The 65,220-nt window shown below is 38.8% G+C and overlaps 4 protein-coding genes across 6 annotated transcripts; all 4 read right to left on the reverse strand.

Moving 5' to 3' along the window:
* Window positions 1–965: 965 nt before the first annotated feature.
* LOC121301868 (keratin, type I cytoskeletal 19-like) lies at window positions 966–7,349 on the reverse strand. Its single transcript, XM_041231540.1, has 8 exons — window positions 6,800–7,349; window positions 4,750–4,832; window positions 4,346–4,502; window positions 3,474–3,635; window positions 2,510–2,635; window positions 1,969–2,186; window positions 1,494–1,510; window positions 966–1,165 (listed from the first exon to the last, which is right to left on the reverse strand). The coding sequence occupies exons 1-8, from the start codon at window positions 7,217–7,219 to the stop codon at window positions 1,065–1,067; spliced, it is 1,284 nt and encodes a 427-aa protein (XP_041087474.1). The 5' UTR covers window positions 7,220–7,349; the 3' UTR covers window positions 966–1,064.
* Window positions 7,350–24,207: 16,858 nt separating this feature from the next.
* Window positions 24,208–29,498, reverse strand: LOC121301832 (keratin, type I cytoskeletal 19-like). Of its 2 annotated transcripts, XM_041231453.1 has the most exons (8): window positions 28,734–29,498; window positions 28,158–28,240; window positions 27,390–27,546; window positions 26,929–27,090; window positions 26,426–26,551; window positions 25,882–26,102; window positions 25,416–25,435; window positions 24,208–24,760 (listed from the first exon to the last, which is right to left on the reverse strand). In XM_041231453.1, the coding sequence occupies exons 1-8, from the start codon at window positions 29,481–29,483 to the stop codon at window positions 24,705–24,707; spliced, it is 1,575 nt and encodes a 524-aa protein (XP_041087387.1). In that variant the 5' UTR covers window positions 29,484–29,498; the 3' UTR covers window positions 24,208–24,704. The 2 variants fall into 2 exon arrangements, with proteins under 2 accessions (XP_041087387.1, XP_041087388.1); XM_041231454.1 differs by lacking the exons at window positions 24,208–24,760; window positions 25,416–25,435 and having other exon boundaries at window positions 25,878–26,102.
* Window positions 29,499–39,934: 10,436 nt separating this feature from the next.
* LOC121301834 (keratin, type I cytoskeletal 50 kDa-like) lies at window positions 39,935–47,766 on the reverse strand. 2 transcript variants are annotated; one of them, XM_041231456.1, is made up of 8 exons: window positions 47,336–47,766; window positions 45,648–46,030; window positions 43,235–43,317; window positions 42,519–42,675; window positions 41,725–41,886; window positions 41,309–41,434; window positions 40,574–40,794; window positions 39,935–40,283 (listed from the first exon to the last, which is right to left on the reverse strand). In XM_041231456.1, the coding sequence occupies exons 2-8, from the start codon at window positions 45,978–45,980 to the stop codon at window positions 40,163–40,165; spliced, it is 1,203 nt and encodes a 400-aa protein (XP_041087390.1). In that variant the 5' UTR covers window positions 45,981–46,030; window positions 47,336–47,766; the 3' UTR covers window positions 39,935–40,162. The 2 variants fall into 2 exon arrangements, with proteins under 2 accessions (XP_041087390.1, XP_041087391.1); XM_041231457.1 differs by lacking the exon at window positions 47,336–47,766 and having other exon boundaries at window positions 45,648–46,194.
* A 3,674-nt stretch (window positions 47,767–51,440) lies between these two features.
* LOC121301833 (keratin, type I cytoskeletal 19-like) lies at window positions 51,441–56,658 on the reverse strand. Its single transcript, XM_041231455.1, has 9 exons — window positions 56,258–56,658; window positions 55,586–55,714; window positions 55,389–55,471; window positions 55,122–55,278; window positions 54,324–54,485; window positions 53,706–53,831; window positions 52,839–53,059; window positions 52,077–52,183; window positions 51,441–51,713 (listed from the first exon to the last, which is right to left on the reverse strand). The coding sequence occupies exons 1-9, from the start codon at window positions 56,579–56,581 to the stop codon at window positions 51,613–51,615; spliced, it is 1,410 nt and encodes a 469-aa protein (XP_041087389.1). The 5' UTR covers window positions 56,582–56,658; the 3' UTR covers window positions 51,441–51,612.
* Window positions 56,659–65,220: the final 8,562 nt, after the last annotated feature.

The following is a 65,220-nucleotide window of genomic DNA, read 5'->3' on the forward strand; positions in this document are numbered from 1 at the left end:
ATTGATTATGTTTTTTTTTTTTTTTTTTTTACTCCTTATTAATTGTGTTTTATGTTGTTGGCTGTGGTGACGGGAGTCTCTTGCCGGGTCCTCATTGGAAATGAGAATTTGTTCTCAATTGACTCATCTGGATCAATAAAGGTTGATTGATTGATTGATTATCCAGGGGTGAAATCTGCCAGTGCCCAACCTAGGCATCTGTTGATCAAAGCGTGATTGGGTTGTAGGTTGTGAAGATTGAGTTTGTCATCAGCAATTTCCAAAAATTAACAAAACGCTGGCTTATTTACGGCTTCTTTGTTGCCAAATGTTATTTTATCTTGTGTGTTTAGTTTTCAATTACTGTTAAAGTAAAGTAGTTTTTAGCTCGATCTGAATTCAACATGTTTTCTTTTTGTCTTCGTTTCTTATTGTGATGTTTATTTCTTCATAAGTAGATGTGAGATTTGAAAAATGTATATATCTTTTGGAATGTCTCGCTATGCAAAACGCCTGGAGGGTTGGACGCGAACAAGGTGGTTCTTCCTTTGCATGACAACTTTTTATAAGACAATTTTTATAAGTTTAATGTTGCAGCATTATTCATCAAAGCCATTAAATAGATTAAAAGGGTCACCTATTTGGAATTTAAAACACACCCAAGGATTATATTATAACAAAGGGTAAAATTATAGTGACTGCTGCTTTTGAAGTACTTCCGTTTCAGACTCCTGTTCTTACCAAGTCATTGCAATATGTTGCAAATAAATCTAATCAGATTAAACAAATATAATCAGGTTAATCAACAGTTAATAAGTCATTGCACCTACTCTAAAAAATGAGTTTGTCATTTTTTCGATTACATCTAGTAAATCTTATCCAGATATAAGTGATTCTTTTGATGCTCAGTATACAGTTTTATGGCCCGTATTTACAAACAACAATATTAAAAAAAAAAAAAAAAAAAAAGAAACACCACCATTGAATTCAGTCAATTATTCCTTTATTAATCAGACTTTGCTTTATTTTTGGGTGACACATTGTGATGCCCAGCTTAGGATCAGGGGGCAATAAAATGCCTTGGTCTAGATCTTCTGTTCTACTTCCTCAACGCGGGACGACACAACCTTTCCATTAACCACCTCTTCCACGATGGTCTTCACTTTTCTGGTGGTCACAGCTGGTGCTGTAAAAGAAAATTAATATATATATATATATATATATATATATATATATATATATATATATATATATATATATAGTATATATATATATATATATATAAATGCATGCACACACACACACACACACACACACACACACACACACCAACTAGAAAATATTGAATTATTGATATCCAAAATAGTATTTTTGATATCCGAAATTGAAGGTTAAATGTTAAAACGGCTTGCCACACGGTATCACATATAATACTGTACAAAATGAAACTGCTGTACAATATCTATATTATATAAATAAAGGTACATCTATAAATAATAAGATGAACAACCTACCTTTTTGAACGGGGACGCTGTAGGGAAGAAAGGAGAACAAACACGTGGTTAGTTACCAAGTGGTTTCATTTCGCAAAACAGAAAACAGCTGACAAGTGACGTGCTGCACCACTGTTAAGTCTAGCCGTTATCCATAGGGGTTTCTATTGAATATAAAGCGACACACGACGCTTGTGTGGGTAGGGCTCGGGCCACCAGAGCAGCAGTTGCAGCAATTGGAGCTGGTGAATTATTGCTGTTTTCTGCATTTTCTGAGAATCTGATGGCTGGAAAGTTTTCCTGAAGGAATGCAGCATCCCAACAGTCCGTTATATCTTGGCTCGATAGATAGAGCACATGCTTATACACGAAAACAAAAGAGCAACTGCATTTGCGCAGACAATAGCGTATACCCCGGTTACTGTATTAGCGAATGAACGTGATTGCACGGTTTTGCTGTACGTTTGCCAGAAAGATAAGAGCTACCGGTGCATACCGTTCTTCCCCGTCCAGCAGGCGCCTGTACTCCGCGATCTCCAGCTCCAGCCGGGTCTTGATGTCCAGCAGGACCTTGTAGTCGTCGCTCTGCCTCCTCATGTCCTCTCTCCCCTGGCTCAGGTCACTCTCCAGCCTGAAGATGATGGACTGCAGCTGCTGGAGCTGTGCTCCGTAGCGCTGTTCCGTCTCACCCAGGGTGCCTTCCAGCGCTTCTTTCTGTAGACAATTTCGTTATACATTTAGCTTAACAATTCAATTAAGGAAAGTTTATAGAATTATTTTGTATCCTGGTAATAAAGTATATTTATTAGTATCTATACTGTCATATATATATATATATATATATATATATATATATATATATATATATATATATAGAGATAGAGAGAGAGAGAGAGAGAGAGAGAGAGAGAGAGAGAGAGAGAGAGAGAGAGAGAGAGTCCCCTGCAGTTAAACATGTTGACCAGTGGGTGGCGCCAGTCTTTACATATTCTCTCGGAATGCTCATAGTGACTGCTGGCATGCGTGCGATCTCTTACCAGGCTAAGGTGGGACTGCAGCTCAATCTGCAGGCTCTGGATAGTGCGTTTCAGCTCAGAGACCTCACTCTTGCTGGACTGCAGGGCTTCTGTGCTGGAGGACACTTGGTGGTTGAGGGCATCAAACTGGAGAGACCAAATTGCACAGGGTTGAGCAAGCAATGCATCGCTACTGCAAGGAGATAGCTATGGTAGGCTTGTGAAATCCACCAGATAATTGCATTTCCCTTTTCATATTGAATACCAGTAATTATATACCATCTCATATACCGTGAAAGCATAGAAATGCATGCCATTACAATGCAGCTTTTCAAAACATGAAGGGTTCTGCTCAGCTAGATCTTTTACCTTCTCTGCTTGAGAACCTTGTACTCCCTTTTGAGTCTGATATATAGCTACAATGTTTCTCCAAAAGCATTATTGGCTAAAGAAAAGGAGACACTGATAAGAACAAGATGTGTCTTTGAACTGAAAGAGAAATGAATATGAGCTACATGTGAAATACTGGCACGTATTACATGTGAAATACTGGCATGTATTATTAACAGTCCCTGATACTTGGGCACAGTAATGTGCAGATTTATGAGAAAACCTCAAGAGTTCTCATTTATATCCTTTACGTATCTACCTGCTTGAAAACCTCTGGGTGTGAGAATTGCAATTTTTCGGTCAGTAAGCAGTGATATAGAAACAATAGGCACTCCTGTGTGAACATGTCAGACCACTTTGTGCCTTAGTGAGGCATCTTAAACAAAGTCTCATTAAATTCGACAATCGCTTTTCAGTTAAAGTGGTTTGATTTCATATGCATAACAAATCTAAACTGCAGAAGCAATGGGGTGTCCTAATAAATGTGCACACTACTAAATACACTAATTAAACTGACAAAACAATTACAACAGGTTTACTGGGCATGCTCCTATTAAAGAAGCGGTCTGCCACTCTGTTCCATTTTTTTTTTCACCTTGCCCTTGTACCAGGCTTCCATCTCCTGGCGGTTCTTGTCGGCGATGCCCTCATACTGGGATCGGATCTCAGCCATGACCTGGGCCAGATCGACCCCAGGGGCAGAGTCCACCTCCACATTGACATTCCCACCCATCTGAGAGCGCAGAGCACGGAGGTCCTACGGAGTCAGAACAAGAAAAACACAAACGATGAAGGGAATAGTTTGCAAACTGACACCGAGATATGCTCACATACAATACAATTTCCAAACTTCCCAGAAGTGTACTGTAATAGGTGTAAGGAAACTAATGTGATGGCTGCAAATAAGTGCATACAACACCAATGCTATGTTGCTAAGTTTCCATTGTATTTTAGCTTTATCTCTGTGTGTGTGTGTGTGTGTGTGTGTGTGTGTGTGTGTGTGTGTGTGTGTGTGTGTGTGTGTGTGTGAAGCTGAACTTTGTGAGCTCTGATTCCACTCTGTTTTCCTAACAATATGTAAACGCTATCAATGTCTTGGCGTGAGTTACAATGTTGTTCCAGACACAGAACATCCAACCGCAAGGTCAAATGTGCCCCAGTTTATCAACTGCCTTAAGGAGGAAATCACGCCTTGCAGTTCTCTTCTCAAGCGTGCTCACAATATTTGATTAACCTTCGTTGACACAAGGATGGGCAATCGTTGTCTCAATTTAAAGCTTCTCCTGTGCAAACTGGTCGCTCTTTCTGCAGTGTCTTCTCTTGTGTAGTGCCACAGCTTTTAAAGATGACATTGCCTTCATGTGCTTTATTAAACCTTCTTATGCTTTTATTTGTCCTGTGAGACCCAAGGAACTTTTCTCAAAGGGATTGCAACAGCTCGTCTTGTAGTGTGTGGCTTGTACCCACCTCCTCGTGATTCTTCTTGAGGTAGATCAGCTCCTCCTTCAGACCCTCGATCTCCATCTCCAGGGAGGATCTGGTCAGAGTCAGCTCGTCCAGGACCTTCCTCAGTCCGGCAATGTCAGCCTCGACAGACTGCCTCATTGCCAGCTCGGCCTCATACCTAAACCCAACGCAGAGAGAAAGAGATGGACTGTGAGCTGACTGCTACCATTTTCAGTAGCTTTTAAGTGTTAAGTCTCTCACTGCCTTCCGCCTCATCATCAAGACCCCCCCCCCCCCCCCCCCCCCCAAAAAAAGGAAAAGTTTCGGAGGATATATTGATGCATGAATCGAGATGGACGATTGATAGATACCTGGCTGTATGACTGGGATAGTTAAGGAGATGAATGTATGAAGACACAACTCACTTCATTCTGAAGTCATCGCCGGCCAGTTTGGCGTTGTCAATCCTCAGGAGGATCTTGGCGTTTTCATGGGCAGTGGCGCTGATCTGTCAGACAAATAAACATTTTTGTTGTACATTTCCAAAGAAAAAAAAAAGGACAGGTCATTTATACTGTCATTATATATCCAATTTACTTCCATAAAAAATTAAATAAAAACTATATCTTTTAATCGCATCGACTTGTGGTGTGGATTTCCACTCAACTTAAAACTGTACAAAATAAGATGGCTTGCTAGCTAGTGAAACTAGCCCCAGGATTGTGTAGCATGGTACTTGAAACTGCATATCACCAATGAAACCTAAAAGCAAAGAATCAAAGGATGTTTAGAACAATGAGAGTAGTTGATCAGTGATACAGTGTTTTTTAAAGCCTGTCACTGCTTTAATTGTTTGCTGATGCTTCCCAGTGCTATAGCAGATCTGCCTGTCTCTCTATACTAAGACAGCCACACCCTATATCCTGCAGGTGTGCTATTAGGTTTCACTGTTGTGTGTAATAAGATATGTGTATTATTGAAGCCAGTTCTGTGCCTCTATTGTCATGCAAGGTTACTGGAAAACGTTTTGTAGGGCGGCATTATCAGACTTCAGTATCTATTGTCATTGACTTTTATAACAGGTTTTGGGATATGAACTGAAACTCCAGCATGTATTTCTATGACAGCTTGAAAAAGTTTTCATTAGGCAATGGTTTGTATATTATTTGTTTTTTGTGTTTTCTACATAACATTTCATATGTAGTATTTATTTTTTTAAGACCACCGTTATGATTCATATAGTGGTGCGCACTATTTATTAGAACACCTCTCATTTACATCCTTTATATGCCTACCTGCATGATAACCTCTGGGTGTGAGAATTTCAATTAGTCAGTAATCAGCGCTATAGAAACAATAGGCACGCCTGTGTGAACATGTAAGAATGCGTTGTGCTTTAATTAAGTATTTCAAACAACTTTTGAAAAGTCTCCTGCATTTTATCCTTTGTGGCTCTGTGTTCCTTTTACTATTATAAATCAATTGCATTTAAAACAACAGAAGCAATGGGATGATCTACTAAATGTGCACACTGCTGTACAGCTATTTAAAAACAAATGAATTCACTGCTTATTGTTTTTATATTCCTTTTAAACACAGACATGTAGTGTAAGGATGCCAGTAATAACATCCAGAGTTAGCAAACGTGTTTCACGTGGCATGCGGAAAGAGAGCTTTGAATATATAAGCACAATCTAAGCAGAGACAAGAATTAAAGCTACAGTATCTTTCAATTGTTTTCAGTGTTCCATTAAACCGTACTTAGAGTGTTTGTTACATTCCATAGATTTTCCATAGATTTCACTGTTTAGCAGACCTTGTTCACATTCTGCTTTGTTTATCGACCCTCAAGACAGCTTTAACGGCAAGTACACAATGTCCCTTGCAGTTGTGGCCACTTTGCCATTCTAGAAGGAGAACAGTAATACTCTGGCAACTTCCAGCAGTAGGAGGTTATGAAAACAAAAATGTAAAAAGGGTTCCATTTTTCAACACATTTTACAAAATTGTAATACTATATATATATATATATTATATATATATATATATATATATATATATATATATATATATATATATATATATATATATATATATATATGGCCGTACTGTATTTTCAAACAGTTTCAAATAATGACATCTTACCTAGAACTAAACAACTAAGTTATATATTACAAGTCCTCTTAAGCACTTTCAATAGCTTTCATTTTGTAATGTAACACGTTCTCAAAAAATAGGAGTTAAAGATTGGGGAGAAACCACTCGCCTATATGGCCCTACGTCATATATTTGAGTCTATGTATTTTTCTTAAAAGGTTTGTAAAGCATTTGGCAGCTCCTGAAAGCCTAAGAGAAGGCTCCAACTCTTCTCACAGCATTTACGTCACTTTAATCGACCGCTATTTTTTGAAAGAGCTAAAACACCCACAAATTCTTCGAAAGCCTGCTTTAACACAAAGGTCCGTGTCCTTTTACCTGTGCGCGCAGTCCAGTGATGGTTTTCTCATAGGCACTGTAGTCCTGGAGAACCGGACCCTTCTTCTCGTACCACTCACGGATCTGCCTCTCCAGGGTGGCGTTGGAGGCCTCCAGGGTGCGCACCTTCTCCAGGTAGGCGGCCAGGCGGTCATTGAGGTTCTGCATGGTGTGTTTGCCATTGGAGGCCACAGAGCTGGCAATGCTTAAGGAAAAGCTGTCTCCTCCACCTGCGCTGGAAAGGGGCATGGAGTAGCTGGCGCTGGAAATGCGGGTGCCTTGCCCCCCTGCACCCCCATAGGTGCTCAGAGCCCTGTGGGGGGCTGTGCTAGAGTAGAGCCGGGATGAACTCATCAGAGTTGCAGACCTGCTGGTGAGACCATCAGAGGACCTGGTACTGAAACTTGAATAGCGTGCCATTGTGCCGAAGAGACTTTTTCTTCTTGCTTCGCAGGATCTGTCCGAGAGAGCTGGTACAGGTGTCCTGACAAAAGCCCTGATATAACCTTAGTGGGTGTATCCCCTTGCAGTCCACGGTTTGCGATTGGCCCCAGTCAACAAAGAGATTTACAGCATGTTGAGCAGGTGTTTCCTATTGTTGGGTGGTCTGGGCTTCAAAGCAGATGAGACAAGGGTGGGATGCATGACCTCATTGCAATAGGTCTGTGTCTCTTATCAGATTCTGTTGTCACCAGCTTGATATGCGAGACAAGGACAGATAGGGATGTGCTAGCATAACAATGCAGGCATTGCAAAAATAAATACTGCATGTAAACTTAGAAATGTGTACTTAGAAGGCGCACAAATGGTTGAGACTGCAAGAAAAAAGTGGAGACATTATTTAAAAGTACAAATATCAACATTTAGAGCAAATTTAACAACTGTTTAATACATATCTGGAAAAGGAGCCAAAAAAAAAACACCAAACAGATTACACCCTCTCATTACACAGAACTGGAAAGAAGTAATTCTTGCAGTGAATTTACAGCATATATTATCGTACTTGATGGTATTTATTTTATACTGTTTTACAAAATCTATAAAAACAGGTTTTTGTGTACAATTGTGTAACAGTTGTATTGAAGACTGAAGACTGGTATTTTGAGTTCAACAGTTGTATTGAAGACTGGTATTTCGAGTTCAAGTATCTAATCTTATTTCATTTAGACTTTCTCTTGTCTGGAATTAAAGGTGCAGATCTATAGCTTTACAAGTCCAATCTCCTACAGTATCTTTCATTACCTTCAGTGCTTCTTTACATGTAGCTTTTGTAAGATCTCTTTATTTCTAAGAGAACTTCTTTGAAAAGCCTTTGAAAGCATTTGTTCTATTTTGTGTGTCAGATCTATTATTATAAAGTACTTCCCTAGCTGTATTCATTTTATATGTAGGTCAATAACGATAGGAAAATTAGACCCATAAAGTTGCGTAACAAAAACAATCATTTGCAGCTTTGCATCAGCAAAAATCTAGTTACAAAACAGGTAGGGCTGGTGTACTGTACTGTACACCAATATGTATTTGTCTAAGGGCCCCTGTTTGTTTTAAAGGCGTGCTTGACCAAAACACCAAACTCAATCCAACTTTATTTCAAATTTAGAAATACTATAAGAAAATAATTTTGACTTTTTTTTCAAAGTTCCTTATCGTGTTTCTAAACGTAACCCTGTTCTGTGATTCTGGCTGGGGATCTCAAGCACAATAGAAAGAAAGCAACGCTGATGTACGGGTAAGTAAGCTGGGCTGGGCTGAGTGGGTGATGGAGGGGGTTGATGATGCATTGGGGAAATAAGCTGATCCCCTGGAGCCAGGATTACACTTCAGCAATCAACACCAGGCAGAAGGATATCAACATCATCAGATGGAAGGAAACGCAAATGGATGGAGATGCAGATGGATCTCATTAGTTTACTGTAAAGCTACGTCTTAGTATCTTGGCGAGAGCCGAGTTCAAATCAGCATGAAGTTTTAACATCTACTCTCATGTTTTAAGGTTAAGGTTGTCTTTTTAAACAGTCCATGCAGCATGGAATACAAGCTTTCAGATTACACTGTCAGATACTCTGTCTATCTTCCTAACTTTTGCATGATCATAAACTGTTCAAAATATGATTGTGAATTATACACTTCCCTTATAAAAGTTTCCCATACTAAAAGCATAGCAAAGGGTAATAAAGCCTAGCGAAAGCATGATAAAGCATGGGTAAGCATTGTAAAGAATAGTGATGTATAGTAAAGCATATTAATAAACATGGCAAACCAGGGTAAGCTATGGTAAATGCACAGTATAACCATGGTAAGACTGTAAATGTACTTTTGAGAATTGGGCATAAGGGAACATTTGCAAAACAAAAATATCACCAAGTGGTTACTTGTGAGAACTCTGTCAAGGTAGGTAGGTATGGAAATGTTCCCCTTTAGGTTTCCAAATATTTCATATTTATTGCTGCTGTAGCCAGCTCTAATTTGCACATCATTTGATTGTCAAAACAAGTGCAAAAAAATGACATTTCGAAAATCTAACATGAAACACTGTACCACTATTACAGCTTCCAGTAGAAGTTTTGCGATATCATTTTCATATTTCACTAAAATATCAAAAGTATGTTCATGTGTTTGTTTTGTTTTATTATGTCTAAATCCAAAATTCTAAGTGAACCTTTGGTCATAGCTGTATGTGCACTGTTTTCAGTTTTAAACACACAAACACAAGAAGTGGTGGCTATTCCAATACAAAGGGAGTGCTGTGATCTGTTCTTTCAATTCCTTTGTTCAAAGATTGAAGCACGACATCACATTTCAAACAAGCTGGTAAAGAACTGACCTGCACTGTGTTCTCCCTTCTGTCTCACAAGTCATGTTTCTCAACTTCTAAATATAGTGTGTGCACTGTTCCCCATTTCAAAGCATGCGTGTGTAACTGGCAATGTGCGCTTTATAGTGTATAAAGGAAAGAGGAGCAATCGTGTGCAAGGACGGGAAGTTGCTAGCTATGTGGGCTACCCCTGCAATTAGAATATTTCTGCCATTTAATTTTTGGGGGGATTCTGAGTCACGTTAGCCTGCAGTAATCCGACATTTTATAGTTCGGATGAACAAACGTCACATAGGGTCCCATTGTCAGCACAGCAAAAGCAGCCTTCAGCTGGTTTACTCTGCAGCAGTGTTGTATGTAATGCAATTTTTTTTTCTCTTCAAATGATTATCATTTAGTCCTCACTGCCACTATCTCTTATCAAACACATTTCACCTGTCAAGCCACCTGCTCATCACCTGCTCACGTTTCAGTCCAACCTGCGATTCTGCACTGAGAAGGGCGTAGGCAGACTGGAAACTTTGCCTTAAACTGTTGGTTCTCGTTTTTAATAGGTTTACATGGCGCTGTAATCCTTAGATAAACATTTATAAAATATAAAGGCAATTGCAGCTTTGGATGGTTGATCTTTTACAAGAAACTCTATATGTCAAATGCAAATGATAAAATGAGCCTGCTGTCTTGTTAATCTTGCTGCTATTAACATAAAGCCCTTCAAATCACAGACTGTCGGTGTATGATCCCACAGAATCTAAATAGCTCGTCTTAGCAAAACCTAACATAAACACACCAGGAATGAGAGAACCTGGTGTGAAGCTACATTTCCATCAGACCCTTGTTCTAAAGAGCCATGGGCTGCTTGAACACAAACGATGGAATTCGTATGGTATTGGTCTGATAATTCAAACCTCAACTTGGTCAGGCTGTTTGTGGCTAATGAAGGTAAGATGTGTACATTCTCGACTCATCTTAACTATGCAATAGTGAATAGTTTTAAAGAACTATGTAGTATTGCAGTCAGCGTAGTTCCAGTTATGTCCTGCTGAGATAAGAACACTCCTCTTACATGCTTAGAATGTGTTTTTTAGATTAGAAGATTTTAAGATAAACTTGTTTGCTTACAGAGTTTGAATTTGGTAGGCAACTGGAGAATAAAGCAAACTTGTTTCATTGCAATGTTTTCCCAATAGTAAAAACCATTTGGCACTAACAGTGTGAAGTACGTTAGACCGACATTACCCCAGCGGAACAGTTTTCTTTGTCTGTCTATACTGTTTCTTTATGAGAAGTTAGAGAACGGATATTTTGCTAACATACTGTTTGTAAAATGAAAAGCTTATACAGTGAAGAAGAAAAGTATTTGATAAACTCACAACTCACTATTTTAATGATTAGTGACATGGAAGAAATAAACCGAGTGGACTGATGTTGCTGTTTAAGTTTGAAAGTTGCATAGTGACGTACATTTGCATGAAAAGATTATACAGTACAGCTATGGTCAAAGGTTTTTCATCACTCTATAGAATGAACAAATTTTCATAAAGTCGAATGAAACCTACTGAATAATGTTACACTAATAATCTTTATAAAGCGCCTTTCATAGTGGACTACCATCACATTCTTGGAATAGCATCTTAATAAGTGAAACATAATTAGAAGGTATTCCATGCAGATTCTTTCCAAACTTTGCTCTTAAGCTGAGGGGAAACACCAAGCTGCTTTGTGACTTGGAACATGGATTTTCAGGAGACGAGGTTCCAGGCCACTGCCCAGCACACCAGGTGAGACCTGGGGGTTTGATACAGAAACCTCAAACTAGGTCTCTTGGAACCAGGTTTCAAGCTCTGTGTTTCCTCCGCTTTAGAGATAAGTAATTAAAAAATGTCCATATTTTTTAATAATGTTTGTGAAAACCATATTGCTAGTTAAAAATAAAAAGGCTGGAGTGTTTAACATATGCTCTCTTAGTTGCTGGCAGGCTATAAATAGTTTATATAATTAATGTCTATACATGTCCCCTCAGTCCTGTTTTAAAACTCTACCTCTTTATGTTTAGGAAAACCATGACAACCTGTAAACATGGTAACGTCTTCGCTATTTGCCTTCATTTTCAATTTAAAACACAAGCATACACGAAGATATTTGAAATTGCATTTTAATTAACTGCTTATTTGGTTGAAAGTGTACTCATCTCTCGGTGTCTGGGACTGACATTTTAATGACTTACTATCATACTTGGGTCTTGGAAGTTTTTTTTTTTAATTATTTGCTTTTACTTTGCTTGTAGTAAGGAACTGTCTTGCCTCAAGTGTAGCTTATAGCTGTTAAGAGGAAGGAATGGCAATTATTTAACCTGTGATCTGGCACTTAAAACTAGTAACAGCACCTGCACCTTTAAAATGTTTTAATGTGTCTACGGTGAGTATCCTGTGTCAAAAGAAAGCTTGGGGGGAAAAAACTAAGAGAGGCTTGTTTGTGAGGTTTGAGCAAGAGTATAAAACTACACCCGTACCTGCTAAACTGGCAAAAGAGATATACAGCTCTGGCCAAAAGTTTTGCATCACCTAGAATTTTAGGATTAGTAAATAAATCTGGGTTTAATTATAAATAAAATTTAATTAGAAGACATTGGACCTGTTTACATTATTAAAATAATGTAAAAACACACAACTAATGATCTCTAGCTCTAACTAAATGCTGTGTACAGCTATGGCCAAAGGTTGCATCACCTTATAGAATGAACTAATTTTGCTTCATAAATTTGAATGAACCCTGCCAAATAATGTTATGTTAGCATGCTGAATTACATACCGCTTTGTAGTTTTTTGTATACTTAATGAAAAACTGGCAGAAATTAAAAAATGTGACATTCCGAAATCTAAGATGAAATACTGTACTACTATTATGGCTTCTGGTAGACTTTTGCGGTATCATTTTGTACTTTATTTGATTGCATTAAATAACTATACTATATACTCTTGACAGCTGAACAGAAAACATCTCACCTTTAGTCTGTAGTGTAGATATTATCAGCCCATCTGTTTGTAAGACTTTAGTTAAACCAGTTTCTAGGATTGACTTAAGTACGACAGCTCAATCATTTCCAGAGCATAAGTCAAGTAGTAGCTGTGACCCTTCAATCATTCTAACACCCATGAATGGTGAGGCGGGTGTTCGATCCCCATTGTGGGGAAAAAACACGTTTTCATGGTTTTCTTTATTATAAAAGAGAAGTGAGAGTTTCAGCAAGATCACAATTCACTGATGTGAAAAGGGGAGTTGCCTGAGTCAAGTAGTTAGAACTGGTGCTCCATTGTAAAGGTGAGTGAAGGACAGCTTCTTTTGTTTTGAAGCCAACACATTAAACAAAGGGGTTTATTTCACACCCGCTGATAAATACTTCTTAAAGGCAGTTAGGAGCACGGGGTTCGAGTAGCAGCACACCCCTTGTACTAATTACACTCACTGCTTCAAACAAATCACTAACATGAACAGGGTTCCAATGGTTTCAGATTACAGAGGGTCTACTGTAATCCATAGAAAGGTATTCATTTTCCTCATAGGGTGAAAAACTAGATCAATACATCTGAGTATGGATCTCACATGTAATATAAATGTACGAACCCAGCCTGGTTTTAGAACAGTCATTGACAATTAAATGGCATTTCTGTCTTTTTCTAACACCTTTATAAAGAACTCTTCAGTTACTGAGATCTCTAGCTGGTATCGCAGTAGGAGTTTAGTAATTTAAAGCAAGAATCTTCTCATGGCGTGCGATTTAGCTGTACAGAATGTATGGAATTCTATTTTGGCACAACCCTAATAGATTTCAAAGAGAAAAAATGTACTCAGAGTGAGTAGCCCTGGCATTCTTCAGATTGTTTCATGGACTCCATCTATAGATTTATCTCCTCTTTGACTGGCGCAATGAAACAGGAGCCAGCAAGCATGAGTTTCACACCCGTTAGTGTGCATGCATCACATTGCTCTAAGTACCTGCTGTTAATAATAAGTACCAATTTACTTGTTTCTGTTTGTGTCTTCCCTTAAATCAGGAGATCCCCGCAGCTGTCTGCTTTAAGGAAGGGCAGGACCTGTTCAAGGTCCGTTCTACAGGATAAGATTTGGAAACTGATATATGCTTTTGATAAAGCTAGCCCAAGACACTTCAAATTTCACACTGAGAAGCACTTTTTTTACACAGTTATACAAGCATGGAATAGCCTACCAGGTGAAGTAGTAATATCTAAAACACAGGGAACATTAAAAAAAAGACTAGATTCTTGATGAGCCCAAATGCCTTTTCTTGTTCTCAAACTTATCTTATGACAATGTTATTGTTTCCGACTGGGACAAAAAACGAAGGCTGGAAACTGGGACAATCCCAATTTTTTTCAGCGATGTCTGGGGACTATAACAATAAGTACTACTATATAGTATTCTCTGGCAGTCTATAGGTTATTTGTATGTGGGTTGGACAAGGCAGCCTCAATGGAACATTAGAATAGAAACATTCTAGAAAGCAAGCTTTTCCCACAGTAGGGCAAGTGTGAAACCAAACCAGCCTGCCCATAAAAAATAAAAAAAGCAGCTAGTGTGGCATTACTAAGATTGGCGAGATCTTGTTTCCAGGTGAGATAAAGGACTTGGAGTCCTGTGTTTTTCCATTGTTGCTCACATTTTCATTGCATTCAGATCTGAGGTCGTTATTGCAAAACAAGCTGCAAAGCGAAACCTTGAGAACCAAAACAGGAGACAATCAAATCTAAAATGCATGTTACAATATGGAGGCTTCATCTGCAGTCGGCACTTGGATATCCGTTACCCAGACATACATCAGTCGCGTTTTACCGCCCTTGTATTAGGAATAAAATCAATCCCCATTATATAACAAATCAATGCACTTTCCCGTCACGTGTTTTCTGATACAAAGGCTATCTCTTTAGTGTAACAGTGTATTTAAATATCTGTCGCAGCCTGCTTTTCAATTTTTTTATCTCTCTGCATGCCAAATCAGTCTGTGCAGTTACACAGGGCTTCCTCCAGTTTCACCTGACAGAAATGCAGCAAAAACAAAGCGAAGAGGAAAGTTAGGGTAATGTAACAGTTAATCATTAAACAGTTTTAGATACCGTGATGTATTTTGTCTTTTTTTTAAATAGGTGATCTTCAGTTGTTTTGGTGCATTTTCATTTGCAAGTGAACTGTGACATTAGGGTCTTATCACACTATATTCTGCAATTTTGAAAACTGACTTTGGATACTGTTTAATTCTGGAAACTGTGTCTTTTTTTTTTAAACCTTTTGCTAAATTGCATTGCCTTTACGTTATACGCAGTTCTGTTTTGCTGTTGGGTCGTTAACGGGGAATTTTACATACTGCTACAATACAGATTTAAAAGTATGTATTACAATCCATGTGTTGTCCATCTTGGCAAGTGATAGTTTCTGAATCATATCATTCTGAGTTAAGATACTTCTTCTGTTGAAAATATAGTAACATATCAATAAAACCCATACAGCACATCTAAATGGAAACCGACTTTTTTTACAACACTGTCTTTTCAGCTATGTATTTTTGACATTGTATCTTTTTTGTCTTCCCTGAAAATGGACAAGGGCTGGGACAGGCGAAACTGAAATAATCAGATATGAGTCACACAGGTGTAACTGTCACTGAGGGCAAATATAGCTGGAACTGCCCCTGAGCCTGCTCAATTGCCCATTCCCCATGCCTCTGGATTCCAGATCAATTGTGTGCCACTTTGACCGTTACCCACAGCTGGCCCCATCTGCTCTATGGTAAAATGCAGGAACAGGTTGAGGCAAAGGAGCTTAACCCCTTCAGCCCTGAATTATTTTTTGTCGCATTGAAGGAGGAACGATTTTATTGAGTATATACATGAGAACAAGACAAAATTATATATGTACACACTGACACCTAGGAATGCCGTGAGGTTCTAACCTGATTTCCGACATCATGTCTGTCACATGGTGCTAAGATAAGGCAGGCCCTTGAGGTCCCTCCAGGACCATAAGGGTTAAAGATTAAAGTGTATTTTAATTCACAGATCCGAGACAATGGGCAAACAACAAGGTCTTTCGACATCTGTTGAGCAAAATTTACAAAAACAAAAATGACGCAGCAAACCTCAGAACCACTCTAATTATTGCAAACTTCATCAAGTGAAAAGGCTGTTTGATCCTGCGTAGCCTTTTAATGATTCAGTAAACAAATGGCACTGCTGGCGGTCTCCTGTCTGCTCAGCAAACCTGGTATCCAGCTCAACCGGCCCAGCTCCTGTTTGTGGTGATAACTGTGCTGCTATGTAAACAAACACTTCTCAGATTCAACAAAGGGAGTTAACCACACAAAGAACGTGATTGTCCTGAAGGCAGAAAACATCAATAGCTGTGAAACCAATGGTGGTATATCCATAACTCTGAACTCTAAGGTAAAGCTGTCGCACTGCATCCAGTGTGTGGCAGCCTATATTCACTGCTGTAAATTCACTTCTGCATCAACAGCGAAGTTGCCATTGCTCTAGTACTGAGCTGCCCTCTTCTGGGAAAAGTTGATACTGCAAGATTATGTTATGACTGTATTTCACATTTAAGCCATGTATGTTTTTTATAGCAGAAGTAACATTTGAATCTGTACTATGGCTAGAGTTACCATATGACTCAATGTACGCTAGGACAGTTCCAGCTTTGGGATGTGAGTTGAAAAGCCTGAACTGTCCCAAACTGTCCTAGTGTACATGAAAAGTCAACTGATAACCATAGTTTTATTTGAATTGAATTTGAATTGTAAAAACTGGAAACTTGGGTATTTTTTTGAAACACAAAATACAACAAAAAAAAGTCTGCAAGTACAAAAGTGACCACTGTGATGTTGTCTAGTTTGTTGGTCTTAACAGAAGAAGCTAACATTCAATCTGAAAGGCATTGATAGGCTGATCCATGTGTCATCATGACATGGTCATTGTATGATTGGTTGTTCTGTGGATAGGGTGGGAGGGAAGCTTGCCTTTTGAAAAACTACTGGAGTGGTTTGTACGACCCAGGGCACACAAGAAGCTGTTATCTTGTACCTGCATTCTATTATAAAGAGAGCTCTGTGTATGGTTTTAGTAAAAGTATTTAACATTGACTGGCAGCACATGTCTGTTTGTTAAACCATAGGGGCAAATTCACAATTTTACCCTAAATTCAGTCAAACATACCTACCCGGATGGGTCAAGACAACAAATTCTCCTTTCCAACGAAGACATGTCTCATTTTTCTCTTGGGTGACATCATCTACACCAGTGCAGTAGAGGACCTGTGTTCTTCGGTCCTGTCCCATTGCAATGCTTTGTTGAGATTCTTAATTTTTTCATTGATCTTTAACAGTGCCCATCAAATTCTTAAGGAATCAGACCTGCACATCTCCTTGAAGAACACCAAAGTATTTTTATTTTTTTTTAAAGCCAGAGAAATGTGATTTTTCTTCTGCAGCACAGTATGGGTGAATATGTGCTCGTCATGTTTCATTTCTGTCTTTTGCTTGAAAGCCAGATTTGTTTTACAGATTACAGTTCCACAACTAATACGCAGAAACTTGAAAATCCCATACAGATCCTGGAATTAAATGTCTCAGTTATTTATTTGTGCTTAAAAAAGTAAATCATGCCAAATGATCATACGAAATACTTTTTTTAAATGTAATTTTTATTTCATGCACCAGTGTCATTGCTGATTTTACTTTATAATCCACCTTCTCTGGTCAGTTGGGCATAGTTGGTTAAACACAACATACTGGACATTGCATTGTTGGCTTTTACAATACAACATGTATTTAGAATATAAAGTCGTTTTAGAAATCGTTTCTAACCGTTCTGCAACTGTGGGTTGCTAAATGGAAAACCAGTACCGGTATTCAAAATCACAGTTTTGCAGAACCATTCTCGTTCCTGAAGCTTGAATAAACCTGATCTTGCAAAGGGAGGTATCGAGATTCATCCAAGCTTTTCTCTTATGGTTTTTGTGTGCTTGTTTACTGGTTCATCTAGAGTAGTCTTTGTTTTATTTTATTATATAGAGATATATATAGTATTATATATATATTCATATATATTATATATATATATATATACTTTTTTTGGTCAATTGGGCAAACGCCACGCCAAATAGAAACTGCAATAACACTGGAATGGCTTGTGTTTGCGGTTCTGGCTGGGTGATTTAATACTTTTGGTATTTCTCCATCCTGTAATTAAGCAATCCTTTAGTTTTCTCACCCATTCTTGCTTTCGGTAACAGTGTTTCTTGCACACAATGGCTTAGCGAATGCATGATGTTATTCCAGCAAACCAGAGTGAACTTGCCTTGGTGTTAAATTAAGGGTGATTCAATGAAAGGCGTCAGGAAATACTTCAGGCTCGTCAGGTCTTGTCTGTTTGGAAATGCTTCATTCAACACTTTATTGTTCAATTCCTCCTTGAATTATGTGCCAGGGTGTGTCTGTATTAGATGCTACCTGTTCATACAAAGACAATCGTTCTGTCTGACAATGGGGGAGGGGGTCTTCAAATGTCAAGTATACACCAGAAGTTTATTTCATTTAATTAATACCTAACAGCTTTAACATTCTTTAAAAAGATAATTACTCAAAAAAATAAAGCAGCCCTCCAGATAATTACCTCTAATTTTAAAACTGAGAGAGTCAAATTTATTTTCAGGGGGAAAAATTGCCTTTAAGTCATCAGTAATCTCCATAAGTACTGTACAGTCTTTAATGGTAAAGCAGTAGGCAATAAAAAAGAGCCTTCATTTTTAACTGCAATGTAACTTTGACCTGCTGCACAGCCACAGGCGTGTGCAAGGTTCTGTATTGTCTTGGCGTGCTTTTTACGAGGTTTCACACTGCTTCTGCAAATTAATTATGCACCTTATATTTAATTCTTAAACATGTTTAAAATGCAATATAAAGTCTACAGATAAATAAAATAAGGAAATGCATCAATAAGTTATAAAACAGTTTGTTTTATATTACAAGCAGGTTTTTTTTAGCGTTGCCTCTGGCGATGGTTCCAGCTGGATTTGTAGCTGGACTGGAGTGTTGACGCTTCAACCTGTGTTGCTTTGAATTATTCTTACTGTGATTGGCTGCAGAGACAACAGGGCTAGCCAAAGATTGGATAATGTTTGTTGGGTTGGTTTTTCTTCTGTCCAGTTTCCTACTAACTGAAGACATTGTATTCTGGGAGATGTAGTTGTTAGTGGAAGTTTTAGGGGAGGCAGACAAACTGTGCAGCAAAATTCCTATGCATATTTTTACGCATTAAATGTAAATTGAGTGCGTATTTTGTTTTTTTATGCGTAAAATGGCAGGTGTGTACCTTATCTGGACCGCTGAATACAAGTAACAAGCATACCTCACTGTTATTCCAGCCAAGCTTTTAGAAAAATAAACTTTTTTTGGTGTATGACTGGTAAGACAATAAATGGGTAACACTTTACATTGTGTCTCTAATTACTGTGTATTTACATAGCAGTTACTTAGTAAATACAGGTGTAATTATACATAATGTTAGGATGCACAGTATGAATAACGTGCCTTCAATGTTTCTCTTCATTAGCATCCTGAACACTTTTTAAACTTATAACTGAAATGTGTTTCAAACCTATTTTTAAAATGGCCTCTGTAGTCCACAGTTTAAGGATTATAAAACTTATAACGCTATATGTTTCAGAGCCCCGGTTCGGGTTAGGGTTAGGGTTACATTGTACAAAAAATTACACATTAAGTACATTGTAACTGTGCGAAATAACATTGCAATTATGTGGTATATGGTATTACTGGATGAATTTGAGTGGAAATCAAATGGATTATGGGTTTCTACTCATTAAATAATCGATTTGGTTGCGGTCTTTTTTGTAGGATCGACTCACACGTTGCGTGTGACTTCGCATCGTATCATAATTATCGATGTACTTCAAACAATGAGATACAGCACACCATGGGATGGGCTGCTGGGTGGAAGCGCAACTGCTGTAATGCTGTCTGCAATGCGCTTGCGAGGTTTAACCATAGGCGTTGGATTATTTAATGGGATTTTAAATTCCTCGTTACCTTTCAATGTGCTTCAGCATGGTTTTACCTGCCCCTTTTCGCATTGTTTAGTTCAACGTAATCTCTATGGCGTTGTACAGCGGCCCCTTTTCCCTATATAAGTATGCAGGTGTTAGAAACGGGCCGCTGTGTCATTCAGCTGGAGAACAGGGAAGAAACACTGAGGTCTAACAAGGTCCTCATAATCGTATAATAACCACACAGTACCTGGAAGGTTACAAATACTTTTATAAGATCATGTGTTTATCATATTCTAGCCAAATGCAATCTATAACGCCAATGGGGCTCTTCTAAAAGCACTGCTGTGCAATAAAGCATGGGGAAGGTGTAACAATAATGCCAGTTATCTTTCACGTATTTTTCACTCATATGTTTTGCTTTATTTATAATTTTACACTTTATATAATTGATCTATCACATTTGAGTAGCTTCTCACTCTGTTCACTTCTTATGCCTTAATGGATACCGAGTAATTTAGTTATTGCTATTGTTTTACGCACCTGAATATATATATATATATATATATATATATATATATATATATATATATATATATATATATATATATATATATATATATATATATATATATTTGCACTGGAGCAAAAAGCTTTGGCAGTTGTCCTGTAAATGTTTCTCTACTTCATTTATCATCATTCTGGGTGCGCACAGAGCAGGACAAAGGGACTGTTGTGTTCTACTTAAATCAGGCATCTGGAAACTCGACAGCAGTGGATTTTTATTTAAAGACAATCCTAGCTTGCTTTCTGTATTCGGCTGCATACATTTCCAACATGAATAGAGTGTAGGCTGAATACACCGAGTTAATTCGTTATCCACGCCCCTACGGTTACTGCAGAGACCTTAGTTTTTCCATAGCAAGCAATGAAACATAATTGTGGAGAGTTAATAATGTTAATGCGACCAATCCCGTTTCAAAAGAAAAGAGCAAGAAAGAATCGAATGGTAAGATGCACACTGAAACTTCAGTATAAATACCCATTTCTTTCTGTATAGTCTGCCTCCTTTTTTACTGTCGGAGGCCTAAGGTCTTTTCGACTCCATGCCCATGGCTTCACAGCGCTGTTCATAAAAATCACCAAGTTTTACGAGAAGACATTATATATGATTGTAAATACTTAAAAAAAAAAACAGTTCAATTCGTGTACCAGTCTATTGCCTCGCGTGAACTCATAAACTTTTTTTTCAATAACGACCATTGCGAAGGGTACAAATTAGGTTTCTGCCCGTTTAGATGGCTGGCTCATTCTGTTGCTAAATTGGTGTTCAGGATCGCTTTAATCGAGGGAAAGAAAATAAACGCATAGCCTATTTCTAAGTTCTGGTTTAAAAAAACAAAAAGCAAAAAAATAATCCCATTTGAACTACTTGGGGATGGGGGCCTAAGCTGTGCCGGGTAAGCTGTGGCGTGTATATATATATATATATATATATATATATATATATATATATATATATATATATATATATATATATATATATATATAAACCATGTGTTGCTGCTTCTTTTAAACGTGCTTTATAGAACATGATCAGTTGTCTAAGACTTATCGCACTGAACTGGCATAGTCAGACTCTACGTTACAAGTAATTCCTCTGTTTTGTATCCCGTCTGAGTAAGCGGGTGTTATAAAAGCATGGTAAAGCACAGATAAGCATTGTATATAACAGCTAGGCATGGTAGAGAATATTAGAGAACCAGTGTTAACTGTAAAACGCATAGCATAGACATTGGGGCAAGCCTGGGAAGACTACAAAAATTCAGAGGTGTATAGGCTTTTTATAAGAAAGGGGGCGGGGCTGCTTGTGTAGAATACGTTTGGTGAAGACTGGTCTGGTGCAAAACCACACGACCCACGCCTAAGCCTTGGGTTTATTATGTACAGCTTTTGAGATTTTTAAATACCACCTTGAAGTGAATTTATAACACACCCTAAATTAAACTTAATCTCCCCACAAAGGATCATATGAGATTTGTAATCAGTGTAATTCCGAGGGCAGTGCCGTGTTATCATGCTTTACCAAGCGTCTCATTTTCTGTGACATGTTAGTGTAGAACACAGATACTGTACCAAGCAAATGATTGGCAGAAGACCAGCATTCGGTCAATGTACCATTCTATCTTAAGTGCTTAACAGTACTTAAGTTGTCACCCTGCGGCAGGACTGTTTGTGGTTATCATGTGCTCACACACCCTGTGCTTAGTACAGATGCTCGCATTGTTTGTGTTAAGCCCTCAAGTGTAGACCTTTTTTTCCCCCTATTTAGCATCCATTTTGTGCCATCTTCAAGCAGCTTCAGTCTTTGGTGTTCAGTAATTGTTTATTGCATTTTGTATTTTTCTAAAACAGTTTTCAAATGGAGTTCTTTCATTGAGTTGTTATAGAATGAGTGGATCTCCGTGTTTTTCGCAAATACGAAATAAAACGAAATGCTACATATAAAACGAAAAATCATTATAAAGCAACCATAGAATGCATTTTTTTCTATAATACAAAAAATACCCTAAATAAATAACTTGGAATCGTAGTTTACTAAGTGTTCTGTTCCGCATAAAAAATGCTTAGGTCTACCTCATTATTTTTGGTAGAAAAAAAAATTGTTGGAGTTGCTCTAGCACAGACATGACTGCAGATGGCGCTGCAGTGCAGTGCCGGTCCTTGAGCTGAGTGAAAGCAACAGGCGCACACATGGCAGGGCAGCCATGCAGTGAGAAAGTGTACCAGTGCACTGTACTGAGAGGTGTTTTTTTTTGTGATAATTTTCAGACTAAATAAAACAAATACGTTTGCTGCAATCTTGGGAGTTTCTTTCTCTCCCAGCCTGCAACATTTTGTTTTTAAAATGGCTAAACCACGTGCATAACAGTTGAACAAGCCCGCAAAGAATTTGAGCGTGAGGGAATGCAGGTTTGCAGCTGACTGGACAAAATAATGATGTGCAGATTTTTTGTTTTGTTTTGTTTTGTTAGTGGATAGATTGCTGTATATGAAATTATTGACAGCCCCACAAAAGTGTGTGTGTGTGTGTGTGTGTGTGTGTGTGTGTGTGTGTGTATATATATATATATATATATATATATATATATATATATATATATATATCGATTTGTATATATATATAATATATATATATATATATATATATATATATATATATATATATATATATATATATATGCGTGCGTGTGTGTGTGTGCGTGCGTGCGTGCGTGCGTGCGTGTGTGTATATATATATATACTGTAAATAGGCAGTTCATTAAAAATAGCGGTTACTTATGCTAATGATAAATTATTATTTGTTTATTTAGCAGACACCTTTATCCAAGACGCCTTTACAGAGACTGGGGTGTGTGAACTATGCATCAGCTGCAGAGTCACTTACAACAACGTCTCACCCGAAAGACAGAGCACAAGGAGGTGAAGTGACTTCTGTAGGGTCACAGTGAGCCAGGATTTGAACTGGTTACAAGCCCTTTTCTTTAATCACTGGACAACACCGCCTCCTACTGGTCCAAAATTACTTTTTCTGTGCTAGGTCTGTTTATGTCAAAATGTTAAAACTAAAGTAAATCTATTTGTATTTTATTAATGTGTATCTGTAATAAAACGAAATAAAACAACATTTTTAGCAGCTAAAACTAAATAAAACGAAATGTGTGGAAAATAAAACACAAAATTATACAAAATAAAATAAATCACAGAGGCTCTAAATATGAGCCTTCCACTTATCTTTTTAACTGAGTGTATTGTTTTTGGTGGCCAGTAAGCAGTTGTGTGCAAGTGTTGTCAAAGAAGTTCACAGAGAGGAATAATGGGTGAAAGAGAGTCACCTAAATATTAATATTAGTAGGAATGTATTTTTCAACGGTAAAATGGTTCATTTCACAGTATAAAAATAGGTATTTCAAGATACCAACACACCTGCCATGTGCATTATCTACTGGGCATCTCTGAACACCCGTGGTGCCGAACATGAAAAACAAAACAGTTAGTTTACCCTCAGGTTGCGAAGGCAATTGTCAAATGAAAAAGGCCCTGTTGATAAAACTTTACAAACTTTTTTAAGGAATGTGTATGGACTTTTTTTCTTTTTTTGTAAATGTTTATTGGCATTCTCTCAGGTTAAACAGTGATCTGAAAGCACAGACTTATAAACACACTCCATAAGTTTAAATGAATTTGCGCAGTGCACACTTAATTTAATGAACCAGAACTGACTAAAAAAAAACAACCTTCCTTAAAAGAGTTCTTTAAAAGTTTTGTGAATTGTGGAGTGTGGAAAGGGACCTTTGTTTGGAACATTGCTAACACAAAGAGAAACTAAGCTAGCAGAAACAAGGTTTAGCTTCATGCACACGTTTAGGGGTAGATATATCACTATATGTTGGCCTTTCTAGACACAGCAAAAAATTAACAATGATCAATGAACCAAATAAAGACAAATGCACTTTTGTTTTTTTTTTCAACGCCAGAAATTTATTATCAGAAACATTCTTTTTAAAGCGCCTTAACAGAACAAGACGGCAGTGGGAAATAAAATCGTTAAAAGGTGTGTATTACACAGACAGCACATGCAGACAAAAATCATTTTTTAATGGTCTTAAAGGGAAAGGTACTCATGTGTTATGCACGTAAGGGGAGGGGTTAAGCCTAACCTACACCAAAGATATATATAATATCTTTGCCCATACTTACATGCTGCATTCTAATTCAAATACATTATTAATGAGCTGACTTTGAGCTTAACCAGTCAGAGATGTTGGAACCCTATACTTTTACTGTGTGTGTGTGTGAGCATGTACCGTCTCATTTATATACAAACAATGCAGTGATAGTGGAGACTGAAGGGATTCAGCCTGAAATCGGATTTAAACCAGAGTGTATTGCAGGAGTAGGTAGAATTGTTTCTCTTCTGCATCTTTGATGTGCAGTGGCGTCCTTTTCTGTAAGTTACTTTACACGGGGAAGGTTTGTGCTTGTGGTGGTGGTAGTGGTTATAAATTGATCTGAAACCAAACGAGAGGAAAGCGGTTTTGATTCCACATGCATGTTCTTCTTTAATCTGTCTACTATTGCTGTTATTTGGGGTTTTAATTAAGGTCCAGAACCACCATGGTACATTTTGTGAATCCCGCAATAAACTGGATAAAATCGGACTGCTATTTTATAACAAATAGCTAAATGTTGTTAGAACTGAAGCTATTAATATATTTTAATAATATCTCAAGAAACTGTACAGCCGTGGTACTCCACTCTGGCCCTCAAGATCTAATCCAGCCCAGGTTTTTAGTCCAAGCATGTTCTACTGTAGTTAACTGAAGCCGCTGAGAGGCAGTTACCCGATTTAGGACCCGGTTGGAATAAAGACCAGGACTGGAATATCGAGGGCCAGAGTTGAGTGCCACTGCTGTCTAATGTTAAAAAATAAATCCACTAAAGAAACTTCTTGACAAAAGTTTCAACAAACATTAAGTAGTCAGCATATTTCTCTATCAATTATAAGAAGTTGCATTTGAATTGGAGTAATTAATGGGCCAAAATGACCATGCCACTGTTTCATAGCAAACTTATGTAAGACACAGTGGCAGCGTGAGGTAAGCTATACTGCATTCGCGAATATGGAGATTTATGAATATTATTTAAATGAATAAGATTATTTACCTTTCCCGCCTGTTGGAATTCTAAATGGAATCAAAACAAACAAAAAAAAACTTTATCAATAGTCGAATAGTCACATCTATTAATACAGGTATTATATATTTACACATGTTTAAAAACCTTGTCTAAGATAGGAAATAACTTACAACCTTACCCTTATAAAAGTCTCTCATGCAATCCAAAATGTCTATAGGACCCTTATAAAACAGTCCCATAGTAAAAGCACAGTAACGTGTAGTAACGTGCAGTAACGCATAGGAAAGCATTGTAAAGCACAGAAGGATATGGTAAGGCACATATAAAAAAAAAAAAAAAAAAAACATTGCAAACCAGGCTAAACTATATTAAATGAATAGTACAGCATAACCGATGCAGAAAAAAGATACAGTGAAAAATACCTTTTATAAAGGTAACGGTAGATTCAACTAACTGGATCCTGAAACGGCAACCAGTCTGGGTTCTCTCTTACCTGCTGTCTTCAACGTCCAGCAGTTGGCGATAGGTGGCGATCTCCTTCTCCAGCCGGGTCTTGATGTCCAGCAGTAGTTTGTAGTCCGTGGCCTGGCGCTCTGTGTCCAGTCTGACCTGGTTCAGCTCACCCTCCAACATGTTAATGTTGTTCTGGTAACCCTGCAGCATGTTGCTGTAGCGAGCCTCTGTCTCTGCCAGCGTGTTCTCCAGGGCTTGTTTCTGAAAAGAAAAGTCACAAGATAACTCAGTAACTCCGCAGGGACCACTAGGATAAGGTTACCACATGAGTCCGTGTTCACTGGCACAGTTCAGGCTTTTCAACTCGCACCGCAATGCATTCTGGTAAGTGTAGTCCTGCTGTGAAAGGTACCAGAATGCATTGCATCTTATGCTGGACCACTATCAAAGCAGCTAGAGTACTACTGTGGCTTTGGTTTGTTCATATCAGGGAATATTTAAATCTGCTTTTGAAAACCAAGCACTTCTGCGTTTGCACGTCACGCTGACGCGTTTCCAAACCCTTGCCTAGCAGTCACACTTACCATACTGAGCACTGACTGCAGCTCGATTTCCAGTCCCTGGACTGTGCGTCTGAGGTCGTTGATTTCAGACCTGTGGGTCTCTATGGCTTGAGAGCTGGAGGTCACCTGTTGGTTCAGGGAATCGAACTGTAAAACAAAGGAGGAAAGATGGTCAGTGCTCATTCTTCTTGCATGGCAAGCCAAACTGTTTACTGAATGTGCTGGATTTCAATTAAGAACAAGGGAAGCAATGATTAGGCATGAGTGCGATTAGCACTAAAGAAGAGGCGTTTGATTAAAATGTCTACAGTGTTCCATTTGACTGATGCGACTATATATATATATTATATATATATATATATATATATATATATATATATATATATATATATATATAAAGAGAAAAATAATTCAAAAGTAGCAAACAGCTGTCTATCCAAGGAGAATCACTATCTGACAGGACACTCATCAATCGCTATCATTTTGATTGAATCCGGTGGGATTTGCTGCTTGCTTTTTGTTACCTTGTCTTTGTACCAAGCCTCCACATCCCGGCGGTTCTTATCGGCGATGCCCTCGTACTGCGCTCTCATCTCGTCCAGGACTCTGGACATGTCCTGCTGTGGGGCAGCGTCCACCTCCACATTGACCAACCCGCCCACCTGTGAACTCAAGGCCAGCAGCTCCTGCACAACAACATCAGAAACATCACCCAGGTCAAGGAGTGTTCCATAGCTGTCTCAATCGATCAATCAATCAATCAATCAATCAATCTCTAGTGACGATTTGGAATAAATAGCTTTGAGAATCTAGTCCCGTGTGTATGTAACAAGGCAGAGGCTGGGCATCTTAACTGCAATGCAAAAGAGCTGGGCTCCTCCGCGTCTGTGGTTTAAGAGTTTTTTTTACCGCATCTCATCTCATGGACAGGGGACAGAATCAATCTATTGGGTTGTGGATCATCCCTGAAACAGCACAGCCTTACCTCCTGGTGGTTCTTCTTGAGGTAAGCCAGCTCATCGTTCAGGCCTTCAATCTGCATCTCCAGGTCGGCCTTGGTGAGAGTGGTCTGGTCCAGGAGACGGCGCAGGTTGGCAATATCGTTCTCCACGGACTGCCTCATCATCAGCTCGTGCTCATACCTGCACAGCGCAAAGGGGGCAGGGAGAAAGAGTCAGTCCCTTTGTACTGCGGGACTGCAGACTGACTCACAAACTGCAGTTTTACAGACACCACTGTAGACACCTGTAGTATGCAGCAGTACTCAGGTCCTCCAGTAGTTCATTTAAAAACACTGAGCTCAAGCAAGTCGTGATATAGTGGTACAATATATAAAATATTATAGTGTTAGTGTATATTGAGAGAAATCAAGATAAAGACTGAGAAAGTGTTGTTTAAAGAGGGTCAACTCTCGACAGTATGTTTTTGGTAACACTTTGCATTGTGTCTCTAATTACTGTGTATTTACATAGTAGTTACTTAGTAATTACATTGTTACTTATTATGCGTAGTTACAATGTACTTAACATGTCAAATCTTTTTACACAATATATGTCAGTACACAATTGTATCAATAAAGGGTTAGGGTTAGGCTTAGAGTTATATCATGCAAAAATTAGTACATTGTAACTATGCATAATAACATTGTAATAAGTGCACATGTATTCATTAAGCAACTACTATGTAAATACAAAATAATTAGAGACACTTAATTTAAAGTGTTACCATGTTTTATAACAGCACAAAATCTTACTTGGTTCCGAAGTCGTCAGCGGCCAGTTTAGCATTATCAATCTGCAGCAAAATCCTGGCATTGTCAATGCTGGCCGCTCTGATCTGTGAAAAAAAAAAGGGCGTGTTAATTGTTGCATGAAAATCCGTTTCTTCAGCCCTGCGGGAGAGAAAGAAACAGATTAGTTGATAAGCGCTCAATAACAACACAGAGATGATTGACAGCGGATAGCTTTTGTTTGCGAATTTAATCTGCTTCTGAGTCTATCTGTCTTTGTTTGAAAAGTCAGTGAAAGTGAAGTCCAAACAGACTTTTAATCTAATCAGAAACATTTCTAAATCTGTACCACACACGCACACACAAAAAAAACCCATTTCAAAATGTGTTTGGTGCCTTTTCACATTTTTAACGATGCTATAACAAAAATAAAAATAAAAAGCTTCATAGATATGTTTAGATTAAAAATGATATATTTAAGGACAGCAAAAATAGTTAATGCTATAGAGTGATGCACAACTTTTGTAAGCACGTGTAAGTAAATACATAATTGAATTAGAAAAAGGATCCAGCTTTCCACATGACAGATGCATACGTTACCTTATCCTTCAGGTCCTCAATGATCTTCCAGTATGAGCTGTAGTCCCGCTGGGTAACGGGAGAGCTGTTCTCATAAAACTGCCGGATCTGCTGCTCCAGCTTGGAATTGGCCGTCTCCAGGGAGCGCACCTTCTCCAGGTAGGTAGCCAGACGGTCGTTGAGGTTCTGCATGGTGGCCTTCTCATTGATGTTGGTCATGTTGTCTTGGCCACCCACAGAGTAGGACAAGTTGTAGCCACCACCGGAACCGAAGCCGCCTCCAGAACCGAAGCCAGCTCCAGAACCGAAGCCAGCTCCAGAACCATAGCCAGCTCCAGAACCGAAGCCAGCTCCAGAACCATAGCCAGCTCCAGAACCGAAGCCAGCTCCAGAACCATAGCCGCCACCGGACCCCATGGCAGAGGACAGGTTGTAGACAGAAGAAGAGGAGATACGGCTGCCTCTTCCACCTGCACCCCCATAGACGCTAATCGCCCTGGGTGCACTGGCCATAGAGCCGACCCTGTGTTGGCTGACCTTAGTACTGTAACTTATAGACATGGTGATACAGAAGAAGTGATGGAGCTGGTAGCTCGATAAAACAGTTCCTGGAGCTTCAAGTGGCTTCAAGGTTATCCTCTCACCTCCTCGCCTCCTCTTGATATAGCGATCGGACTGGGTGTTGCCTAGGTGTTGCTTGGCAACCCCTCTGCTCCCATTGGTGGGTTTGAGCACACTGGGTACTGGAACATTCCAAAGGAATATTTTCATTTGTTTATTGTTCAGATTAACTGGCTTTCACCTATTGAGAACATCTGAAGACATTCATGTATATGCCTGTCAGTAATGAGGGATTTTTTAAATTTCTTTTTTGCTTCATTGCTATCCAGTTACAGTACCCTGAAGTCAGTAAATGTATTGGTGTAGAACATGCCTTGGAAAAACAGTACAGAGTGGTATTCTTTTTCAGTACAACTGACATTATACTTCTGGTTAGACTCAGGCTTACACAGGAGCTAGGTTGCAAAAACCAAAGTAGGGATGTATACAGCTATGGCATGAGACATCATTTAAAAATAAAATATATGAACATAATTTAGATCTTTTATTATTTAACATCATGTAATCTAAAGAAACAACAACATCATATCGCAAAAGCCTACCAGAAGCCATAATAGTAGTACAGTTAGTATTAGCTAAGATTTTGAAATGTCAGATTTTTCAATTTTTGTCATGTTTTCGCATTATGGGAAAACTACAAAGCGATGTGTAATTCCATATGTTAACGTAACATTATTCAGCAGGTTTATTCGACTTTATGAAGCAAAATGAGTTCATTCTATCGGGTGATGCTAAACATTTTGCCATGGCTGTAGCTTTTTGATTTTGTGAAAACAGAGCTGGTAGATCATTTTAAGTGAACACTATAAAAACGTTGTATTTTTTTTTTTTTTTTTAAACGAGCCATCTAGTTAGTCATTAAACATTTAAAAAAAAAAAAACTAATGCCCGCCCCTCTGTTAATATTTACAACATGTTCATCTTTTTTTTTTTTTTTTTTTTATTATAGTTGCAGGTATGATAGTTTATCGGTCCAAGTTTTATTAGTTTGACAATTAAAAAAGCACCACACTTAATCAACTTGTACTGTTTAAACAATACTTCTGAAACTGCAGCAGTTTGCATTAGTCATACTTGAACACCACCTAGTCAACAATTGCCTGGCTTACTGCCAAGAGAGTAATACATTGCTGGAAGATAAGTAAAGGCTGTTGAATGTCTATTTAGAAACTGTGGGAGAGTAAACACTATGTTTCATAATATGCTGAGATTCAGGGAACTATGTCAAGTCTTTAAAGCCACCTAACTTAGCTAACACACACGTTTTGCATGTTTGATGGTATTTTTTTGCATTTCAGAATTCCATGAATATGTCTCTTATTTTACATGAGGTGTCATCTTGTGCATTTTAGCTGAGAAGATGGTTCTGTTTGTTCAACATTATATCAAGGGGCACCTTACACGCATGGTATAATTCACACACGCACACACACACACACACACACACACACACACACACACACACACACACACACACACACACACACACACACACACACACACAATGCTAGTGTACTCAGAAACAATGAAGTTCAATGCTCACTAGTATTCCATTTCTGGATCACTGTGCAATTTTGGTAACAGTATAAATTAGTGTCTCTAATGACTGTGTATTCACACAGTAATTACTTAGTAAATACATGTGTACTTACACACACTTGCATAATTACAATGTACTTCATGCGTACATATTTTTGCATGATCTATGCATGTACACAATTGTATCAGAACAAAAAAGGTTAGGGTTGGGTTAGGGTTGGAGTTAGGAATAGTGTTAGAGCTTGCAAAAGGATGTACACTTTAAGTACACTGTAACTATGCATAATAACATTGTAATTATGTGTAAGTACACATGTATTTACGAAGTAGCTACTATTTAAACCACAGTCATTGGAGACACAATATAAACTGTTACCATTTTTTCTCCCGTGGGTTGCCATTGCTGATAATGCAATGGTCTGCTATAAAGCAACCCTGCTTGATACATTTTAAACTTCTCTTGGAAGTAGAGTCTGTTGCAGGTAAAGGACCACACCTTCTTATATGCTTGCACTGCAGACATCAGGTATAAAGTGGAGCTAAGTGTGACAGAGACATTTAGCAGTTCTGTGCCCCTACACGTTAGTGAGCAATGTAATGCAATACCAATGGAACAGGGCAAAGGCTGGGCACAAGGGACCAGGCGAATACAGCAGTTCCGAATACTTTGCCTTTAAGGTCTCACTGAATTGACACATTTCAGTTGAAAGCCGGTTCAACTTTTAAATCACACAATTAGGTTGTTCGTAATGTGTGTATAATTTCCAAAGTGCTTTCAATTAAAAACAAATTGCTGCCTTTTAATCTGCAGAGTTTCATGTGGCTGATGCAGATACACATTATAAATACATCAGCATAACAATAGGGTGTAACGTCTTCATGTAGGGTTTAAAAAAAACTGAAAAGACATTTAATTGGAACATGGTGATTCTCTTAAATGATGTCATTAGGTTTTGCAGGGTGCTTTCGATTCAAAGGAAACGATCAGTTTCTAACTGGCCAATTAAGAACATAAGAAAGTTTATAAATGAGAGGAGGCCAATCGGCCCATCTTGCTCGTTTGGTTGTTAGTAGCTTATTGATCCCAGAATCTCATTAAGCAGCTTCTTGAAGGATCCCAGGGTGTCAGCTTCAACAACATTACTGGGAAGTTGGTTCCAGACTCCAACAACTCTCTGTGTAAAAAAAGTGCCTCCTATTTTCTGTTCTGAATGCCCCTTTGTCTAATCTCCATTTGTGAGCCCTGGTCCTTGTTTCTATTTTCAGGTTGAAAAAGTCCCTTCGGTCAACATTGTCAAAACCTTTTAGGATTTTGAATGTTTGAATCCGGTCGCTGCATAGTTGTCTTTGTTCAAGACTGAACAGATCCAGTTCTTTTATGACATGCCTTTTAAACCCTGAATAATCCTTTGCTCTTCTTTGCACTCTTTCTAGAGCAGCAATATCTTTTTATAGTGAGGTGACCAGAACTGAACACAATATTCAAGATGAGGTCTTACTAATGCATTGTACAGTTTTAACATTACTTCCCTTGATTTAAATTCAACACTTTTCACAATATATCCGAGCATCTTGTTGGCTTTTTTCTATAGCTTCCCCACATTGTCCAGATGAAGACATTTCTGAGTCATCATAAATTCCTAGGTCTTTTTCATAGATTCCTTCTTCAATTTCAGTGTCTCCCATATGGTATTTATAATGCACATTTTATTACCTGCATGCAGTACCTTACACTTTTCCCTATTAAATGTCATTTGCCATGTGTCTGCCCAGTTCTGAATCTTGTCCAGATCATTTTGAATGACCTTTGCTGCTGCAACAGTGTTTGCCACTCCTCCTACTTTTGTGTCGTCGGCAAATTTAACAAGTTTGCTTACTATACCAGAATCTAAATCATTAATGTAGATTAGGAATAGCAGAGGACCTAATACTCATTTACTACTTATTTACTTAGTGGTAGAATTTTTATGCCATGATAACTATGCTCACTTATTTCTATTCAAATCTCTTACTGTGTTTGTGATCTCATTTATTATATAGTTAATGATGTAACAATCTGTTCCTTTCTGTTTAAACCTTCAGGCATCCTGGTATTGAGTCTATTTATCTGTTAATTTTCCTTTATTCTTCTGTTGTACATTGTCTCATTGAATTTCTTCTAAAACTACAAATTGCAGGTCATTCATGTTGTGTTCATTTGATGTAAAGTGTTGAACTATTGGTGCATTTATTTATTTATTTTTTATTTCTTACAGAATTATGAAGTAGATGTAAATGTTTCCAAACTATTTTTGAACTCTGTAACATAATATATATTTTTGAATCTATAACATAAGCCAAGGGACAATACTGTCTACACATATCTGTTTCAGAGCAGTATTAAACCCTAGCCCTGCCCATATCTGTTTCAGGGCAGTATTTACCTGTCTGTGTTGTTAGGTATTTGTTGTTCTGGGTTGCCATAGAAACTGCGGGAGCTGAAAATCAGAGGACAGTTCCCATTACAGAGCTACTAAGTAATGCCGAACAATGTGTAATACTCTTAATGAATGCTTCTTTTGTCAGGTACAGGATGGTCCACATTGTATCCGTGTCAGGTTTTGAGTCACGCCTTTCCTAGAGGCATCAGCATGTGCCTTGCCTCAAGCTGTAGCCATTCTGAAGCAGTTACAATAAGTTGATAATAAAGCAATCATAATCAACCATCGAGGAGGTTGAATAAAGAAACTTAGTCTCAAGAATTGTAGGGTAACAGTTCTTGAGACTAATATATATTAACCTCAGTGACACTTAACAGCCATCTTCGAATTGAAAGGGAACCAGTAGTCGCACAAAGGAAGTAAGGTCAAGAAGTGAAAGGGTTAGACAGATTGTGTGTGGATACACATGGCAGAGTGGTAGATTAGTGCAGGAGAATAGTAATACACACTATTAATGTTAACTAATAAACCACGGAATAAAGTTCATATGAATTGAGACCCACCTGTGCATCCAAATCTTCATTACATGTTCACTAAAAACTTGGCGTAATGACATTACTCTGAGTTTGTAGAGTACTGCAATTAATTAATTCACTGCAGTTCTTTCAACTGTTTTTATAAAGACATATTAAAAAAATAAACTTGTAAATATTGTAATACTGTAAGGATATGAGTTCTGTTACTGGGTTTGATTCCGACTTCCGGGTCTATCTGTGTGGAGTTTGCATGTTCTCTGATTGGGTTTTTTCAGGGTACTCCAGTTTGGCTCACCCATGGTTAACTCAACATTTTTCAAGTAAAACGAGGTTCACTGTATATTAAATCAGTCATTAAAATTGCTGTGTTCATTAAACCAGAATACGGACTAATGTAATGTTGACTTGGCTGGTGGCACTTCCAAGATACAGTGGAAGGAAAAAAAAACCTAGCCATTGTCCAGGAATAATATTAACTATTAAAGACATACTCAGAATTATTAAAGTTATCCACAAGTTTTTGTTTTTTTAAAATGTTATTTTGGTATAATAAATTACCTTCCTGTCAACTTGCTGAACACACTGCTACAGTTTTGTGAATACAAAATAGCAAAAACGAGGATGATTTAACCAGTTTCTGACTGGGACAAAACAAATTAAGGTAACAATCCCAGTTTTCCTGGGACATCTGGGAACCCTAATCCTGAAGACATAGTTCTACAGGTTTACAAATTCCTGCCTGAATAAAGCTGTCTGTACAGGAGAAGAAGACAAAGTATACAAGCAATAGAGACAGGGCGGGTCTGTTGAGTACATCTTCAGTTAATGAGGCCGGATCTAAATTGGGACAGTGTTTTCATCGCTGAGAGATTTTCATAGTGAGTTTATAAATTTAAAGGGGCCATATATATTTAAAGCTCTTTACCTTGTTTAATTTTTTTTAGAGGACAAAAATTAATCTAAATAAAACCAAATCCACTAATATGATTTATAAGTGGGTTTGTTTCTTCTTGTTTGTTTATTTAGCAGTCTCCTTTAGCCGAGGCGACTTACAGAAACTAAGGTGTGTGAACTATGCATCAGATGCAGTCACTTACAACTTCTCACCTGAAAGAGGGAGCACAAGGAGGTTCAGCAACTTGCTTAGGGTCACACAGCTGAGCAAGGGTGCTGGACCAAGGGGTGTGGCAGCACACCCTGGCTTTGCATGGCTTCCATCATATACCGGGGTTACAGTTTTGTTCAATGGCTTTCAGCACCCCTTCAAAAATTGTTCCAGTGCCACTGCAGCTGAGCCAGAATTTGAACCAGAGACTTTTTGGTTACAAGCCCTTATCTTTAACCACTGGACCACTCCTAGAATTTTTCTTCAAGGGTTGATTATTGTAATTCCTGGTTTGCTGGTATCACTGATGCCTCATTGAACAAGTCACAGCTAAATGCTGCAGCATGAATATTTAAGCGCACTGAGTCTATTTGATATTTTTCTCCAGTTTTAAGGTCACTAAAAACGCCACTCCTCACTTACAATGTATTCAAACACTCACTTACTGGTTTGGTGGTCCAGTGGTTAAAGAAATGAGGCTTGTTACCAGGAGGTTCCTAGTTCAATGCCAGCTCAACCACTGACTCACTGTGGGTGACCTTGAGCAAGTCAGTTTCCCTCCTTGTGCTCTGTCCTTCAGATGAGACGTAAAACTGAGATTCTACCTTAAGTGACTCGCAGCAGGCTCCCTAGTCTCTGCAAGTCATTTGGATACAAACGTCTGCTAAATGACTAATTAATAATAATTAATTCATGGTTCTGGCCCTGCCTATTAAAGCGAGCTACTTATTCCCTACAAGCTGGCTCACACTTTAAGATCAGGGAATGGTGGATTGGCAGAGCGGAATGGGTGTGCAAATGTAAGTTTGGCAGGTATGAGGTTAAATCTATTTGTGTTCATTCCCAATTAGATAATTGAGTGCTAATTGGCGAATGGCTACATGTATACAAAGAAACGACAAATGCTTTGTTTTCAGTGGTGTTATGCAGGAGAGGTGTTAGTGAGGGTGAATGCCCAGCTGATCACTGTAAGTCTTGTATATATGCCCTGTTGTGTTTTTTTTTTAATTTGTTTTGTTTTGGTTTTTTGTTTCATACCTTTGTTTTGGCCCTCGTGCCCTGTGTGTTCTGTTGTGTGTGTGTTAATTAATAAATGTGCACAAACAGCGCTATAACTGCAGCTTTCCAGTCTCTGAGTCTCGTTCCTGATGCTATTACAAGAACTCGAGAAAAACCTGCGAGGCTTCCTTCGCTTTGGAACTAAATGTTATCCTAAATCCTCAGCGTCTCAGCAGTATTTAAACCTAAGCTCCAAGCTTTAGTTTGGCCTTTCGAAGCGAGCAAACTGGCGTTCTTTTCATTGTCATTTGTTTCTGTTTTTTTTTTTCATAAAGCTCCCTGAGATGACTGCACATGAAGGACGCTATAGAAATGAAATTGATATGGTATTGGTACGGTACTATGGAATTTTCTTTTTCGCCCCCCCCACCAAACAAAATACAGAAATACGCATCAACATTTGTGACGGTGCATGCAATCCTCTCAAGGGTGTTTTTGTCTTTAAAAAATATGTAGAATCCAACTAAGCAAGGCTGTTTTTTACATTAAACTGGTGCCTGGATATTGAATAGATATGGTCTGGCCCACACCTTGTTTCCAAGTTTTGCCAAATGCACAGCCCTGATTTCTTGTACTACAGACTTCTTGGGTGTGGTATCCAGTAGCTTGTTGTTGCTCAATCTGCTTTATACTGCATTTGCTCCAATAGATTCTGTACCAAGCACTTCTATATTTTGCAAAGTACTGCTTTGTAAAGCTTATTGAGTTGCTTGTAAAATGTAGGACGAAGTCAACTGACATGCCTATTTAAAAAAATAAAAAAATTAACAGGTGTTGTGCTTGCATAAAGATCAGTTAATGGCTGCTTTACAACAGAAAAAAAGCCATGCCTTTGTCTTGCTGCCAGACCTTTTTTTCCCCTATACAATAGATAACATTGAAAAAAAAAGTAGTTAATGCAGTATTTCTACAGATAAATGTATGCCATATAACAACTGTCAAATATTGTAGTCTACTGGTTGTTTAAAATTTGCTACAACAACAATATGACTAATAATAATAAACTTGTTATCTGAATGTTGGGTAGTGAGGCACTTCACGAACCTCGTTCAATTCACTTCAAAAACAATTACATGAGTGCCTTGTAAAACAAACAAACTAAATTTCCATGCACAGCATTTACATTGATAAAGAATGTACTGATAAAGAATATTAAACAGCTGTTTACCAAGTATTTGTTTAGCTTTATAGCCTACCTAAAGGCTAGCTATTTATTTACTGATTCGGATGCAAATTACATGAAATAATAAATACATTATAAGCTTGTCCTTATTTTTTCCACCATTCACGGCGTTAGCTCTGTCTTTATGTACAGTGTGCGTATCAAAGCCACTGCGTTTAAAGTTGTCGGTATATTTGCTTTTCTGTGGAGAGTGGATCCTGCAGAAATAATGTTATATGTTGCCTTGTTTTTATTTTATTTATTGGTGGCGGTGAAATTAAGATTTTCGTTGCCTCATCCACAATATTACAGACCTGTCAGCTCTCCCTTATTTTCCAGGACTTTCCCATGTTTTGGACACTTCTCCCAGACAACTCTACCAGGACAGACAAACCCCTGCATGTTAGAAGTTCAGATTGATTGATAATGTTTATATAAAGCAATAGTGTGTTCATTTGAAATAGAAGATAGTTGACAATGAACTGTTGTTGTGTGATCAAAGAAAAGCCCACTGTGCATGCTTTGCAAAATCAACTACAGTGGACCTGTTTACAAAGTACTGGCTGCTGTCAAATCAGCCTCCTACAACTACAGCACAATAAGAACCAGAGGGACCAGGAGAGAATTGGATTGTGAAGCACGTCATCATATGTGTTCTTTTTAAAAGCAATTCGAAGGAGCCCCGTATCACAGTCTATCACTCTACCAAGTAATAAAGTGGAATGGTTGTAAGCCTTTGTCTTATATTGGTATTCACTTCAATTCAAGCCACTAAGATTTCAGTAAACAAAAAGGCTCTGCCCACTGAAAGCATGCCTGTCTGCCAGCCATCAGAACTGAAATAGTGTTGATCGCAGTTGGAGTTAGGTTGCTATTTTTATATTACTTTTTTATATCTATTTTTTTCTGTCATATATAGGGGTTTCAGCACCCCCACTTTAGAAAATGTCCCAGTGCCACTGTCTGTTCACATGTTTCTTTTGTGAAAAGATGAGCTGCAGAGGCTCCAGCAGACAGATTAAGAAACATTTCCTCAAAGTGGGGCCCCATTTTTGAATGCATTAAACAAGTATTGCAGTCAGGGTTACTACAGGGGCTTTTAAACAAAGCTGTGACATTTGTTATCATACTATTCCTGGTATGGAATAATTATCACTGGAGGTATTGTGGGTTTAGAGTTCTACATGCATGAATGTTAACGTTATATATTTCAGGTTGCATTATAGGGTTGCATGCAGGTGATTTAAAAATGTAACAAAAAATATATTTATATATATATATATATATATATATATATATATATATATATATATATATATATATATATATATATATATATATATATATATATATATATATATATTTTTTTTTTTTTTCTAAAGAACTTTCGTGAAAGCACTATTAATGCATGTGCATGCAGGCCAGCATGGTGAATCATTAGGTGGAGAAAGCAGGGGGGTTCACCTAACGGAGTTTGGGTGATGACTAACCATGTAATCCTTTAAACACATAATCCATTTCCTCCCATTACTTGGCAAGTCTGGTTTTGTTTTAACTTTACCTCGGGTTTGAACTGGTTTGAACCTTTTATTATAGCCTGTGGAGAGAGTTTCTTGGGGTTTTTTTTTTGCTCTGGAGGTGATCTGGGACTAGATATATACACCAATTGATTTGAAGCGCAGCTAATGAATGGCATTCAAGAAGTATTTTTAAAAAGGTTAGAGACTAATGCTCGCCCCTTCGAGGCAAATTAAAACTGATGAAGACTATTTGATGTCTGTGTTTCAGTAGACCTGTCGGCGAGTTCTTAAAAAGTGTACAGATACACACTTGTATTAATAGGAAAACGCTTTAAAAAAGTCAACTTTCTAACGGGATGTAGCAGTGGTGAACGAACATTCATAATGCTTACTAAAACAATCACTCAGAACTGAACCCTTCCTTCATCTCCCCTTGTGTGCCGAATTTTGCATTATTTTGAGATATGCGCATGCGTCTGTGTTTTATTGAATTCTGTCTGTATTTCTATGTGCTTATTCATTTATTTACTTTTCATTTTGGCATAGCAGTTGCATTATCCCTTTCATCTTCTAAAATCACAGCAATGTCTAGCAGCAACCACATCATTATTTGCACGGGGTTTATGTTAATTAGGTACCCACCTGCATCACATCCCTCTTACTGACGGAATTGGGGTCTTGCCACTGTTTTCACCCTTCCTGGCCATTTTTTGTTTTGCAAGGAACATAAAGCCCTCCCCGACAGTCAGAAAAGCTTTGCTTTTCAGGGCCATTATCTTTCAGTTTTCAAATATGTATTTTTTTTTTTTTAAAGCCCAATTGCTTGAAAGTTGGATGCTGTCAGCATGTAATTTTCACAGTTTGATGTCTCTATCTGATATATTAATGACATATTTATGTCTCTATCGCTCTAGGGACACATGGGAGGTGAGCTAATAAGTTCAAGACATGAAATAGAAGTGTGAGATTTATTTTTCATTATTTAGTTTGGTTAGTGGACAGTTTATTTGGTGTGAATAGAAAGTGCCACTGAAACTAATTTACCTGGTTAGTCTAAATTTACGTTGTTGGTGTTATTTGCTTGAGTGTGGGGACTCTGCTGTGCAAAATGAAAAGTGAGATTTTGATCGGTGACGTCAGAGAGAGAGAGGGACGGAGTTTGAGGTGAGATTGGTTTAGGCTGGTTACGAGTTAGCTGTTGATTGATCCGTTCTATTTCTTTTTTGTATGAATAAACTTGCCATGTTCTTGGGGAAGTGGCCTGCTTGCATTTCACCCCCCGCCTGGTCTGGGTTTTTTTGTGGTTTTTTTCGAACCCTCTTACATAAAAAAAGGTCCAGGTTATAAGAGAGAAGGTACATAAATAAAAGAAACCGCACACTATAAACAGTTTGCAACGCCCAAACTTATTTTATTGATCTGGGAATCTTTTTTTAAAGGAGGTCTCTTGAGTGTCATTGACTCTTGTCTTTATTTCTCGGGCCTCTCTCAGAGTTTCTCTTGCACCTCCTCCGAATAGGAGCTCACAACCTTCCCATCGACCATCTCCTGAGTGGTGGTCGTCACTTTCGTCGTGACACTGGCTGGTGACCGCGAGTTGGCCTGGATGCTTTTAGCAAAAAAAAAAAAAAAAAGAAAAGAGAAAAAACAAATAATTAAGTTTGCTAACAATGCCAAAACCGCAAAGCTGTAAGAGGCTCCGTGTGCTTTTAGGATCAAAGTGACTTGCATCTTCTTAGGTAACACAAACAGTTTGAACATATACTGTGAGTGTATAGCCTGCTCACGTTTATCTTGCCAGTGTTACAGGGAATTTATCAAATCAAATTATTTTTTTTTTTGCCTTAGTTTTCACAAACAGCCTCTAAGTCAATAGTAAAAAGGGGGTATCGCTCTTACCGGTCCTCCTCTCCATCCAGCAGGCGCCTGTACTCCGCGATCTCCATCTCGAGACGGGTCTTGGTGTCCAGCAGCATCCTGTATTCCTGGGACTGGCGCTCTGTGTCTGACCTCATCTGCATCATCTGCTCCTCCAAGCTTCTGATCATGTTCTGCAAACTGAGCAGCTGAGCGCCGTAGCGAGCCTCGGTGTCCGCAATGGACCCTTCCAGACACTGTTTCTGGAAGACAGCGGCGAGAGGAACCAGGTTTTAGAGCATATATAAATAAAGTAGATGTTCCTTAGGAAGTTGCGCTGGTAGTTTATTCTCCGATAGAGATTACTAGGGTGCAGTATCCTTTGTAATGTTATAGTCAGGAGCCATAGTTACAAGGTTGTTCTATTTGTGTCTTATAACAAGTATGCATGTGCTACTGTAATGATATTATGGGGTAAATAGGAATCAGGACATTGTCGCCTTATGACTGATTCTGCAGCATAAGGGATGTCTTATAAAAGGGGAGCACTGTACTATTGCTAGTGTTGTCTGATCTTTGAGATTGTAGTACAGATACACAGCAATGCCATGCATGACTATTTAAGGGTTGCTCTTTAGAGCACTGGGCTGTTTGAAACACACCAGAAGCGGTCAATTTATTTCAAATGAGTCTGTATTTTGATCTATCAAACAGAGATGTCTTATGAGAAGTGTATCTCGGTGGATCTGTCCTGTTGAAATGTCTCCAGGAACTCACCATGCTCAGCAGAGAGCGGTGCTCAATCTCCAAGCCTTGGGCTAAGCGTTTCAGCTCTGACACCTCGCTCTTGCTGGTCTGAAGGATTGTCGTGTTGGTGGTTATCTCCTGGGTCAGGATTTCGGTCTTTAGAGGAAAGCAAAAAAAAAAAAAACCTTGCCATTAAAAGTGAGAATAAAAAGCATTGAATCTTTTCTAAAGCCTACAACAAAATCGATTCACTCAATCAAGAATAGAAAGTGCCACTGCTGAACGTTTTGCAGTGCTATTACAGTAATGCTAGTGGGTTTTGTTTTATAAGCTTATTAGAAGACAACATTAGTTTCCATGGTGAGCCGAATGAATATCCTTTGTCCTGCTGTACTTTGTGGCTGTACTGTAAGACTCCTGGAATGGATGCTATTTTGGTTCCTTACCTTAGACTGGTACCAGGCCTCTACATCTCTCTGGTTCTTGGTGACCATGGTTTCATACTGCTCTCTGATTTCAGCTATGATCTTCGCCAGGTCCTGATGGGGGGCAGCATCCACCTCGACGTTCACTTGCCCACTCAACTGGGAACGTATACCGATGAGCTCCTAAAACACACATGAAACAAGAACATTGGTCACCCACACACATACACTTTGTCTGTACTGATAGTTTTAGGACTGGGACCAAATTGTAAGAGAGGAGAACCAGCTAACACTGATGTGGATCGAACTTGGTTCTGTGCTGCTCGCCTGCTCTGTGTGTGTGTGTGTGTGTGTGTGTGTGTGTGTGAAGCTGAACTTTGTGAGCTCTGATTCCACTCTGTTTTCCTAACAATATGTAAACGCTATCAATGTCTTGGCGTGAGTTACAATGTTGTTCCAGACACAGAACATCCAACCGCAAGGTCAAATGTGCCCCAGTTTATCAACTGCCTTAAGGAGGAAATCACGCCTTGCAGTTCTCTTCTCAAGCGTGCTCACAATATTTGATTAACCTTCATTGACACAAGGATGGGCAATCGTTGTCTCAATTTAAAGCTTCTCCTGTGCAAACTGGTCGCTCTCCACTGCATTTCTGCAGGGTCTTCTCTTGTGTAGTGCCACAGCTTTTAAAGATGACATTGCCTTTGCTGTGCTTTATTAAACCTTGTTATGCTTTTATTCGTCCTGTGAGACCCAAGGAACTTTTCTCAAAGGGATTGCAACAGCTCGTCTTGTAGTGTGTGGCTTGTACCCACCTCCTCGTGATTCTTCTTGAGGCAGATCAGCTCCTCCTTCAGACCCTCGATCTCTATCTCCAGGGAGGATCTGGTCAGAGTCAGCCCATCCAGGATCTTCCTCAGTCCGGCGATGTCAGCCTCGACAGACTGCCTCAATGCCAGCTCAGCCTCATACCTGCACGGCAAAAGGGGACAGAACAAGAGATAGGTTCCCTAACTGGGAAGTGGGTTCTTATTACAGTCATTTCCAAAAACGTGTCTTTGAACTGGCATTCCTCTGTAATTAAAAAACAGGCACCAGTTTGTATTCAGTTATATGCTGTTTACCACCAGCCCAGCAATTCATTTGATGAGGCAGTTGGTCTGTTTTAAGCTTTAGTGCTGTAGAAGTGTAACGTGTTGCTCTGCAAAACTTGACAAAGTGTGCCATTGTATGGAGGATTTGGGAATGACACCCTCACTCAGTCATTGTGAAAGATGCAGTCATCAGCTGTTTTCTTTAAGGTTTCTAAGCCTCACCCTAACAATCTTGCACGCACTTCTATTTTATGCAACAGCATTCTGTGTAGTTGTGTAACATTTACCATTTGTTGCCCTTAAGAATAACTTTGTACAGGAGCAGAAGGTCTGCATGTTAATCCACTAAGATTTATGACTTTTTAATTTGACAATTGGCTGTTTCAGTCATGGTTGCAGGTCTGTAAATTAGGGCAGAAAAGAGAATTTGAACGTACTTGTTTCTGAAATCGTCAGCAGCCAGTTTGGAGTTGTCAATGCTCAGGTAGATACGGGCGTTCACCAAAGTAGCATCCTGGATCTTAAAGAAAAAGAACAACGCTAGTTATTTATTTATTAAAGCATCCGTATTAATTTCGTAACATATCATATATATAGATATATATAGTATATAGATATAAATTAATTATTTATGTTATATATATATATATAATAATATAATAGATATATATATATATATATAATATCAATATATAATACAATAAAGAATTTAAATTCAAAAACAATTAAAAGAAGGGCTCAGAACAGCAAAAGACAGTTTGAGTCTAATGGCAAGTGTAACTGGATTAACAGATCTGCTGAAGTTAAACTACAGTTGCAAATGCAAACTCTAATGTAAGGATGAGAATGCCATTTATCACTTCTGCTAATATTAACAGCCTTTTTCATCCTCATAGAAAGCAGACCGGTTATCTTAACTTAATTAGCTCCGTTGTAAGAGTTGAGTGTCACTAAAATGCAGTAATTATAGTTTATTGTAAAAAAAAAGAAATAGAATTATGTCAGGCCTTTGAAATTTCTCCTAAGAAAGCCTGGGGGTAAGGTATACCCCTTTACTAAAAGAACTACCTTTGGCTAGAGTATTTTAGCAGTGTCAGGCTTTGGTTTTACCTGTTTTTATCTTAAGAGTTAGTGAGGAATGCAGATAAGGCAGGTTAGATGACAATTTGAGTGTGTGTGTGTGTGTGTGTGTGTGTGTGTGTGTGTGTGTGTGTGTGTGTGTGTGTGTGTGTGTGTGTGTGTGTAAAATCACAGCAAGGCCGCAAACGTCCACAGAGCATATAAGCTAGGGTGACCACCTCTTCAAAATGCAAAAACGTGACACTCTATTTACATTTGATCACTCTATTTACTGTGTTTATTCATTTTCAAAAAAAGGGTACACTTCACAGCGTGTTGATGTTATCGGCATGAGATGAGATGTCGGTGTGGTTAGTTGTGCATACCATGTGAGATTTCTTGGATCGCGCCTTTTTTTAACTGTCGAGTGAGCGAGTGTCGGGCATTGCAAAATAATACAACAGGGGCGACGTTATACACAGATATGCTATGGTTTGACTGGCGCTAAACTGTAAGATTGCACTGTATCTACAAATTCAGGACAAATGCCGTCCCGGAGGCATTAAGCCCGGGACCGGGACTTTATCTTTACATTTCGAGAATTTCCAGCCCATTTAGGGACAGGTGGTCACCCTAATATAAACAGACGGCAGAATTTGCTCCAGTTTTCAGTGACTCAAACGCTTACTGCAGCATTCATTTGGTTAAAGCATAGCTAGGATATAGCACAAATAAAATGAAACGTGCTAAATCACGGGTTGGTACTCATCTAACTTTCCAGTGCTTAAGCTGTTTTCTCATGATTTTTTGCCATCTGTTTCATCTCTGACCGTACTACAGTACACTATCATCCGGTATTCCTCAGGGAAGATACAAGCTTATGGATTTTTAAAACCTGACTCAATATGATGGTTGAGCCAATACCTTGGTGTTCTGTAACCATACCGAAACTCTCAAACTGAAGAACAGAGCTTATTTTATTAGCTTGTTTGGCAGACGCCTTTGTGCAAGGTGCCTTGCAGGTGTTACAGGGCAACGCAAGGTTACTATGTAAAATCAATATTTAATTACAGTGTAGTTTACAGTAAGTGCAAACACTGCTAGAGTACAATATGAGAACAATCTATGATTAAGAGAATTTGTATCTACGATGACATGATAGCAGTGCAAGGATAGTGCAGCGACTGAGCATCCAATAACTTGATGCTTAGATCAGGCAAGTCCAGTGCATAGAAGCTGTAGGTTTAAGTTTTCTTTTCTTTCTTTTCTTATACTGGTACTTCTATCATGCATTTAACAGATTTGCCGTGCCACGCTTTCATGATGCTTTATTACGCTTTGCAAAAGCTTGATGTAAACTTTTTTTTATTAAGGACAACGACTATTGACTATACAGTCGTGTGCACATTTATCAGAACTCCTCAAGAAGTGCCATTTATATCCTTTATATGTCTACCTGAATGAAAACCTCTGGGTGTGAGAATTTCAATGTCAGTCTTCAGTTAAACAACAGGCTTGTGTGAACATGTTAGACCACTTTGTGCTTTAATTAGGCATCTTAAACAACTTCTAAATAATCTCTAACCCTTTGTGGCTCTGTGTTCCTTTTCTCTTACTATTATAAATCAATTGCATGTGTGGCCTATGATATTACACTAATTTGACCATTTTCCAAGATTTTCAGTTACAGTTGCTTGATTTCCTAAACTGAAACAGAAGCAATGGGGTGTTATACATTTGCACACCACTATATTTAAATGGAACTGTGGCACCGTGCTGTGTCTGCAGTACCTTGGCTTGCAGATCGGCAATGGTGGCTTCATAGCTGCTCACATCCCGGTGGATTGGAGAGTGCTTCTCCAGGAACAGCCGGATCTTCCCTTCCAGGTCTTCGTTGGCCCTCTCCAGAGTGCGCACCTTCTCCAAGTAGACAGCCAGGCGGTCGTTGAGGTTTATCATGGTCTGCTTGCTATCAAGATGGATGCCTTCGTCCAAAACTGCCGCCTGAAAGCTCCCCCCGGAGCTGGAGCCGAACCCTGAGGATGAGGACCTGGAGATGCGAGTTCCACTGCCTCCGGCACCGCCATAGACGGTTGGGGCCAAGCCAGAACCCAGCCTGGACATGCTGGAGATGGAAATGCGCTGGGAGCTCACTGCTGCTGGAGCTAAAGTAACTGTGGTTGGAAAAGGATGTAATCGTGAGTGACTGAAGCAGGCAGTTTAGGAGTCGATGGGTCTCTGCAGCCTTTTTATACAGCTGCTCCAGGAAAGCTCAGTGGTTGGAGGTGGAGACCTTTCGCTCACAGAAGCAAATAGCAATTGAGACAGTTATGACCTTTGCCCTGTTATTCAGTGCTAGCCTTGACTGGATTCACTCTAGTCTTATCACATAAAGCAAACAGGACCTTGCCTTGGAATGTAACCTTTGTTTGTAACGTTAAAACTTCAAAGTGGTATACCATATTATAGTGCCAACAACATGCAATTCTAGCACAAGTAGAAGCCTTTAATTATTTGGTAACATTTTATTTTAAGGTGCTGCTTATTAATTTTTTATACATGTTTTATAAATATATAAGATGCTTAATAACTATATTATAAAGTGTTAATAAAGCATTGTAGAGGGTTTATAAACATGCAATAGTCATAGACAGAATGACAGTTTTATAAAGGGGACAGTTTTTAGCCACCTATTGTACTTTGGGATGTTTAAACGTAATTCCATCTATGGCTATTGCATGATTATAAACTATCTATAGTGCTTTATTAGCACTCTATGATATTACACATCTATTATAAATGTATAGAACATTAATAAGCAGCACCTTAATATAAAGTGTTACCAGTTATTTTTTAATGTCTACTTATTATTTTTATTTCTAGCGCCTTTACATCGTTTCTGATTGGGTCAGGACAACTCACACGACCCTCCCACACAGGAGAGAAGGTTCCTCTCATGTGGAAGTTATGAACGAGGCTTGATTAGAGCTTATGGAGGCTCTCTGGTGGTAAAACTTTCAAAATGATTTATTATTATTTATTTGGCAGACGTCTTTATCCAAGGCAACTCACAGGTGTTACAGAATTCATTCAATGAAATGTTTTGGAAAACAGATTAACACCAACTTTCAAAATGATTTGCACCCTTGATAGGCATTAACCTTCTCATGGTTGTCAAAATCACCCTTACAGAAAGCATCATCATATTATTGCCATGAAATAATCTAGTAGATACATTAGCAGCCCACAGCATTACCATCCATGGCTATTCCATTGCAGGTCATTATTTTGTACATGAGAACTTTTCTGTTATAAAACTGGTTCGCTTTTTTAGTAACAAGCAAACCCCCCCCCCCCCCCCCAGTTTTAACCTACCTATAACCACAATCTATGTTGTATATCATGAGACATGGCACTGAAATAGTAATTGTTTGCATATGCTTATTAGATCTTGTTTAGTGCAGTTAAGAAATGCTTACCATGGGCCAATTCTGTCTCGTTGCCCAATAGGGAGAATCGCGAATTAAGCTTACTATACAGTATTCTCTGCAATCAGAAACTGTTCGTTGTCTGTCTGCTCTTGCTGAGAAAGGCAGAATGGGTGTTTACAGCAGGATTCAAGAGAGCAAGGAATTTCATGCTGGTTCCAATTGTGTTAATTGTGTCACATTTAGTAGATGGTTGTTATCTGTATAAAGCCAGGCAGGGTTTGTTTTAAACCAAATGTGTGTAGGATGGTGCAAAACTTGATTATATAGCATAATGTTTACTACAATTTAACAAAAGTAAGTCTTTGTCATGTCATGATAGCACAGTAAAAAAGTAGGGTTTATTTATAGGGAAAGTATGTCTCTCAGTACGTCTACCCTGTTTAAACACGTTAAACCAGATGCCATCCAATATCTTTACAACTGCCACTCCTTTCATCTGCCAGCTCCCTCAAGGTTGTGTACCTGAATAAACTTGCAATCAGTTTTATCATGTGCTGTTTTCAAGCAGATTCTGGACCGCTCCCAATGAGATAATGGGCAGGTTACAGAAATGATTACTCAGCCTTTACTCATAACTTTGAATGCTTTTAAGATTCAAAGACAAAACTTACAGAGAAACTAATTTATCTGATCAGCCCTTCACACCCCTTATAAAAGTTTACTATTGAATGAATTTGTATGCTGCTTTTCCCATGCATGTAGCATAGTTTACCCTGGTTTGTAAGGCCATGTGGTGAGATGAACTGCCCCCTGTAACACTGCTGTTTTATTTGATTTTGATTTAGCAGGAATAAGGGAGCTAAAATCATTACCTCAACATGTAAATTGGTTTATTGTTCCCTCCAGTCCAGCCATGTCAGAACATAGCTGGAATGGCAGAAACTGTGGACCTGGATTGGTGAGCTTTTCAATTACTTAATAGTTTGGTTTGGATTTCATGATGCAGGTGATTTAGAAAAGATTGCAACTAGCAGCTGTGTTTAGTCTTGTAGAGACTAGGGCTTAGGAAGCAGTCAAAAGCCAAAAAAGTGAATGTATATTGTCATTCATAATTCATTTCAATTCACAAATGCATTCTTCCACTATGCTTGCCCTATGCATTGGATTTCTTCATTGTGTTTGAATGCACTTTTTGGTACAATGCCTCACTATGTCTGCCATCTGCCCACCTTGACATGTGAAATTCAAGAGATAAGAGCAGCTCAGTGAACAAGCAGGCTAAACTTATGCTACTGTGTGTACAAAGGAACTGTATGTAATTATTATTATTATTGTTATTATTATTATTATTATTATTATTATTATTATTATTATTATTATTATTATTATTATTGCCTTATTCAGCATTAAACGAATTGCAGTTCCAACGAATTGCAGAAAGGAAACCAGTTTTTGTTCTTGTGAAAGAAGGTGCCACGCCCAAAAGAAACTTTCCACAACTAATGCATGAATAATGCCCAGTTAGAAAAGCATACATTTGTAACCCTACTGTATAATGAGTAATCCAGAGATGGACAGCACAGCATTATAAACTGCACCCAGGTCAACATCTAACCACTTTTTCTCATAGCAGGAAATTCAGCTATACAAATTAATATACGGTAATAAATGATTCAGGAAGGCGTGTAATGTATAACCTAAATAAAGTCTGTAGTTAAAGCTGATTGTCTGCAGCACGTACCACACGGTGTGTGTCTGAGAAAAATTACACTGCACCACCTTTTTTTAATCACACAACAATAGCCATTTTGACAAATTTTGCAAAAAGTCTATCTTATAAATAAAACCTGACAGCTGCAATTTGACAATGGCGTTGAGTCTCTGACCGTTTGTAAATTATGACAACACTGTTACCTGAAACTGTTGCTCCTCAACACACCCTTTTTATTACGGGAATATGCCTGACTATCCAAAATGTGAATTAATGATTGATTGCAGTGAATGACTGAATGTCTTATTGGCCCTTTTAAAAGTTAATAAAAGTTTATGGTACATTTGCAGTTTTCCCAGGCATTTCACCTGGTTATACTTATGCATTTACAATACTATATCGTGATTTGCCATTTTAAATGTACAGCACTGCCTATGATTTTTCATGCACTTAATGCGTAAATATGTTTGAACAACGGAACCCTAACCCACATTGTAATTATGTGTTAGTACACAACAAAAGTCCTACTCACTTTTCCATGGTTTTAGTACACATTTTAGGGGGGAGACTAAGAATAACTGGACTCTTCAACTCAAGGAATCTCCCTGTCTCTAATGGGAGGTTGCAGCTAACACAATAATTCTTACATGTTCTGTTAATAAACATATATTTTCATTTCAAAATGAGATCTTACACTCTGCTGGGTTACAGAAAGCTCTGTCTGCAAGATTCGCTTTCCTCTACTGTGGTCACCTGGAGAGACTCTGCCCCTATCATTAACCAATCAGCTGCTTTTTTAACTACCAACATGCTTTGCAAGCAGTGAGACATGCTTTGACCTCAAAAACGCTGCCTAGCTGACCTGAGACACAAGCTTTCTTCAGCCTCGTGACTGTGTTTCATTCACAAAGTCCGTGTGGACGCTCTGTCAAAGGGACACGTGTAGAGAGCACTGGATACCAACATGGGGGACAGGGCTAGCTACATTAATTAGGAATAAGCAAGCCCCGTTGATGTGTGCCCGTGCGTGCGTCCGTGCGTGTGTGCGTTGGCAATGCAGATTTCTGAACTGTGTCACTTTTTACAGGTTGGATAATTTGGTTTATAGTACCATCTGGTGGAGAAATAAATAAAGTGCAAGCTGTGTGTCAAGATAGTGTTTTGGTCCGCTTTTACTAAATACTAAAAGAAAATCAATTGCAAAAGACTTGAAACATTTGTCATTGAATTATGTTTAAGTTGTTTTTTGGGGGTCTAAATTCAGGACTATTGAGTGTTTAATTGTTATGGGTGATATACTTACTTGATACAGTTTAAATTGAAGTTATTAACTAGATTATTTAATTTGTATTATTTATTAGTCATTAAGCAGATGACTTTATCCAAAGCGACTTACAGAGATAGGGGTGAACTGTGCATCAACAGCTGCTGCTGCAGAGTCACTTATAATAGGACCCCCTGGTTTTATGTCTCATCTGAAGGATGGAGCACAAAGAGGTTAAGTGACTTGCTGAGGTTCGCACACAGTGAGTCAGAGGCTGAGATGGGATATGACCCTTTTCATTAACCACTGGACCACCAAGCTTACCTTAAACAGGTCCAGATTTCAAGTTAGTTATAACAGTTTTATAAGTAACTTGAACAATTTAAAAGGTCTAATTAAGCAAATCATCAGTTCAATTAAGGGTCTAGTTAAGTAATTGAGAGTTCAGTTGGAATGAAAACCAGCAGACACAGGGGGGTCCCCAGGACCAGGATTGGGAAAACCTAATCTAGAGCATTAAAATGAATTCCTGAAACACAGTGACTGCACTTACAAACTGTGACCACTGGATATCAGCGTGCACTGTATATAAAAAAAAAAAAAAAAAAAAAAAAAACAATTAACAGTTAATTGGCTTGTGGCTCCACCTTGTGGCTGCATGAGGTATTACCTGATTCACAAGAATACACAACACAGCATGGTTTTTAATGGTATAGGAGAGCTTTCCTACCTGGAAGTCTTTGATGCTTTTGAAGTAGCTTCTAAAATCTTTGCTTGAGTGAAGCCTTGTAACAGCTGAATTGGGCATTTTAAACTGGAGGGGACATATTATATATTAACTAGGGAAAGGACAGCTTTTCTTCTGGTGTTTTTTTTTTCTTCAAAACAATAGTAATTAAACAAGTTTTTTGGGGGTGGAAGTAACATGTAGATTGCTTTTACCTTTTACCCTGAATTGAATCTTACACTGAAAGTCCCTGTGCAACCTTTATATTGAACATCTCACATACAAAGGTGCAGCATAGAAAGAGAGCATGAGGTGCAGGTGGAGTCCTAATTATTGCTACACAGGAAGTCATTAATTGCTGGTAGTAACAGATTAATTAAGATGAGACCAGGCAAATAAAAACACATTCAAACATATTGCGAAGCAGTTCCCATTTTATTATTATTATTATTATTATTATTATTATTATTATTATTATTATTATTATTATTTATTAATAATTTTATTATTATTATTACCGTTACCATCAACAGAATCAAACAGAGTCTTGCTCTTTTTTTAAGTGCTTTAGCGAGACATGCAGTACATCCGTCTCTCTCATGAAGCGCGTGGCCCTGGCATGTCTATAACTGCTGCTCCATCTCTTCCAGTTTCTCTGACATGACCACGCCATCCACAACCTCCTGGGTGATGATCTTCACCCTGCGTGTCACCAAGGGGTCCACTGAGAGGGACGAAGTAAACAAAGCAGCAGGTGAGATTACAGACAGGAGGCAGAAAATGTCCATTGTCCATCTTCATGTCCAAATCCATGACATGTGAAGCATTTGGAATTGGAACTGGGAATTGATTTTAAAAAGGAATTCTACGGCATCAGTATGGGGGGGGGGGGGGGGGGGGGGGGGGGTTGAAAATATTACTAAAGACCCAGTAACAAAACAAAACCCAACTGTAATAAAGATAACTTACAGCTTGGGCATTTAGTGCAGCGTTATTGTTAAATAATTCCACCCAGTTATTACATGTTATTTGGTGTTTATTGAAATACTTCGTGTAAATCAAAGCAGGGTTTGCTCTCTCGACTTACCTACAACTTCCTTAGAGACAGTAGAAACACAGACTTCCTCTGTGACCTTGCTGGTTTTGATACTTGAGGATGAGTCAACCTGGGTTACCTTCTGTGTCTTGGTTACCCTGTCAACAGCAGGCAGAAAATAATGAACACATTCATAGAAAAGTATTTCAAATACCTCTGGAATGAGTTTGAACTACAACCCACAAATAGGTACAAGCAAGCAGCAGCAGCAGCAACTTGCCCTGTCTTCGAAATATCTCCAACTAAACTATTTAAACATAATTACAGATTGCTCTGGGATCTTTCAGCCAATCAGAGCACAAGTTTCCCCTTCTGTATTTCAGCATTCCACAACACATCACAGAGAACCCCAATTCATGACATCACCTCTCAGAATTCCATTGAACTGCAATCATTCAGAACAGTGACATAACAATAGGCAGAGCACCTCAGTCACTTTTCAATGAAATTGACAATGGATTAAATACAGGTTGGTAATGTGTATAGTTGCATTTATTTACAGTGGTTTCTTTAAAACAAAACATGATACGATCCTACAAGCCAACAATGGCCTTTGGTCTTTGATGCACAGCAAGAATTATCAAGGGGGAAAAAAGTATTAGAACGCTCTTTTGTTTTGGCCAGCTAGCCGTGGGCAGCCAAAGCCTGTAGCGCCAGGCAGTGGAAACAAGACAGTAAGGGAAACAAGTGGCCAAACGTACTACTCTGCAAGATAAACCCTTTAAATGGTTCACTCCATCCTATCCCACCTACATGCTCGACTCCCCGTCCAGCAGGCGCCTGTACTCCGTGATCTCCATCTCCAGGCGGGTCTTGATGTCCAGCAGCATCCTGTAATCATTGCCCTGGCGCTCCGTGTCCATTCGGACCTGCATCAATTCACTCTGCAGCCTGTCAATGATCACTTGCAGCTGACTCAGCTCTGCCCCATAGCGGCGTTCTGTCTCTGCCACAGTGGTCTCCAGGTTGTAATACTAGGGGAGAGCATCAAGGAACTCAACACACATTTTGCGGAAAAGGCATTGTCATGGTGGAATAAAATCACCCTAGCCAAAACATGTATCTACTTGACCTGACTTCTGTCTTAAGTATACCAGATTGTAACCATTATCCTGGGCAATATTCTGCCCTGCTATGGATGTTAGAAAAAACAAAAATTTTTTATGTTGGTGTTTTTTTACTGTTCTTGTATCCACCAAGCTACAGAAGGGAGAAGATATAGGTGAGAGCAGGGTCGGGGTCAATTCCTGTTTTTCAATTCCAGTTCCTTTTACAATCAATTCCCAGTTCCAATCCCCATTCTTCTGAAGGAACAGGAATTGATGCGGATATTTTAGACTAATGACAATTGTTGCGATTGTTCAACTTCTTTCATTTGAAGCCAGCATAACTGTGACTAAACAGTGGCTTCAATTCAAGTCATTTGTTGCTGTTGTGGGAAGCTCATTTTTAACAGAATTTTTTATCAATGATGTGTTGAAATCGATGAAAAGTAAATTGTTTTTTTGTTTTTTTTTAAGTTAATCTAATGAAGGAATCAGCCATTGTATGAGAATTTTTTTTTTTTTTTCCAGATGTTTTTGTTCTCTACACCAGGGGGCAGAGTGCTGGCATTCTCACCAAGCTTTGCACAGCCTGCAACTCAATTTCCAGAGAGTGGAAGGTGCGGTTCAGTTCAGAGATCTTGGTCTTGGAGGTCTGAATCGCAGTGGTTTTGGTTGTAAGCTGATGACTCAAAGCCTCCGTCTGCAAAATACAGGGCATAGTAAAATACAAACCAGAGCCGTGCAATGAAGTTCTTTAATTTTTATTGCATGTTATGTTGTGTAAAGTTGAGAAAATAAATAAATAAGTACTATAAATACAAAATAATAATACAGCATGTTAATATTCCTTTGCTCCATAGCAAAATACAATCTGACCAAAATATTGTCGTTTTTTATTCAACCACTAGGGGCTACAAAAGTTCACCAAGTTTTATCCTTCTGTACGTAGTTTTTTTCAGAGATTTTGCTGGTATGCTGTGACTCATTTCTCATACACCTTTGATTGGTTAGTTAAGAAACTACAATGCGATATTGAAAAGCCCACCACCACAGTCTTACTGTGTTGTGGTGCTCTTTAAATAGCGTCATAACGTTGTGAAGAGACCCAGGCAGAGTTTCTGAAAGGTCACAGTAGGACCATAATAGGTATCTCGGATCCTCCGGCTCTCATTCCACCGAGATTGTTCCTCACCTGAGTCTTGAACCAAGTCTCCACCTCGCGTAAGTTCTTGGCCACTACGCTCTCATACTGCTCTCTAATCTCGCTTAAGATCTTCCCGAGGTCCACCCCAGGAGCAGAGTCCACCTCCACAAAAACATCGCTGGACAGCTGGGAACGCAAGGCCTGCACATCCTAAATACCCAGGGGACAAAAGCGTTAGGAAAACCTGACCGTAGACATTTTAACAGCCTGTAATCTTGGAATGAGTGCAGGGAACTCTGGATTTATGGAGTTATGGTTGGGGGAATAATGTGGACATTTCAAAGTAGATATCTGCGGAGTGTTCTGCAAAGCATCTTGTGTGTTTACTATTCGTACTAATGACGGCTTCTGAAAATGTATGGTTTAAGTACTTCCAATGTAATATGTCAAGCATTTTTGTCTGTAAAATGTTTAGAAACTGTCAAAAAAATCGTCACACCACATGAGGCTTCTTATAAACTGTGGAGGACTGCCTCTAGTTATGAAGACTACAGTTATGTCACATCTTTATAATCAGGATTATTGTCACTGTGCAGCCAGGTGTTTGTGCTTAGCTATCCACTAGGGGGCAGTAGCCAATGCCATGTAAACGGCTGAGTTGAATGTCAACCCAGCTTTTCAAAATGACCCACGTCAAATGAAACGTCATGTTTGTTTATCTTCACTTGTCTGGAGGAGGGATTCAATAAGATTTTTTTATTTTTATTTTTTTTAAAGATTGCCCTAGCATGTCATTTTTTTCAGCTGGTTTAATTTCCCTGCTCCCTCCTGCAGACCAGTCCTCACTTCCTGATGGCTCTTCTTGAGGTGGATGATATCCTCCTTCAACCTCTCAATCTCCATCTCTAGATCAGTTTTCTTCAGGGTCAGGTCGTCCAGGAACTTGCGAAGCCCAACGATGTCACCTTCGACCGAGCGCCTCATCTCCAGCTCGTTCTCGTACCTGGTGCATTGGTATAGCGAGAGGAAGAATGCAGCGAAAGACCACGTATACAACAATAGCCTGAAAAAGCAACCTAAGATAACGCCAACAGCATTGCAATCATTACTCACTTGATCCTGAAGTCATCCGCTGCCAGTTTGGCGTTGTCGATCTGGAGCATCAGCTTGGTGGAGTGCATGGATGAATCGCTAATCTGGAACAGAAAAAGGAGAGCTTGACTTTAACGCAAAACTGAGATTTTAAATCCCAAACAGGAAGCCGCACGCTGCAGTTCCCATGTCCTGCAGTAAGTGCTGAGGTACAGTACCTGTTTGCGAAGCTCAGAGATAGTCAGGTAGTAGCCAGTCAGATCCTTGTCGGCCATTGGAGCTCGGTTATTATAGAACTCCCGGATCTGCAGCTCAAGGTGGGAATTGGCTGACTCCAGGGAGTGGACCTATACAAGGACAAAAAACGTGTCATATCCATCAGCAATTACCAAGAAGTCTGCACTCAAGGTCCATAACTCTTGAGCACGCAAAGTCTCATAACCTGTTTCAGTAATGGCACTTTCTCCAACACCAGCACTATTTCTATTCACCATTCTGAAAGTGCCATGCATTTCTTAGAATTACGTTCTTTTTTTTTTATCATGGTAAACCATGCTTTTTCAATGCTCTACCATACATAGGGAAGATTTACCATGCTAAGATTCGCTATACCTCCCTATATTACCAATACTTCCCTATCTTTTATCAGCAAACTATCTGTAACTAGAAAACACAACTACCAAATTAAGAAAGAATAAAAGAATATAATTTAAAAAAAAAAAAATTTGGAGTAATTGACAAAAACTTCTAGTCGAAAAAGTTTGTCATTGAATTTTTAAAGCTCCTCTCCGTATTCATTTTACCCTCTATGCCATAAAAGAGTAATTGCATGAGATAATCCAGTAACCCTATCAGCGCGCTGGGTCTCAAAACAGATCACCTGCTCTTACCTTCTCCAGGTAGGTGGCCAGACGATCATTGAGGTTCTGCATGGTCTGCTTCCCACTGACTTGGACAAACCCCTCTGTGAACCTATTCTGGTAGTAGCCTCCCATGCTGCCGGCAGAGGAGATCTGGGAAATGGGGGAGAGGGAGATACGAGTGGCAAGCCCTCCTGCCCCGCCGTACATGCTGGGGGCCTTTCTAGCCATTGACAGCCTGCTGGACTTGATGCTGTTGATCCTGGTGGAGCTAGCCTGGGTCCGGCTAGAGACATTCTGGCTAGAGCTGCTCCAGGAGCTGTACCCACTTGTGGCTAGCGCAACAGATGCCATCGTAAGTTTGCAGATATGCAGTAACTTGGAGAAGAGTTGAGAAGCTGAGATCACAGATAGTGTGTGCGCTTCACAGCTGTGTCTGCTGTTTATATAACAGCATCAGGAGTGGGCACTGTAAGGAAATGAAAATAGTTTGTCAGTTGATTGGTACAAATAAGTTACTTTTTTTTTTTTTTTGGGGGGGGGGGGGGGGGGGGGTGGTGTTCCACTGCCTGAAGCTGTCTTAGACAATGTTGTTTTCATTTTAGCTAAAATCTAATTGTGTTTGTTTATTACAATGTTTGATGATGTATTATTGAGAGCCCTGTGGTTTATCAGACAGATATCCTCTCTTGTAAAGTGCAAGCTGATTACTAGCATAAGGAAGCTAACATTGATTTGTATTTTTATTTTTATTATTTTTGCAGCTGTTTGTTTGAGCTGATACAGGAATCACATACAGAGTTGGTATTTTCACCACGGGCTCCTTACCCGATTGAGTGCTGTTGTCCTAATTTCAGGACAGGCTACTTTGTAATTTTTTGAAAAAAACTGTTATTTTAATGTTCTCTTTAACTGCAACAGTTAAGTCTAAATGTAACTGATAATTCTGCAAATATAGCCCTTCAGATGCTTTTATGATGCCTAAATATGAAATAAGAAACTGAAGCCTAAAAATGATCCATGTCTTGGTGTTTTCCTTCCACAGTGATAACAAAGCTCAATTTTCTATGTGTTGAGCTTCACAGCCGGCGTGGAATTTCACTGATCTGATTACGGGCGAGACTAACTTGATCGTCCTCAAAGTAGCACACAGCAGTTTGCAGCCAAAATGAAGGATTAAGATTTTTTTCCTGTGAAAAAATATTGATTTAGAATTTATCAAATTACAGAAATGCAACTTGTGTTGTGTGTGTGTGTGTGTGTGTGTGTGTGTGTGTGTGTGTGTGTGTGTGAGTGTGTGTGTGTGTGTGTGTGTGTGTGTGATAAAATTAGGAAACAGAGTGGCCAGAATCAGAAATTGTTGAATTTTGACGAACGGTACATCATTTGTGATCCACTTTGTGCCAATCTGAGATCATCCGGGTTCTCCCACATTGTTCCTGAGCCGGTGTTGAGTGAAAACTGCAAGTTTTCGATGAATGATGGCGGTTCTTTTCCCCAGCGTTCATTTGTTTGCAAAACCGAAAGGATGGACACTATTCCTTTGCTTGTAATAATCCAAACAATTTTTTCTAGCAAAAAAAAACAAAAAAACATACGAGAATATTGAAGCATGGAATAACCTGTTCACCCCGATGTGGATTAAAGGCTTACACCCCCTCGTCACTTGATTGGTCAGGGTTGTGATGTACTTCCACCCATCCTGTTTTGGGAAAGGGTCCCAAAAAAATCAGAGGCAGGTCGGACTGGCAGCCAATGCGGGTCGGCTAAATGAACATGGAAACACAGCATCAGGACCAGCAGGGGTTTCAACCCGGGTTGAGTGGTGCATGGAAACAAGGTAAATGTTACCTTAGATAAGATAGTCCAAGGCTAGTTTTAGCCAGGGTCTGTGAAACTATTCACTATAACAGAAAAAAAGGCAAGAAAGCCTCAAAAAGTCTTAGGCACACAGATAATATTGCCAGTGTTAACGATAGACATACAAAAATTCAAAAGTGATTAAAGCATTCTTTGGCATTTTAACTTATTGGCAACTACAGGAGGAAGTATCTAATTAGCACAGAAAATGGTTTTTATAGTGTTTGATGTTATAGTCTGAATTCCAGCTTGAAAATTTGGAATGACAGTAAAAGTGAGGCTTAGATGAATGATGGAGGGGCTGTACAGGGTTACTTTTAACATGCAATAAAGAAATATAATTAGTTTAAACATGACCTAAAGTATTTGCACTAGTGATGTATCATTAAACTGTTACTGTAACAATCTCTTATTCCTTCTAAATATTCATTATAATATGCATTCAAAACCTTGAATTATAAAGTGGGTAAAACAAATTTGACCCACTTTATAATTTAGATGACCAAAACCAGCATCAAGAGAACGAAAGGAATAACATCCAGGACCCCGTAAACGGTGCTGGCCAGGCAGCAAAAAAAAGGGGAGGTCATGATTGTCGGGGACTTCATATTGAGAAACATAGCAAGTTCACTGCACAATCTGGACCCCCTTACAACAACAGTGTGCTGCCTTCCAGGAGCCTCTGTCATGCACATCACTGAGAACGTGGACAGGCTCCTAGAACAAACAGGAGACAGCCCGGTAGTAGTCATCCACATCGGTACAAACAACATTGGAAGAGACAGACCAAAATCCCTGCAAAACAAATTCAGAGAGCTAGGAAGGAAATTAAAAGACAAGACCAAAACTGTGGTATTTTCTGGGATACTGCCAGCACCGTGCAAAGGAACATAAGGGCAGGTGGAAATAAATCACCTAAGTGCATGGCTGAAATTGTGGTGCACACAGGAAGGCTTCACATTGAACACTGGACCAATTTATCCTTTTCAAATAATGAAGACAGAATAACTAAAACAGTGGTAGAGAATCACTGGCAAATTCAGATCACAACATGTTCTCATTTGAAGTGCTAGTAAACCCCTCAAAAGTAACAACTAAAGCTAAGGTTTTAAAAAGGCAAACTATGAAGGAATGAAACAGACCAACATAAGTAGATTGGAGTAAAATAGAGAAAACATCCACAGAAAAAGGATGGCTATTTTTAAAAAATGCATATCTAGAGGCGCAAAACAATTACATCCCTAAAGTAGACAAATCTAAATGTAAAACAAAATGGCCAAAATGGATTAATAGATCAATTAAAACAAATTCTAAAAGGTATTGACAATGTCAACCCAGGGGACTTTTTCAACCTGAAAAAAGAAACAAGGACCAGGGGTCACAAATGGAGATTAGATAAAGCGGCATTCAGAACAGTAAATAGGAGGCACTTTTTCGCACAGAGAGTTGTGGGAGTCGGGAACTAACTCCCCAGTAAAGTTGTTGAAGCCGACACCCTGGGATCCTTCAAGAAGCTGTTTGATGAGATTCTGGGATCAATGTGCTACTAACAGCCAAACGAGCAAGATGGGCCGAACGGCCTCCTAGTTTGTAAACTTTCTTATTTTCTTATGTTCTAATCATACATTTATAGATTATTAAAAGACCCTTAGTCTAAATTGTGACCACTTTCTTGTCATGATAAGGCAACTGTGACTCTTTCAACAAGTTAAAGATTAAAAGCTTTTTGAAGCGGAGCTTGAAAATGTTTTGTTTGTTTTCACTTCACTTCAATCTTAAACATTCATCTTGAAGAGCCACATTTTTTTCATTCATTTACTCCTAGGTGTGTCAAAAATGTTGTATGCAAATATTTGTGAGTGGTGTAAGTGAATGAAAAAAATGTGCCTCTGAGAGTAAATGTAAAGACTGATATAAATCATTAAAGCTTTTGTGCCCATCTAAATTGTTTTTGCTTTATATATATCAGAAATATGATATGTGATAGCACTAAAATAAATCTTTCACAAACTTTTTCACCAGAAGATAGATTTTTTTTAATATAATAATCTTTGCATAGCACCTTTCATAGTGGACCACCATAACAAAGTGCATTACAAGATATGAGACTAGGGTGTGTGAACTATGCATCAGCTGCAGAGTCACTTACAAGAACATCTCACCTGATAAACAGTGCACACAGTGAGTCAATGGCTGAGCTGGGATTTGAACCAGGGACCTCCTGATTACAAGCCTGTTTCTTTAACCACTGGACCACACACCTCCTGTATGGCCCATCTTTGTACTCTCAGAACAGCCAATATGATAGAAGAGAAACGCGCTGCCAATCGTTGAAATGTTGCTTTTTTTTGTATTAAACTCTGGGATATTGATCGTATGTTAGTACCTGTTTGTATTTGGAGTGTAAATCTGCATTTGAAAGTGAAACTTTCTGCTTGTGACATTTTCATTTTATGCAAGCTTTTCTTCAAGGAGGTTCCAGGGGCACTTGCAGTCACACAGTCATGCAATCAGGAGCTCTCTGCTTCGATCTCCTTCTAGCCAAGTTAATGGTCTTGGCTGGGAGCTCAGAGCAATTCATGTGATGAAATTTTGCCCCCCAGAAGTCTTGGAAGGAAAAATTGACTTGGGATATCGCACATCGAGCCCTACCGTGGGCAGGGGGGGGACTAGCCAGTGTGGACCAGCTTTCACCTGGTGGTCACCTGATGATCTTCTCCTGATCGGTAACTGGGTTGTGACGACGAGGTATCATTCACATGGGTGATTTCACATTGCATAGAATAACACTGATCCAAACAGGTAAACAGGTTTGATTGAAGTGTGTCAAGAAGTCTGATTGGTATCCAACCCACCCAGAGAAACTATCTTCCTCCACTAACAAAATACATAAACACTCCAGCTTTTGAAGTATTAGATTACTCCTTGTAAAACATTTCCCCAAACACATAAACATTTGATGCCAGTTCCAAAATCCTTTTAGAACTGTTTGGTTATACAGATTAGAATGCATGGGGCAGTGTCTGAAATGAAAATTTAATGCACATACAAGGGATGGGATGTTACATAACACCCAAGGGGTTTATCCAAGCATAAAATATGTAATTATGTATTAACACTGTGGTGAATAAATCAGCAGGGAGAGCCCCCACCACCTATGGTCTGTGCTCATAGATGAGTTTTGGGGCAAGTGGTAGCATAATCTGCTGTCAGCACTTACAAACTGTTCTAAATACCATTGAATCAAGAAACTTATTGCTAAAGTGTATAACCCTACAATTATTCCTCTGGTGTTGCAAGGTGAACGGTGTAACTGAATAGCTTACAAGGTGCACTTTGAGATTTGTATACACAATCGGAGTGCCCTTATTAACTTATCGGCAAGAGAGCAGAGTGTGTTTGAAAAGTGCATTGTGAAACCAATAGAACTCCAGTCCGGATGAAGCTGCAAGTGAACCAGACAAGCGAGTTTGAAAGCAATTTGCTTTAATTTTTCTGGTGTGAAACGAACCGACGCAAACCCTGAAAAAAAATGAGTTTGTCTGCAAGTGAACCACGATTCGAATCGCTTGCATGTGGACTAGGTGTGAAAGTGCCTTAAAAGAAAAAGTGAATATTTAACAATGAACTGTTACCATGCAAAAGCCACAAATAAACAAAGGCAATTTCTAATCATCATACTGTACCTTTCCCCTATGATCTCTAATGACCTTATCTGTTACATATAGTGCTGCATGAACAGATTATTTAATTACTTCATTATTCGGTTGCTAAATTAGTCCAATCAACACCCATGACCCTCACCTCTGTCAGCACTTGATTTCTGTGGAGACCTCAGTCCTAACTGTTGTACTGTAGAAGCCTACCTTCTTTCAAACTGTACAGCACAGCGGTCAATAACAATTACAATTGTGCAATTCGTAATTAATTGTAATTAAAATGCAATTGTAATTGTAATTGAACCTTGGCACCCTTATATAATTGAAACTGTAGTTATGTCATTTAATTGTTCAATTGCGCATTTATTTGTCATTTGATCATTATTATTGTAGTGTATTTCCAACCACTTATATTTCTGTATTTGTACCTGTAATTATTGCTTGGTAATTTAGAAGAGTAAATATGTTGATGTGGGTATTTGTTTAAGTAACTCTAGAGCATATTTGTAATTATATTTGTAATTACTGCAGCGTAATTGAAACTGAAATTATAATTGAACAAAATAGCATTGTTATTGTAATTTCAGTAAACAATTCTGCAGAGTCTGAGCATTTTACACACAAAGAGATTTGACCCGTCTGTTTCCTTCCATACGGTAGTTTGGGGCATTTTGCTTCATCAGAGAGCTGCTGCCAGTTCGAGGACAGGGCATGAAGTGGTTGTTGCTTCACACACACCCACGCCTGAGCAAAAGAGCAATACCCAAATCTGCAAACACATTTTGAAAATCATGTTTGTTGAAACTCTAGATTGCAGGCAAGCATTTTTTGGTTTGTTTTCTTTTTACTTATCGCTCAGGTAGGCCAGGTCTCTAAACAAACTATGCACCAGTGACTTTGGGTGCCTCTCTTTAAAGAAACTGAACATTTCCAATGAACTGTTATTGTGCAAAAAGTGTAATTCAGCATTCCATCGGCAGAAAAATGTGGTTTGAGGAGCAAGGTGACACGTGATATCTTCATTTATCATTCCAGATATAACACATTTTTTAGAATGAGCCCGTAGTGGCTCACCTGTTAAAGCACTGCCGCTCGCAGCGCAAGTTGAGTGAGTATGGTTCAAATCTCACTTGCGCCAGGTTGTCATTCTTGGTTTGGGGACCACACATTCAGTTTAGGGAGGAAAGATGGCTGGGATTGATTTGCCTTATCAGGGTTCGGCATCCCATTCTGGCCACGCTGTAATTTACAGTTAAACGCACCAAACTTGGTAAAAAAGCAGATTTCGAGAAACTATGCTAACTCAATATGTGAACAACAGAAGTACCCGGAATTAAAGCAGACACTGTGATATAGTATGGGATGAGGGGTCCCCCAAGTGGCTCACCTGGGAAAAGCAATGCCACATGTTGATTTCCATCAGTTTAAAGGCAACTTCAAAATCCTGTTCTGTCTCACAGTGTTCTGGAATTATGGGGCCAGGTGGCAACCCTATCGCTGACCAACGTAAGGGCTGCGTGCGTACACAGCCAGGCAATTTACAGATACTCGCAGGTTTGTATTTTTCAGTGCATGAAATACTGCATTTTTAAAGGAAATAAAGGCAGTGCCTAGCCAGATGTGTTATTAGATCAGTTTCTAAGATTTCACTGACTTTTGTTCAAATTCACAATTTTCACGATTCCTGTGACAACATCGTATATTTACTCATAATTACCTGTATTTACAGTATACACCTCATACATCTGATCACACCTGTGGTTCTCAGCCAAAACAGTGTTGTTTAGATGCTGGCTTCCGTCATCTGTGGTATAATGAATGTCAACAATTCCACCTTTAAATGGAAATGCTAATCCGCTTACTGTATCTATCCAATGACCTCTAATGGCCTATTAATGGGAAAACTTATCTATTAAAGATAATAGTACTGCATGAAATGATTATTTAATTATTTCGTTACTCGGATTAAGATATCCTCAGAAATCAAGTGTTGGCAAAAGTTGAGTGATTTGTGTTCTCCATGGAGTCTATGAAAAGCAGCAATGATCACAAATCCAAGCAGCAGTTTCTTCACTTCCTTTATTATGACTTCTAAATTAGTCCAATCAACACCCATGACCTTCACCTAGTTAATTCTTGAATAGTCGGTTCACGCAGCTCAAAAACCACATGGTGCTGTGCTGTAGAAGCCTATACCTTCTTTCAAACTGCACAGCACACGTTGGTCAATTATAATTGTAACTGTGCAATTTGTAATTGACTGTAATTAAAATGCAATTGTAATTCTAATTGAATCTTGGCAACCCTAAGTAATTCAAATTGTGATTAGGCCATTTAATTGATCGATTACTATTCAATTGCGCATTTATTTGTCATTCGATCATTATTCTTGTAGTGTATTTCCAACCACTTATGTTTCTGTATTTGTACCTGTAATTATTGCTTGGTAACTTAGAAGAGTAAACATGTTAATGTGGGTATTTGTTTCTATAACTCTGCAGCATATTTGTAATTATATTTGTAATTACTACAGCGTAACTGAAACTGAAATTATAATTAAGAACATAAGAACATAAGAACATAAGAAAGTTTACAAATGAGAGGAGGCCATTCGGCCCATCTTGCTCATTTGGTTGTTAGTAGCTTATTGATCCCAGAATCTCATCAAGCAGCTTCTTGAAGGATCCCAGGGTGTCAGCTTCAACAACATTACTGGGGAGTTGATTCCAGACCCTCACGATTCTCTGTGTAAAAAGTGCCTCCTATTTTCCGTTCTGAATGCCCCTTTTTCTAATCTCCATTTGTGACCTTTGCTGCTGCAACAGTGTTTGCCATTCCTCCTATTTTTGTGTCGTCTGCAAATTTAACAAGTTTGCTTACTATACCAGAATCTAAATCATTAATGTAGATTAGGAATAGCAGAGGACCTAATACTGATCCCTGTGGTACTCCACTGGTTACCTCACTCTATTTTGAGGTTTCTCCTCTAATAAGTACTTTCTGTTTTCTACATGTTACCACTCCCTAATCCATGTACATGTGTTTCCTTGAATCCCTACTGCGTTCAGTTTGAGAATTGAACAAAATAGCATTGAACAAAATAGCATTGTAACTGTTATTGTAATTTCAGTAAACAATTCTGCTGCAAAGTCTGAGCATTTTACACCCAAAGAGATTTGACCCATCTGTTTCCTTCCATACGGTAGTTTGGGGCATTTTGCTTCATCAGAGAGCTGCTGCCAGTTCAAGGACAGGGCAAGAAGCGGCTGTAGCTTCACACACACCCACATCTGAGAAAAAGAGTAATACCCGAATCTGCAAACACATTTTGAAAATCATGTTTGTTGAAAGTCTAGATTGCAGGGAAGCATTTTTTGTTTGTTTTCTTTTAACTTATCGCTCAGGTAGGCCAGGTCTCTAAAACACCAGTGCACCAGTGACTTTGGGTGCCTCCCTTTAAAGAAACTGAACATT

Source organism: Polyodon spathula, chromosome 28 (assembly GCF_017654505.1).
Source record: "Polyodon spathula isolate WHYD16114869_AA chromosome 28, ASM1765450v1, whole genome shotgun sequence".
NCBI classification, from domain to species: Eukaryota; Metazoa; Chordata; class Actinopteri; order Acipenseriformes; family Polyodontidae; genus Polyodon; species Polyodon spathula.

What these genes read in the sequence shown, in the direction of transcription:
- LOC121301868 (XM_041231540.1), bottom strand. Translation starts at nt 7,219, where the DNA reads ATGGCACGCTATTCAAGTTTCAGTACCAGGTCCTCTGATGGTCTCACC. An exon ending in GGCGATGACTTCAGAATGAA is followed by an intron (nt 4,503 to 4,749) that starts GTGAGTTGTGTC and finishes CGTTGGGTTTAG; the next exon opens with GTATGAGGCCGAGCTGGCAA. An exon ending in TCAAGAAGAATCACGAGGAG is followed by an intron (nt 3,636 to 4,345) that starts GTGGGTACAAGC and finishes CTGACTCCGTAG; the next exon opens with GACCTCCGTGCTCTGCGCTC.
- LOC121301832 (XM_041231453.1), bottom strand. Translation starts at nt 29,483, where the DNA reads ATGAAAATATTCCTTTGGAATGTTCCAGTACCCAGTGTGCTCAAACCC. An exon ending in TGCAGTCAGTGCTCAGTATG is followed by an intron (nt 26,103 to 26,425) that starts GTAAGTGTGACT and finishes TTTTCTTTTCAG; the next exon opens with AAACAAGCCCTGGAGAACAC. An exon ending in CTGGACGTTGAAGACAGCAG is followed by an intron (nt 25,436 to 25,881) that starts GTAAGAGAGAAC and finishes GATTCCATTTAG; the next exon opens with AATTCCAACAGGCGGGAAAG.
- LOC121301834 (XM_041231456.1), bottom strand. Translation starts at nt 45,980, where the DNA reads ATGTCCAGGCTGGGTTCTGGCTTGGCCCCAACCGTCTATGGCGGTGCC. An exon ending in AGGCCTGGTACCAGTCTAAG is followed by an intron (nt 41,435 to 41,724) that starts GTAAGGAACCAA and finishes TTTCCTCTAAAG; the next exon opens with ACCGAAATCCTGACCCAGGA. An exon ending in CTGGATGGAGAGGAGGACCG is followed by an intron (nt 40,284 to 40,573) that starts GTAAGAGCGATA and finishes TTTTGCTAAAAG; the next exon opens with CATCCAGGCCAACTCGCGGT.
- LOC121301833 (XM_041231455.1), bottom strand. Translation starts at nt 56,581, where the DNA reads ATGGCATCTGTTGCGCTAGCCACAAGTGGGTACAGCTCCTGGAGCAGC. An exon ending in GCGGATGACTTCAGGATCAA is followed by an intron (nt 55,279 to 55,388) that starts GTGAGTAATGAT and finishes CCAATGCACCAG; the next exon opens with GTACGAGAACGAGCTGGAGA. An exon ending in AGACTTGGTTCAAGACTCAG is followed by an intron (nt 53,832 to 54,323) that starts GTGAGGAACAAT and finishes TGTATTTTGCAG; the next exon opens with ACGGAGGCTTTGAGTCATCA.